Below are 72,089 nucleotides of genomic sequence, written 5' to 3'. Positions count from 1 at the left end.
AAAAACGGGATCGGGAGGAGGCCACGCCCCCTCCTTTCATCACTCTGCAAACGCGCCCCCTGGCGCGTTTGCAGAGGGGGAACGAATTCCCCTTCAATACTGGGGGTCCCTGGGGGCCAACTAGCCCACCAGGAACCCCCAGTATGCGCCAGGGGGCTGCGTTGCAGAGAGGTGTAATGAGGCCATGCCGCTTTTTACACCTCTCTGCAAGGCAGCTCCGTGGCACTTACTGGAGGTACCTGGTGGGCTAGTTGGATGCCAGGGGACCTCAGGATTCAAGGGGACTTAATCCCTCAACTTAAAACTCCCCACGGGGCGCGTTTACACAGTGGTGAAGGTAGGGGGCGGGGCCTGAGGTGATATGTGTGCAAACACGCCCTGTGGCGTGTTTTAAGCTGGGGAATTAATTCCTCTTCAATCCTGAGGGTCCCTGGGGACCAACTAGCCCACCAGATACCTCCAGTAAGCGCCACAGAGCTGCGTTGCATGTCATTTGAGATGTCATCAGTGATGTCATCAGTGATGTCACTGACCATGTCATGAGTGATGTAATATGTGACGTCATCAGCAGTGCATTGCGGGGGCGCGAGTTATAGTTAGCTGAACTAACTATAACGGGGAATTTCTAGGGTTTTGTACGAGGGAAATGTCCAGCTAACTATAACGCCCCTGAAACCTATGGTTTTTTCAGTGAATTTCTAAGGTTTTTTAAATGCCAATTCTTAACTATAACGCCCCTGAAACCTATGGTTTTTTCAGTGAATATATATATATTTCACCAGTCCTGGCAACAACAAATGACAGGCGCTGACTCCGTGGGAGTATAACACAAAAAGCTTTATTTCCAGATACGACCTAGACTCGTTTCGACGGCGACATGCCTTGATCACTACATCAGGTACCAAAGAATTTTCCCATTACAGCGCCGATTCCTCTGTCGGACGGACTCAGGTCCGTCCGACATCGGTCAGGAGCCGTAACCGACCGACCTGCTGTTGTCGGTTACGGCCCTGCTAATACGATGCGATCGAACAGGGTTCGGTCGCACTCGTATACAACCCAATGCAAGCATGCATTCCGAGTGGAATGTATGCTTGCATTGTGGAAAGCAGGGGTGCAGTTCATCCCTGCACCCTGTGGGCGGCACCCCAAGGTGCCTGCCACCGAGTGCAGGAATCCACAGAGGGGCGCCATGGGTGCCCCCAGGCCGTCATACGGCAGCCTCGCACCCATGGGGGCCCTACTGGGGGCCCCCAAAGACAGTTTCTGGCTGCCTTTTTGTGTCGGAAAAACCGGCACGAAAAGGCAGTGATAAACTGCCATCATACTCCCTCGGTCGCAAAGAGGCGGCTGGGGAAATACTGAGGGATGTCCGGATGGCGGACGGGCTCTCCGAGCCTGTCGTCCGCAATCCGGAAATCCATGTCGGATTCCTTTCCGACCGAGCCCATCAGAATGGCTCGGTCGTAAAGGAATCCGGCCGACATGATCCGAATCGGTCAGAAGGGCCCCCTTCCGACCGAAATCAGAATCGGCCCCTATATAGTAAAACACTCTCTATAGGTTGGCACAGCAACCATTCACAGTGATAGACATAGAAGTTTCTGGACATTAACATTAAATCAGGCATGACTGTGCTTAAAAATAAATAATTATTATCATTGTTATAGATGAGAACTATATCAACACAACAATAAATTAAAATAATAATGAACTCCAAAACTGAATTGTAACAAAATGTATGCATTGTTGAATCATAATCACTGTTGCAATGCTGTGAGTTCGAGCAACCCAGTTTAAACACTTGTGAGAAAAGTGGGAAGGAAGACTAAAATACTTTAGATTTCTTATTCTTTCCGATTGTAATAGGTGCTAAATTGACCTATTGCACATTTTAAAACTATGGTATTATGTGTAACCTCGGCGGGTTCCAGTACTCTGCGTGTGGATGTACATGACCACCAGTTGGAGCTGTATAATTTAGAAGTGTAGGCATATTGCATTCATATTTCAGCAGAAATGCAGCAATTATACGTAAATTATCCCTCTGAAATATGCTTATATTAAAATACTAAATGTCTCAGACAGAGATAATAAGAAAGAATAGAACAGAGTGGAGCCCCAGTGGGCTAATATCTAAGTCTGTTTCTTATCAAATACTCTTGCATAAATATGTTATTGTTACCCTCAGAGCAACAACTGTGAAAAATCAATAACGCTGCTGCAGAGTGAGAATGTTTGTGTAAAAAGAAAAAAATTGAAAGTGAAAGGATTGGACCTAACGCTACAGAAAGTGGTTAGGAGCGGGACAGGAGTACTAATAGTTACAAATGTACATTAAGTGCCTCATCTGCATTCATCCCATTCAGGATTTTAGAATTGAGTAAGATGAAATACCTCGAATCTAGTCTTCCAAGTGTCAGCTGTCTATTCCCTCCTCTTGGATTTTTGGGGACTGAGTCGATCACAAAGAAAGTGAGATATTGTGCATTTCTTCCGTGACAAGAATTTATAGGTCTGGCAACTGGGTACGTCGGGTCGCTATTGGTGATGGCCTGAAGGTGCTGTAATATACGGACATGGACAGGGTGAATAGTAATGCCCGCGTGTTGTTTGGCACATGTACATTGCAGGACGTAAACAGCAAAGTCTTGTTTGCATGTGTAGCTTCCACGGATTTCATAGGGGGAATGTCTAAAAGGCATTTGGACAGTTTTTGTATTCACACTGTGCTTACATGCTTTGCATTTAAAGCATTTGTGGAACCCTCTATGTGTTTTCAGCCAATTAGATCCCTTAGCAATTGCAGGTGCATTGCATACAATCTCTTGGTGCATTAATTTTGCTTTTCTAAAAGTTATCAAAGGCATTCTAGCGCAAGTGGGGCCTATTACAGGGTCGATGCGAACTGATCCCCAGTGCCTGTATAGTATCTTGTGTAGGTTGGTATGGTATGCATTGAAGCCTGTGATTAGTCTGGGTCTGTCAGTTTTGTTGTTTGTACTTTTGTTTTTATTTTTACTTTTGTCAGAGAGAACAAGCAGATCCTCTCTTTTAAGGTTGGCACTTTTTACTTTTGCTCTGTTTAGGGTTTCGGCACTGTACCCTCTGTGTTCTAGTCTAAGGACTAGATCGTCCGTTGATTGTTTTACCCCTTCTTTGGTGCTGCAATTGCGTTTCATGCAGAGGAATTCCGCATATGGGAAACTTTCTTTGAGGCTAGTCGGGTGGAAGCTACTGGCGTGAAGGATAGCATTGCCTGAGGTGGGTTTTCTGTAAGTCCTAGATTGTATTTTGTTATTCTCCACATACATTTCAAGATCTAAAAACTGTATGGATTTTTTACTGGTATTACATGTAAAAGACAAATGTAAGATGTTTTTATTTAACTCCTCTGCAAATATACTTGCACTTTCCTGGGAACTTTGGCAGAGAACAAAAAAATCGTCTATGTATCGGACATATAAAATGACATTTTCTGTCATGGATTTTTCTTGCGTCTTCATGAGTACTTGCTCCTCCCACCTGCCCATATGCAGATTCGCATAGCTGGGAGCAAAGTAAGTACCCATAGCGGTCCCCTGTAACTGTTTGTAGTAGAGTTTATCAAAAGTGAAGATACTGTTATCTAAGCACCATTCTGCCATCTTTAACAACATCATTGTGTGCTGGTGCAGATGAATCAGTCTCTTTCCCAGGTAGTAACTCAGAGCATAGAGTCCATCCTTGTGTCTTATACTTGTGTACAGTGTATTAACATCAAGTGTCATTAGTACAAAATCCTTCTCCCATTAAATATCATAAATTTTGTTAAAAAGCTCCGGTGTCTCTGATGTTAGATCGAAGTTCACACACTGAGGGCTGGAGAAAGAAATCAATAAATCTTGAGGTGTTCTCAAACTGTCCCCCTATTGCTGCTATGATTGGTCTACCCGGAGGGTCAGTGGCATTCTTATGGATTTTTGGTATTAAATACAGTTGGAGTGTTACTGGGTAATCGTTTTTCAAAAATTCAAGTTCTTGCTTTGAAATTAATCCTACCTCTCTCCATTCATAGAGGGCTTTGTGGAATTGTTCTTTTATCCCGATGATGCTGGTTGGACTGATGCGGCTATAGCACTCTCTATCTTGCAGCTATTTTTGTGCTTCCATGTTATATTTGTCCAGTGGCCATAGGACCACATTGCTGCCTTTGTCAGACTAACGGACCACTATATCTTGTCGTTGTTTTATTTTTTGGATAAGGTCATTATATTGGTTCCTCTGTTTGTGGCTGGATTTGAGGAATTCATTGCTAGAAAGTTGTGCAAGTTCCTTCAGGTCTTTTACCACGTTGCCAGCAAAGATATCTAGTCCATCTTTTGGCATCATTGGTGTAAAGACCGATTTGGGTTTGTATGGAGTACGCACACTCCCATAGATGTCCAGACCTGTTGCCGTTGCCAATTCAGTGGCTGATTCCTGGATGTGTTGCTCTTGACATCCAAGCGATACCAAATCCTGGAGGAGATTCACGTCTTCCGCATTGGGATTACCCATGTTGTCACCTAATGTCTCTGGGTGCCTACTGCGTATCGATGCATTGAAATAGTGTTTCTGAAATTTTAATTTTCGAACAAACTGAAAGAAGTCCACTCTAGTCTGTGCATAATCGAAATTGGTTTTAGCACAGAATGTTAAGCCCAAGGAAAGAGTTCTCTGTTCTTCGTCGTTTAGACCCATATTAGTTAAATTGATTACTGTGTTGTCAATGTCTTTGTTTGTCTCTACCGCCGTCTGTTTCTTCCGTTTGTTTGTTTGGGTATTTTCTGTGGTTCGTTTGCCCCATCTTCTGTCCTTCCTTCTCCTTCTGTTTGACTTCTGCCTTCGCCTTTCTGTTCTGGATGTGGCGGCCATGGTCGCAGGTTCATGGTTTGTTCTATTCGTAAAAAACCCAGTTCTTGTACCACGGTAGGTATTTTTCGTCGGGGGCCGCTGCTGCCTGTTGATTCCAAGTCTGACTCAACTTCTGAGCTCAGTTCAGATCCACTGGGTTCTGCAGTTCTCATTTGCGTTTCGGTGATTGTAGAGAGTTGTTGGCGGCGAATATTCAATATATATATAAACAATGCATTTGTGAGGGGAGACCTTCCGCACCTCTGAACTTACCTTAAATTAGGGGTGGGCGTAGTTCGCGAAGTAGCACTTCGCGAAGCTACGCAAAGTAAAGTTCGCAATACAAGAGCTACACGTAGCACTTCGCGAACTGCGTAGTAACATGTTCGCACTGTGCAAGATGTTGTTTTCAATGATTGCACAGTGCGGACAAGCGACCGGCACTGTGCAATCATTGAAAATGGCATCTTTCACAGTGCGAGCTGTAGTTTTCTGCTGCTCGAGTAGATTTTTACTCGAGCGGCAGCTTTCTCAACGCGAACTGGTAGTTTCTCATCGCAAGCGGTCGTGAGCATACGCGACCCCTCGCAATGAGAAACCTGACCTCCTCGCGTTGGGAATCTCTCCGGGAGGTTTATTTTCCATGCTCGCGATCGCCAACTTGATGTTGCTGATCGCGAACAAGGAAAAAGTCTTGCCGGGATGTCATTTTGCTTGCTCGCGGTCGCCAACTTGATGTTGAGGACCGCGAGCAAGCAAAAAATGACCGCAGCACTACGCAACACTATGCTACGCGAGTTCGCACTGTGCTACGTGCAGTTCGCGTAGTGCGAAGTAGCGCGAACTTCGCAAACTACGCGAGCGTAGCGTAGTGCTTCGCCCAGGCTTACCTTAAATGTGTGGTAAAGGATACATTGTAAAAGCACATGTGTTCTAAAAACATACATGGTAAATTGTGTGGTAAAGGTACAATGTGATAAAAACGACGTTCTGCACAAGGAAGTGATCACTTCAGGATGATGGATGGATGGAATGCCGAGCTCCTGCAGAACAGGTTACTCCATGATGCAAGGGTGGGTTGTGGAAAGACCAGGTAGTGAAGTATGGGGAGTTGCGACTGTAGGGGCAGTGCACTTGGGGAAACACAGACCGGTTCATGGGTAATTAGGCACTTGACCGGGAATGTGTATGCAGGAGCCATGATGGGTGTGGTAAATCCTTGTTTCTCCTCCTCCTAAGCTTTGCTAAACAGGAATGTCCACCGAGGGAACATGACAACTCCACTCGTCTAAGTGCACTGTGAGCAAGAAATAAATGCGTCCGGCCAATAGTGAAAGTGGCGCTATTATTAAATAAATAAATAAAGGTCCCTGTGAAAAGTGAAAGCAACTGTATGAATAAATAAATAAAGGCGCCGTGCCAAAAGTGAAAACAGCTGTATTATTAAATAAAAAAAGGGCGGCGGCAGCCTGCGGTGAGCAGCTCGCACTGCACTTGCAATGAACAGAATGACATCCAATCAGCTCCTCTCTGCCCCCGGGCGCCCATATCAAAGGCCCTCTCTGCTTCTTTTTCCCAGTGTATGTTCTTCCCTCCCCCTCACAACCACTGCTGCCATTGTCCTGGCTGCTTTAATAGTGAAAGTGAATGCGCAAAGCACATCGTGGTGCCTAAGAAAATAGCACACATACGGTGTAACAACCAAGTAAAGGGGCCAGTAAACGTGGAAGGTTCCAAATGAAGACATGGCCGTACTAAGGAGGGAGTAACAAGCCTATTAAGGAATCAGAAGACAGCATTTATGAAGGACAAATACACAAGTCAATGAAAAATATGGGCAGGGAAGTGGGCGGGGCGTCTCTCCCGTTCTGAACTGCAACAGATCGCTAGAGCAGCGCTTGCGCGCTGGGCCAGGCTCGACCTAAAAACCACACCTATTTCCTTCAAGTTTGTGCTATGAGCTGATGAACTAAGTCAAAGGAAATGGATGATCTATTTATGTTAATATGGTAATATCAAATTACATCTTTCAAACAGAAGCATCAAGGTGTTTACCAGTCATACTCAAAACCTGTACTGGAGAAGATGCTGGAGCTACACTAAAAGAAAACAATTAACCATAAAAATTTGAAATGAAAGATTTCAACTCTCCTTTCACTAGGAATATGAGTGAAATCTATAGCATAAAATAGTGACAGCAGAACAAAGGACAATCTATATTATCATCAGTGAGCTTTCTGCTTCTGTGTTGGTAAGAGAAGTGAAATCAAATTAAAGTAAGAATGGTGTGCTGTAGAATGGCAAGCAAATTACAGAAACTGAGCAAGTAACCAAAATTAGATTCTGAAAGGTGTAAAATATCTAGACTAGGGGTAAATTTAATAACCATCATAAAGAAAATAGTGAATTTCTGTGACTTGGATAGGGAAAGTACTTGGTTAGCCTTGCATGCTCCCCTACAGAAATTATTTCCTGTTTGCAGATTGGTATTCTGATCTTTCATAGTATACTTGTCACTGTTCTGATCATCATTTACTTCTCAGAGTGTAGCATGTTGACACATCCTACTATGCACATAATATGTAAGAAAAATCATTGCTGTCAGCATGTATAGTAAATGAAAATTATCTATTTGAAATTTGCATTTTACAGTTTCACTAGCATTACCTCCTTTGCTGGGAGAAAAATACTGGACAATTGTCACATTTTAAGATTTTGAAAGTCTAGGACAGGATCCCTAAACACAACATTCTCTTAAATCATCAATAATATTTTCTAACATTGGCCTTTCTGCCTTTGTTATTGTACATATCAATTTGGGTAACATATTTTGTAATTTGAAGGTGTGTACAAAGATCCCACTGCTTCTTGGATGCATTAGAGTGTTAACACAAGGACACAAAGTGAGGGCAGGGAGAGGGGAGCAATGTGCAGTAGCCAAAAAAGGATGGATGCAAACTTCACCAATTGTTTAAATATATGTCAGATCTGTTTTCTTTGCCAATGCTTGTTTTAGAATGGAACGAAAGGCTCTTCACTGAAATATCAACAGCACCCAACACAGAAACTGGTTTGTCAACCCCGATTGTTCAAGGACCCAAAGAAAAGGTCTCACAATCTCCTGTTGTCTTTTTCCAATTTTATGAAAATATTGAGTAGCTTAGGAACAGGCTCAAAACACGTACAGAGTGTTATAAAAACCTTGACAAGATCCATAAAAAGGGGGCAGATTCACTGGGAGAGGGTAGATATCATCATTACATGTGGATCAGTGGGTACATTATAGCCATGGGACTAAGAGATTTGACAACGAAACTCAAATCGACCACTTTACCTAAATATGTTGGAAATAAGCACTGTACTATAGATGTGAACAGGGCCCACAATACAGTTACATTGCCCATTGAAGGGTTGTGCCTTGCACTTACCAATCATAATCACAGCCACCCCAATAGTGGCCTAGCTAGAAACTATGAATAAGAAAATATTTCTTTGTAATCCTGGCCTTTCCAGTTGGTCTAAATGTATGCTCTTGCTGTAAACACTTGTTTAACTTATTTTTTTGCTAAGCTTGGAAGCCTTTATAATGAATCCAATAGCTCCTATTAAGCGAGAGGTTAAAAAACAAAATGGTTGTGACTACATGTTGCGTGGGGGTCAAGGGTTAGACAGCACGCAGCCTCACGATCTATTCACGAAAATTGGCCGAAATATGATATGGTGGTAAAGTTATTCACCTTCCAATAAGTACAACAGACTTGCAGTCTTGGATCTCCTACTTTACCAAATGTTTGATCTTGGGAATTTCATTTCTCTCTGCGTCCTAATTTGAATTGCAAGCACTTTGAATCTGGCTGAAATGAAGAAATAATGACCTAAGTAATATTCCTTGCATAAAGCCTCAGCATGGTTTTCATTCACACTCTCAGGGATGCTGAACTGTAGGGGCCCACTCTCTCTATTATAATCTCTAACAGCGAATGTGTTCCTGATGCTGGGTTGAGTAGGACCCTTCCTGTGCTGCAGCTTCTCCCTCCCAGCCATTCAGTAATTAAATGCTTGCTGCAGGCAGGGACCTCTTAATAACTCAGATAGGATTGAAAGAAGAGAAAATGATACTCTACCAGGAAGCTCATGGGAGCAGATTTAGTAACACTTTCCCTCCGATTTTCATGACAAAAGTGATACAAACTGATGCAAAGTGTTGCTTTGGGATTTACTTTCCAACACAAATCCTGACTTGCATTGGAAAGTAGCCTGAAATTAACACAAAATAGTGCTTTGTACTATTTTACGATAAAGGGGCACTCTGTGGTCGCTACTAGGGCTTTCCCATGACATTATCCATGATTTCGATGCAAAGCCCTACAGCCCCATCTATCAAAAAAGGTTCACAGTCAGTAGCGGCCCGTGGAGGGAGTGCCGCTGGCCGGTGGGTTGGGTCGGGGGAGGAGCAGGGTGGGGGATAATAAACTCCGGAGCACAGCCAACAGGAGTAATGTAAATGAATAAATAAATAAAACGAATTTCATTGCGCGCGCTGAAACGCCAAATGCGTTTCAGCGCGCTCAATGCAATTCATTTTATTTATTTATTTGTTTACATTACTCCGGTCAGCCATGAGCTGGAGTTTACTACCCCCCGTCCTGCCCCTCTCCCGCCCCACCCAACCGCCCTGCGGCACTCCCTCCACGGGCCACTACTGTTGACAGTGCTTTTTGACAAAAATGAATGCCGCCTCGAGGCTGGCATAATGTTTGATCAAAGTTCTCTATTCTCGAATCCTTTCCATCTTTGCATGTGTGCTATACAGGACACATACAAACTGGGAAAGAGTTAACCTTTGTGTTAGTGTAGTATGTTGTACTGGAATGGTATCCTAGTAGATATGGTGCTATTCTGCTCTCTCCCGTTCACACAACACAGTGCAGCTACTTTTTGCTGCTGTGTTGCTTTAAATGGAGTCCAGCTAGGTATCTCAAATCCTCATAGTGAGCTTTTGTCTTGTTTATCCTGGAAGCGGCACAATGCGGAACATTTGGGGGTCAATTCCGATCCTGTAAAAAGACCCTACGAATCGTCGTACGGAGCGGTTTCTCCGTACGACTCGCACCCGGTAAACTGTCCCTAGAACCTAGGAAGTACGATTCGTACAGAAAGCCTATTTCCATACGAATCGTACAAAAGACCGTACGAGGAAAAAATACGTACGATTCTGATCCGGAACAGCTTGTACGTGACGTCCGGACGTATTCAGGCAGCGGTTTCCAGCCCATCAAGTACGATTCGTCCCTACGTCACTCCGTACGGCCCTTTTTTTCGGGAGTCAAACACAGCCGGAAAAGCAGAGTTCGACGCGAACCGCTACGCAATGGAGCCCCGGTACGCGACGTACACGCCATGAACCCCATCGTACGTGTCATCCCGGTCCTCTTGGCCTACGACCTGGTGCACCGCACTCGACGCACACGCAGCAGAAGGTGAGAACAACACCCAGGGGCCAGGGGGGGGTGAGGGGCAGGAAACATACCCCATACACAAACCCAAACTTATAATATGGAGGCCATACATTACCACCAGGCTCTGGTCACTTGGGGGGGCTTGTCCAGCAACACCTGCGTACCGCAACAACGGAAGTGGACGTGTACGGTGCGTACCACACGTACCCCTATGGCACCATGACAACAGTGGTACGGACCATACCCACACATGAATGCGTGGGTACGGTGCGTACCACACGTACCCCTACGGCACCATGACAACTCAGGTATGGACCGTACCCACGCATGAATGCGTGGGTACGGTGCGTACCACACGTACCCCTACGGCACCATGACAACAGTGGTACAGACCGTACCCACGCATGAATGCATGGGTACGGTGCGATTCATGCGTGGGTACGGTCCATACCCCACGTACCCCTACGGCACCATTACAACAGTGGTACGGACCATACCCACGCATGAATGCGTGGGTACAGTGCGTACCACATGTATCCCTACGGCATCAGTACATTTGGGATACGAGGCATAGACACGCCATGAATGTGGGCTTAGAGGACTGGCCCAGCATGTTAAGATCATATTGGTGTGTGTGTCGGTCCAGGCCAGCAGTGTACAGCTCCAAGGGGGTGCGTGGGTGGTTGCATATGACTCCCAGCAGTGGACAGAGATATGAGGGGTGGGTGCATATCACTACCAGCAGTGTCCAGACATATGGGGGTGGGTGCAGAGGACTCCCAGCAGGTGACGGAGATATGAGGGGTGGGTGCATATCACTACCAGCAGTGTCCAGTCATATGGGGGTGGGTGCATATCACTACCAGCAGTGTCCAGACATATGGGAGTGGGTGCAGAGGACTCCCAGCAGTGGACAGAGATATGAGGGATGGGTGCATATCACTACCAGCAGTGTCCAGACATATGGGGGTAGGTGCAGAGGACTCCCAGCAGTGAACAGAGATATGAGGGGTGGGTGCATATCACTACCAGCAGTGTCCAGACATATGGAGGTGGGTGCATATGACTCCCAGCAGTGTCCTGACATATGGGGGTGGGTGCATATCACTTCCAGCAGTGGACAGAGATATGAGGGGTGGGTGCATATCACTACCAGCAGTGGACAGAGATATGGGGGTGGGTGCATATCACTACCAGCAGTGTCCAGACAGATGAGGGGTGGGTGCATATCACTACCAGCAGTGTCCAGACATATGGGGGTGGGTGCATATCACTACCAGCAGTGTCCAGACATATGGGGGTGGGTGCACATCACTACCAGCAGTGAACAGAGATATGAGGGGTGGGTGCATATCACTACCAGCAGTGGACAGAGATATGAGGGGTGGGTGCATATCACTACCAGCAGTGCCCAGACATATGGGGGTGGGTGCATATCACTACCAGCAGTGGACAGACATATGAGGGGTGGGTGCATATCACTACCAGCAGTGTCCAGACATATGGGGGTGGGTGCATATCACTACCAGCAGTGTCCAGACATATGGGGGTGGGTGCATATCACTACCAGCAGTGTCCAGACATATGGGGGTGGGTGCAGAGGACTCCCAGCAGTGGACAGAGATATGAGGGGTGGGTGCATATCACTACCAGCAGTGGACAGAGATATGAGGGGTGGGTGCATATCACTACCAGCAGTGTCCAGACATATGGTGGTGGGTGCATATCACTACCAGCAGTGGACAGACATATGGGGGTGGGTGCATATGACTCCCAGCAGTGGACAGAGATATGAGGGGTGGGTGCATATGACTCCCAGCAGTGTCCAGACATATGGGGGTGGGTGCATATCACTACCAGCAGTGTCCAGACATATGGGGGTGGGTGCATATCACTACCAGCAGTGTCCAGACATATGGGGGTGGGTGCACATCACTACCAGCAGTGAACAGAGATATGAGGGGTGGGTGCATATCACTACCAGCAGTGGACAGAGATATGAGGGGTGGGTGCATATCACTACCAGCAGTGCCCAGACATATGGGGGTGGGTGCATATCACTACCAGCATTGGACAGAGATATGAGGGGTGGGTGCATATGACTCCCAGCAGTGTCCAGTCATATGGGGGTGGGTGCATATCACTACCAGCAGTGTCCAGACATATGGGGGTGGGTGCAGAGGACTCCCAGCAGTGGACAGAGATATGAGGGGTGGATGCATATCACTACCAGCAGTGTCCAGACATATGGGGGTATGTGCAGAGGACTCCCAGCAGTGGACAGAGATATGAGGGGTGGGTGCATATCACTACCAGCAGTGTCCAGACATATGGGGGTGGGTGCAGAGGACTCCCAGCAGGTGACAGAGATATGAGGGGTGGGTGCATATCACTACCAGCAGTGTCCAGACATATGGGGGTGGGTGCATATGACTCCCAGCAGTGTCCAGACATATGGGGGTGGGTGCATATCCCTAACAGCAGTGGACAGAGATATGAGGGGTGGGTGCATATGACTCCCAGCAGTGTCCAGTCATATGGGGGTGGGTGCATATCACTACCAGCAGTGTCCAGACATATGGGGGTAGGTGCAGAGGACTCCCAGCAGTGGACAGAGATATGAGGGGTGGGTGCATATCATTACCAACAGTGGACAGAGATATGAGGGGTGGGTGCATATCACTACCAGCAGTGGACAGAGATATGAGGGGTGGGTGCATATCACTACCAGCAGTGTCCAGACATATGGGGGTGGGAGCATATCACTACCAGCAGTGGACAGACATATGAGGGGTGGGTGCATATCACTACCAGCAGTGTCCAGACATATGGGGGTGGGTGCATATCACTACCAGCAGTGTCCAGACATATGGGGGTGGGTGCATATCACTACCAGCAGTGTCCAGACATATGGGGGTGGGTGCAGAGGACTCCCAGCAGTGGACAGAGATATGAGGGGTGGGTGCATATCACTACCAGCAGTGGACAGAGATATGAGGGGTGGGTGCATATCACTACCAGCATTGTCCAGACATATGGTGGTGGGTGCATATCACTACCAGCAGTGGACAGACATATGGGGGTGGGTGCATATGACTCCCAGCAGTGGACAGAGATATGAGGGGTGGGTGCATATGACTCCCAGCAGTGTCCAGACATATGGGGGTGGGTGCATATCACTACCAGCAGTGTCTAGACATCTGGGGGTGGGTGCATATCACTACCAGCAGTGGACAGACATATGGGGGTGGGTGCAGAGGACTCCCAGCAGGTGACAGAGATATGAGGGGTGGGTGCATATCACTACCAGCAGTGTCCAGACATATGAGGGTGGGTGCATATGACTCCCAGCAGTGTCCAGACATATGGGGGTGGGTGCATATCCCTAACAGCAGTGGACAGAGATATGAGGGGTGGGTGCATATGACTCCCAGCAGTGTCCAGTCATATGGGGGTGGGTGCATATCACTACCAGCAGTGTCCAGACATATGGGGGTGGGTGCAGAGGACTCCCAGCAGTGGACAGAGATATGAGGGGTGGATGCATATCACTACCAGCAGTGTCCAGACATATGGGGGTATGTGCAGATGACTCCCAGCAGTGGACAGAGATATGAGGGGTGGGTGCATATCACTACCAGCAGTGTCCAGACATATGGGGGTGGGTGCAGAGGACTCCCAGCAGGTGACAGAGATATGAGGGGTGGGTGCATATCACTACCAGCAGTGTCCAGACATATGGGGGTGGGTGCATATGACTCCCAGCAGTGTCCAGACATATGGGGGTGGGTGCATATCCCTAACAGCAGTGGACAGAGATATGAGGGGTGGGTGCATATGACTCCCAGAAGTGTCCAGTCATATGGGGGTGGGTGCATATCACTACCAGCAGTGTCCAGACATATGGGGGTGGGTGCAGAGGACTCCCAGCAGTGGACAGAGATATGAGGGGTGGGTGCATATCACTACCAGCAGTGTCCAGACATATGGGGGTAGGTGCAGAGGACTCCCAGCAGTGGACAGAGATATGAGGGGTGGGTGCATATCATTACCAACAGTGGACAGAGATATGAGGGGTGGGTGCATATCACTACCAGCAGTGGACAGAGATATGAGGGGTGGGTTCATATCACTACCAGCAGTGTCCAGACATATGGGGGTGGGTGCATATCACTACCAGCAGTGGACAGACATATGAGGGGTGGGTGCATATCACTACCAGCAGTGTCCAGACATATGGGGGTGGGTGCATATCACTACCAGCAGTGTCCAGACATATGGGGGTGGGTGCATATCACTACCAGCAGTGTCCAGACATATGGGGGTGGGTGCAGAGGACTCCCAGCAGTGGACAGAGATATTAGGGGTGGGTGCATAGCACTACCAGCAGTGGACAGAGATATGAGGAGTGGGTGCATATCACTACCAGCAGTGTCCAGACATATGGTGGTGGGTGCATATCACTACCAGCAGTGGACAGACATATGGGGGCGGGTTCATATGACTCCCAGCAGTGGACAGAGATATGAGGGGTGGGTGCATATGACTCCCAACAGTGTCCAGACATATGGGGGTGGGTGCATATCACTACCAGCAGTGTCCAGACATATGGGGGTGGGTGCATATCACTACCAGCAGTGGACAGAGATATGAGGGGTGGGTGCATATGACTCCCAGCAGTGTCCAGACATATGGGGGTAGGTGCATATCACTACCAGCAGTGTCCAGACATATGGGGGGTGTGCATACCACTACCAGCAGTGGACAGAGATATGAGGGGTGGGTGCATATCACTACCAGCAGTGGACAGAGATATGAGGGGTGGGTGCATATCACTACCAGCAGTGTCCAGACATATGGGGGTGGGTGCATATCACTACCAGCAGTGTCCAGACATATGGGGGTGGGTGCAAAGGACTCCCAGCAGTGAACAGTACTTGTTTACTCTCCCCTGAGGCGGAAGCCGGGGGCTCTACCCTCTATCCTTTTGCGGTGTAATTGTGCTAACTTTTAAATCCTTGTAAATATTTTAATTGTTGCGCTTTTAATACCACTGCATAACTGCGCTTCTCGAGTGCAAGATTTGCTTTGCACCGAGGCGCGCTCCTCTCACCTTTCCTTCCCGGCGTGGCCGATTAGGGGCTGACGACGCGGGGTAAAGGCGCCATCTTGGAGGGAGAAAGGGTTGGCGGTCGAGTGGCAGGACGCCTCCCGCCCTCCCGGATATTTAAACAGTAGTACCCATTGCTCTGTGTACTTGTTTACTCTCCCCTGAGGCGGAAGCCGGGGGCTCTACCCTCTATCCTTTTGCGGTGTAATTGTGCTAACTTTTAAATCCTTGTAAATATTTTAATTGTTGCGCTTTTAATACCACTGCATAGCTGCGCTTCTCGAGTGCAAGATTTGCTTTGCACCGAGGCGCGCTCCTCTCACCTTTCCTTCCCGGCGTGGCCGATTAGGGGCTGACGACGCAGGGTAAAGGCGCCATCTTGGAGGGAGAAAGGGTTGGCGGTCCAGTGGCAGGACGCCTCCCACCCTCCTCGGCAGAGTATAAAAAAATGGGGTCATTCCGTCCGCGCAACGGGCGGGCGCAGCGGGCGCGCCGGCGGCGCGCCGAAGGCGCGCCAAAGGCAAGCCCGTCTGCGCCCGTCCGTGCCGGACATGGGCCTAGGGCCACCACCCCTGGCTCTACCGAATTCACCCGCCTCCCACCCTACACTCACTCCTCACTAACTGATCTACGTCCACAACTTATGGAAGGATGTACCAGATACAGTCCGGACTCCATATCTTCCACTACAATTCTAAAATGTGAACACTGTCAGGCGGCCATTCCCCTTTTAAACAAACCGGTGGGAAGCAACAATCAAAATCAGGCAACACAAAAATTTATAACTGCCCTCATTAACGTTCGCTCTTTGGCTAAACACAGGCAAGAAATTGCCGATTTACTTCTAGACAGGAACATTGATATAATGTTCCTGACAGAGACGTGGATGGATAAAACATCGGATCCAGATCTTGTGATCGCCGTCCCAAATGTATTTAAAGCCTATAGGCTGGACAGAACAGGCAAAAGAGTAGGTGGGACAGCTATAATTGCCCGGGACACTTTCAAAATCCGCATCACGGCAATACCCACCACAGCATGTGAGGTGTTCCAGTTTGATATCTACCTGTCTCCTTCTTATAACTTCAGAGGCATACTATTATATAGACGGCCAGAAATTCGGTTGGGATTTCTCACAGAAATTGCCACTATCTTAGAAGCCTTTGCAATCGAGAAGTCTATAACACTGCTAGGAGACTTTAATTTCCATCTGGACTGTAATAGAGATAAAGACACCATATCCCTACAGTCGGAAATGGAGGTCTTCGGCCTATCACAGCTGGTGACGGGACCTACCCACAATGCAGGGCATACATTAGATGGAATATTTACGAATCTAGATAATCTGCTAATTACTGACGTCCTCCCAATGACTTGGACTGACCATTACTTGGTACTAGGTACTATAAAAATTAGCGAAACCTCCACTGTTAAAACACCTACCCCCAGACAGGAACCTTTTAAGGTATGGAAAGATATCAATATTCCTAACCTTAAGGTAGCACTAGACAACTCTAAGCCTACCTTGTCTACTGATCCAGAAATAGCTACAAAGCAATACCAAGCTTGGCTGGACCAGGCTACTAACAAATTAGTACCAGTTAAACGAATGTCCAGGAATAAAAGTTCCCCTTCAGCACCCTGGTATACAGAAGAACTCAGAAAACATAAACAGCTATGTAGAAACAAAGAAAGACACTGGAGGAAAAACTATGACGATGAAAGCAAACATATGTATAAGGAGCTTCAAATTCAGTACAAACTCTTGATCATAGAGGCCAAAAAAAAGTACTACAGCGAGCAAATCGAAAGTGCAAAAAATTCTAATAAAAAGCTCTATAACATAACCAAACAGCTTGCAGGAGGTGTTCCTGACTTGAATCCCCCTTGTTCACAAAGTTTCTGTGACTCATTAGCATCCTTCTTTTTCACTAAAGTGAATGATATCTTCTCAGCATTTAACTCCGCTGATAATCAAAGCACCGATGATATAATAACGCCACATACTGACAATATCTTTCCACAGTTTGCGGAAATCACAGAAAACCAAATCCAGGACATCATCAAATCCATTAAGTCCGGCTCAGCATTGGATCCTTGTCCCGTGAAAACTCTCCGCCCATTAATGGATACCGTGGTTCCAGTTATAACTCAAATTTGCAATCTAATGTTCCGTACAGGAATCTTCCCTACCCCTTTAAAAAAGACCTTACTGAAGCCACTTCTGAAAAAATCTGGCCTAGATAAAACGGAGCTAAAAAACTACAGGCCTATAGCTAACCTCCCGTTTCTAGCCAAAATAGCAGAAAAAGCCATGAATACTCAACTTGCGGAATTTATCGAGCAATACCATCTGCTCGATGAAACCCAATTTGGATTCCGCAAGTTTTATGGAACAGAAACGGTGCTTATCAAAGCGGCGGATGACATCCGATTAATCCGAGATCAAGGAAGCTCAGCACTGTGGGTGCTTCTAGATTTATCGTCCGCCTTCGACACGGTCGACCACAAGATCCTGGTCGACCGTGTTGAAAAGATGGGCGTGCAAGGCCTAGCTAAGATACTACTGGCATCTTTCTAGACGGATAGATCCCAGGCAGTCACCCTAGGACAATTCGAGTCAGCAGAGTTGTCCTTGCCATGTGGGGTACCTCAAGGTTCATCCCTTAGTCCGACACTATTTAACATCTATGTGTCAGACCTCGCTAAAACAATCAAAGCGCATGGGATGAACCTTACCTCATATGCGGATGACACCCAGTTGATTCTGGCCATCAGAGATGATGGGGAAACAGTAGCGGAGAGTTTTAAAGCAGGCATGCTGGCCATCGGACAGTGGATGTCAGCAAACTGTTTAAAACTGAACTCCGATAAAACCGAGGTGGTAACCTTTGGTCATCTTAGCCCTAACTGGTCCTCCGTATGGTGGCCGTCATCCTTTGGAGCCTTGCCCAAACCAACCACGAAGGTGAGAAACTTAGGCATCATTTTTGACGACAACTTGAACTTTATGGCTCATGCCAACCAGACGGCCTCCACAGTGTTTTACAAATTACGCCTGGTAAAAAAGATCCTCCCGTTTCTACCCAAAAGTGTAGGCAAGACATTAGTTAGTGCCCTAATCCTGTCTGCATTAGATTACTGCAATGGCCTGTTTGCCAATGCCCAAATCAGGGTCATCAAGAAAATGCAGACAGTACAGAACGCAGCGGCCAGACTTCTCTCGGATATCCCCAAATTTAAACCTATAACTGATACCTTGAGAAGCTTTCATTGGCTCCCTATCAGGAATAGAATCAAATTCAAAACATTGTGTATTGTTTATAAATCGCTACACCAACAAGCCCCTCAATTCCAGAGAGACCACCTTATCCCTTATATTCCTCCTCGACCACCCCGTTCAGCCAAGCTGAACGATCTGGTGGTACCCCGGACTAGACTAGTCAACTGGGGAGACAGACGTTTCCTGGTTGCCGCCCCAAAACTATGGAACACACTTCCTCAATCCATCAGATCCAGCCCAAATCTCCTGTCATTCAGAAAGAAGCTGAAAACATGGTTGTTTAACCTCTAAGAGCCAGAAGCCAAGCATAGGAGAGTTCACAATAGTACAGCGCCGAGACGCCTGTGGGCATTTGTTCGCGCTTTAAGAAATGCTAAAAATAAATAAATAAATAAATAAATAAACAGCGATATGAGGGGTGGGTGCATATCACTACCAGCAGTCGACAGAGATATGAGGGGTGGGTGCAGAGGACTCCCAGCAATGTCACACTCCCAGGAGGATGGATGTCTTTCACACACTGCATGACACACCACATGTGGGTGTGAGGACATATAACACATGCATACCCACCCATGGCAGATGCAGCACAATACACACCCTGGTTTCATGCCAACAGACTGTATAGTCATGTAACTGCATACAAAACTAAGATAGCCAAAGGGAACACACACTGTCGCGCACATCCCATCAATGATAGGAATGTCCAGGTGCTGGTCCAGCCACCAAGATGTTGTCTCTCATGGAAGGAATAGGGTTCAATGCCACTAGATACAATGCCCACAATTGTGAGTCAGGTGCCCCTATACCCTGCATAACACATACCATTTGTGTGTGAGGGCCGTGATTACACACATGCATAGTGCTGAAAAGGGACAATTTGTCCCTGATGCCATTCCTACATACCCAAAACACAAGTACAGTGACTAGAAAGGATGGCACAGATGATTCAGCAGGAGACATTGGTGAGCAGGCATGGCCATTGTTGAAGGGATCCCTCACCAACAAAGGAAATGTGGACACAGGTCAGCACAACAATTGTGCAACTGTTTGCAGGGATGATGTCAGGTGCCACCGAGGAAGGAACACTCCTTGGGACAATGTCTCCAAAGGAAATGAACACACACTACCAATGATTCTTTGCACAGACATTGTGATGGCACACAGATACCATGGTCCACCTCATGACCATCATACAAAAACATATCTCAGAACCCTAACACATTACCAGAACACCAACTTCATGAGCCTCATCAGCAACATCAAGTACCTGAAATGCAATAGTGTTGAAAGGAAAAGAAAAGGCTTTATTCAGCACAGAAAAATAATAAATTAAAAAGACTATGTACAAAGGCCAATGGCCAGTCCATTTCTCGAGTCCAAGGGTGGACGTAGGGACCGCGTCCACCCCTACCTTGCCTGCACAAACAAACCTCAAGGTTTGTCGACCGGGGGGGGGCATCATCAGTGGCAGGACCAGGCACCGCAGGGACAGGAGGGGGTTGGGTAGGTGTGGTGGGTGCAGGGGTGGACGTCTCCACCACTGGGGGTGGGGCAGCGCCAAAGGTGGAGGTGAACACGGCGCTGCACACTTCAGCTAGGGCCTCCATCCTAACCCCTGCACCGGAAGATACCCCAGGGCCAACGGAGGGTGTGGTGGCCGAGGGATGGGGTGCAGTGCTCTTTGGGGAGGGGGTTGACATGGGGGGACTCAACTCCCCTGCCCGGGGACTTCCTCGCACGCTTGTGGGGTGGTGTCACAGTGGGGCTGAGGGCCAGACCAGCCATGTAGCTGTCCATGGGTGACAGTTTGGCAGGGGAGCTAAGGGGAGTGGTTTTGGAGGAACTGGGTTGTGAGGATTGCGGACTATGACTGTGGCTGCGTGTCTGTCGTCTTCCCCCAGACCCTGTGGGTGTGCCTACATCCCCCTGAGTGTGCGTGCCAGGATGTGTGCGCTGTGCCTTACTTGTGGGTGTGCTGGATGTGTCTGTTGGGGTGCGTGCCCGTGACTGTCTGGGTGTGCGTGGGCAGGCATGGGAGAGGGTAGTGTGGATGAGTCCGGGGTAGGGGGGGACGGAGCGCTGCAGGGCAGTAACTGCTGCCATCAGTGAAGAGTCCATGGACGGCAGAATCCTGCGTTGGTCAGACATTGTTGCTGACATGCCCTCCATGAACGACACCACCTGTGTGAGCAGTCTAGTGTGGTCATGGAGGACATTCAGCATCGATGCCTGCCCAACCTGCAACTCCCGCAGTATGTCCACAGACTCTTCACTGAGGGCAGCAGGGGTGACAGGGGCAGGGGGTGCGGTGCCTGGCACGAAGGAGACATGGTGGGACGCTGCACGGACAGGAGGGATGGGAGCAACTGGGAGGGCGGAGATGGGAATGGAGGAGGCGGGGAGAGATGTGGGTATGCTGCCAGTTGGTGTTGCAGCCTCCGCCTCCTCAGGGAGTTCAGCCTCGGACCCGTCGGCATCGTAGCTGCTCTCGCCCTCCGTGCCACTGGCTCCTGCTGACTCCACAGCACTGGCGGCACTATCGCTGGGTCCCTCCTCCAGGTCCACGCAGGTGTCTCCTTTGTTTTCGGTTGATGATGCTGTGGGCAAAGATAAGAAACCAAAATGCATCAGTCACCTGTATACATCTGACACATGAGCACAAAACAATTGGTCACAGTGCATATCCGGCAATGCATCATGAGTAACAGCTACATTACTCCGCACATATGTATGCCCTGTACTGCCCAGTTGGTAGACCCGCTATGCCACTTGGACACCATGAAAAAAAGAACACACCAGGCCACAACTTGAATGAGAAATACACTGAGAAGCTAGTGTCTGTGAACCGGTGAGCACAGCAATACAATGAAGTCATGCCACCTCTTGTTTACCCTGAAAGAAAAAGTAGTGGTGCACCCAAGTTAAACTAACACACCTCAATACTCAAGGTGTCACCACACTCGGAGACCTGTAAGTACTTTGGAACACAAAACAAAAAAATGTGGTTACCTTGGGACTCACAATACTTTACACAATCAACATGTTTTGAATGTGGAAAATTGCCATCTCGTGAAAAGAACACTCGTGTGCCCGGAAGAAATATGTCGCACAATGCAGTGCACACAAAAGTACATTTACCCTGTCATTGAAGAAGCTGACACCTTTTCTAAGAAGCCACAGTTAGAAATCAATGGTGTTGCAGAAAGTACATATACATGTGCCCACGGAGGTCTTAATGTCTTGACACTCGTTAGTTCATATCACCAACAACAAAGGAGTTTCACAAAATCCAGACCTCAGTGGGAACATGTATATGGAGAATCTGCAACACCAATTAATTCTAACAGTGGCTTCTTTGAAAAGGTGCCAGTGTGTTCAATGAAAGTGGAAATGCCGTTTGGTGTGCACTTCCTCGGGAGATATCTTTCATGCAGGCACATCATTGTTCTTAACACAAATCATCAAATTACCACATTTAAAACATGAAGAACTGTTGAGAAGTGCTGTGAGTGCCAAGGTACAATTTATTTAGAGTAACAACTTGAATTATGTAATTTGTCACATGGCTATCCATCACCTGATTACACAGTTGGCTACACATATGACCTACTGTCTGTCATCTGGAGTGGCACACATGTCCACACTCAGGAAACTGCATAAGCTAATGGGCCTGCAATTGGTTTGAAAAAAAGCCTAGCTGTACTGTGGGGACACCCTCATGGCAAGCCAGAATGTACACACAGATGTCAGCACACAAAGTCAAAACTGCGTTGCATCTGAACCACACACAGGTGCCAAAAATGTATGAGCACGATACATGTTTGTAAAAAACTGACACAGGCTGCAAAGCACGAACATTAAGCACTGGCCACCATCACAGGGGCACTGCACGTTGATTTTCTGTACAGCCAATTCCCACACACAAGTCAGACCTGGCAATGAAAAATTAGGGTTGCACATGTATGCCCCTCCCGCACACCTCCACCCACACCTGAGTCAATGTGACTGATACAGATCAAGAAGTGACACCTCTTATTCAGGGTTACAATAACTGTGCTTGAAAACTCGCTTCATTGACACAACATCACCTCGTGTGGGCTGGCAACACATATTTGTGACAAACAACCATCAACAGATTGTTGTGAATAGCCACACAGGCACTGACCAGTGTGAGTCTGCACAAGCAAAATGGTGTATCCCTGTCCAGTGGACACATGTAGCACACATTTGAAAAATACAAACTAGGCCAGGTAACAATGCCACAGAGGCAGACCTATGCTGAACCCGCAGTGAATGTGCACAGTGTTGGATGACACACATGATTAGGAGGCCAGGGTGTCTCAGGGGACTATAGTGGGCACACTGCTCCGTGGTCCTGGAATGAGCTGACTGTACCATGTTCAACCGTCATGGCACTATGCATATCTCCCACTCATGCACATCATGTCTGAGGCCACAACATTGGTCAAGCATGCTGCAAGGGGGTTCAGTTAAAAGCTCACACTCCTATGTTGAGAATCATCATCAGTGACAACAAATATGGACCCCCAACATAGTGAACAGGTCATGGAACAGGCAAGGTACCAACACAAGTCACAGACCACCCTCCAACATGATGCAGAAAGCTATGTGCACTTAGATTCACTGGCACCCTAGATGACCATGTGCAAATGTGATTACACACAGACCAGGGAACACATGTCAAGGAGGGGAAGGGATGAAAAAGAGCCCCAGGTGACAACGGGGAACAGAAAATGCACTGCACATATCAACTCTGGGAGTGTATTCATGCGAAAGAGCACTTTCAAAAGCAGGCGACACATAACACAACCAAAAGCCATGGACCTACCCCCTCCTTGCTGCAGTCTCTCTTGCAACTGCCTATCGAGGTCAGGGAAGACCACCGCCAGGAAACGTCTCATGTGGGGGGTCAAGCGTCGGCGGCCGCCGTGGGGGCAAGGAGGGTCAAGCTCCAGCTGGACCCGGGCGATCCGCCGGGTCCAGCACCGGATGCCCTGCCACCTCTTGCGGACCTGTGGCAGCTGCCGACTACACTCCCCGCAGTTGTCACGGCCCTGACGACGTTGCTCCAGATCACCCCCTTCTCGTAGGCAGTTACCTGTCAGGATGACAAAGTGACACAACATCAATACACCTGCTCCATGTCCCAGAGACACACATTAGAACATCTTTGAAATGTTGAACAGGGCATAGGATGCTGACATGAATTTCCTCATTCACAACAAGAAATAGCCCTGTGTGCAAGCGCCAATGCACTACATGGCAGTGAAAGTCAACATGTGGCATGAGGGGTGCAACACACTCACGATCATGCCACACACTGTGCTGCACATGCAACAGCAGGCTGATGGCCAGCACGTGCCAAGCAGTCACATGTCCCACTCCACTGACACACCCTCAGCAGACTAGACAGACACACCCAGGCACAGATCACTCGTCTGTCATTGACAACAGCGGATACAACCCTCACTCTGCACATGTGCCATTTGCCAGTGGGGAGTCACAGGTGTCATGCTAGCTCTGCAAGTAAGACACAAAGCACGGCTTACTTGTCACATCGGATGGGTGGATCTGTTGCCTCCACCATGCAGCTGTGGTGCAACACTTCACATAGACACTCACCCACATGACAAGGAACATTCACACACATCAATGTCCACGAGACCGTACAAATCATTTGGACACTCTCACCACAGGTCTACTCAACTCATACACATGTGTGGGTACAGTCACCTGTCACACCGGGGGGACCACTGAATCACCTCAGGACAACAGGAAGAAAAGCCACCAAGGATTTGCCAGGCTGAATGTGTCATTCACTATGCAGTGAAAGTCACTGTAAGCACTATGCAAGTGAGAAGTGCACACAGGAACTACATCATGCTCTGCATGAGAGCCATAAGCATGACCCCCCCCCGGGACACACTCTAAACAACATTGCATGTGTGTCCCACCTGGACACTATATTGACTGTCACACAACAGGTGCATAGGCAAAGGTAGTGGAGTCAGCACTCACCTGCTCCCCTGGTCTCCCATACAGGCTGGTGTACTGTGGGAGGAGGACGTCCAGTAAGGCCTCATTCTCCTCCAGGGTGAATGGCTGGGCCCTCTCCACAGCACGTGACATGGCCAGAGGAAGCAGAGACAGCAGCAGTGTTGTCGGCTCTGGAGTTGTGAAGACAAGTGCCCTCTCATGGGTTCTGGCTGCCTTATATCTGTCTTGCTGAGGGGCATTCATTTTGAGGAGTACATAGTGATTGGTCTGAATCATTCGCATCGTACGTTTACTCCAATCCCTTTAAACATACACCAGTGACAGCATTTGCATCGTTCAAAATTTGAGCATCATCTCAAGTCAAAAACCACTTTGCAACATTGTATTTTGTGGCCAACTGACTTTTCCAGGACACCTGATGGACAAATTTCAACTGAAAACTCGGTATCCATGACAACCAGCATGCATTTATGGCCTAACACTTGTCCCTTATGTGTCCCCTATGTAATTTTGAAACCACACACAGTACCCCTACAGCGCCTGTTGTACAGTGCGCTTGACCCGTACTTGTACGCACTAGTAGTACACGTATGTGTACTACTATTGCGATCCCCTTATGGGTATGCACTAGTAGTACACGTATGTGTACTACTAGTGCGTACCCATAAGGGGATTGCACTAGTAGTACACGTAAGTGTACTACTAGTGCGTACCCGTAAGGGGATCGCAATAGTAGTACACGTACCTGTACGCACTAGTAGTACATGTACGTGTCTTACTAGTGCATACCCGTAAGGGGATCGCAATAGTAGTACACGTACGTGTACTACTATTGCGATCCCCTTACCGGTATGCACCAGTAGTACACGTACGTGTACTACTAGTGCGTACCCGTAATTTGATCGCAATAGTAGTACATGTACCTGTACGCACTAGTGATCGCAATAGTAGTACATGTACCTGTACGCACTAGTAGTACACGTACGTGTACTACTAGTGCGATCCCCTTACGGGTACGCACTAGTAGTACACGTACGTGTACTACTAGTGCGTACCCGTAAGGGGATCGCACTAGTAGTACACATACGTGTACTACTAGTGCTTACCCGTAAGGGGATTGCAATAGTAGTACACGTACGTGTACTACTAGTGCAATCCCCTTACGGGTACGCACTACCCCTACAGTGCCTGTTGTACAGTGCGTTTGACCCGTACTTGTACGCACTAGTAGTACACGTATGTGTACTACTATTGCGATCCCCTTATGGGTATGCACTAGTAGTACACGTATGTGTACTACTAGTGCGTACCCATAAGGGGATTGCACTAGTAGTACACGTAAGTGTACTACTAGTGCGTACCCGTAAGGGGATCGCAATAGTAGTACACGTACCTGTACGCACTAGTAGTACATGTACGTGTCTTACTAGTGCATACCCGTAAGGGGATCGCAATAGTAGTACACGTACGTGTACTACTATTGCGATCCCCTTACCGGTATGCACCAGTAGTACACGTACGTGTACTACTAGTGCGTACCCGTAATTTGATCGCAATAGTAGTACATGTACCTGTACGCACTAGTGATCGCAATAGTAGTACATGTACCTGTACGCACTAGTAGTACACGTACGTGTACTACTAGTGCGATCCCCTTACGGGTACGCACTAGTAGTACACGTACGTGTACTACTAGTGCGTACCCATAAGGGGATCGCACTAGTAGTACACATACGTGTACTACTAGTGCTTACCCGTAAGGGGATTGCAATAATAGTACACGTACGTGTACTACTAGTGCAATCCCCTTACGGGTACGCACTAGTAGTACACGTACGTGTACTACTAGTGCGTACCCGTAAGGGGATCGCAATAGTAGTACACGTACGTGTACTACCAGTACGAACCCGTAAGGGGATTGCAGTAGCACTAGTGCGATCCCCTTACGGGTACGCACTAGTAGTACACGTACGTGTACCACTATTGCGTACACGTACGGGTGCACATTTCACGCGCTTACAATGGTAATACAGGTGTGCACATGCCAGGAATGGAGGGCTACGAGTCGCACAAGGATGTCCATCAAGTACTTGTCATTGCATACTTTCATGTGCAGGCCCTAGGTGTGTTAGCCAGTGATATTGCCCAGGTCATCTCATCTAGTTGCACAATTGATGTGTGATGACCTGTGGACACATGTCATGTGTGATGGGGCCCTATGTGGCACACATCACCTTGACACTTGCCACATGTGTGTCTGTAGTCCAACTGTGTCATGCACAGCAGCAGTGGGATGGCACAGTCATCAACACCCGCACCTGTCTCCTGATGCCAGGTTCAGGGACACTCTATCAACTGACCTGTCACGATCAGCGTGCCCCTTTGTGACTATGTCAGGTGTGTGTCATGTGTTCCCATGAGCTTGATGTCAGTGTCCTGTCAACTGCATCTGCTGTTGGTGCATCCAACAGGGGTCTGTGTGGAGATGGGCATGGAACACATCGACGCACACCATGCCACATGTGGATTCACACGTCTGTAGGGTCTGTGTGCATCGGACATCATATTTTCCCAGTCATACATGTCTGCGTTGTCTCAATGGCTGTGTCTTTGTGTTGTCACATGTACCCCTTCATTGCACTGTGTTTGATATGTACATTTGACATTCCATGTGACCTGTGTGTGTGCCTTTCAGTCAGCTGTCTGGATGAGATGACATCCTTCCAATGCAGCTATGTGGTTGTGTGTCACTCCGGTGATATCTGTGGCTCTTCACTCAGACTGGCCCCCAAATCATTTCAGGGCATGTCATGTTGACTTGACAATCAACAGGTGTATCTGGCTCTTTGTAGGACTGCCAGCAAGCTGGCATATGTGTCCTGTATGTATTGCACACACCCGACTCCATAGTTACCTGATGTGTATTAGTAGTGTAGCATGCGCTATGTTCATTGACATTGATATTGGCAGACTCTCAATCTTCATTCTTACAAACAATGTCTTGCAGGGCACCACCTGTCCCAAGACCAATGCCAGACTTGGGTGCCATGAGGGAACGTGCCTGCATCCAACGTTACAGATTCACTCAACAGTTGATTGAGGACTTGACCGACAGGCTGGCACCACACCTCCAACCGCGACACAGGTATCCTACTGCGCTGACCCCAAAGATGAAGGTGATGGCAGCCCTACATTTTTTTGTCACAGGTACGTTTCAATTCACCATAGCTGATGTTGGTGGCATGTCACAGACAATGTTCAGCCGTGTCCTGCGTGATGTTTTAGCAGCCATGTTGGAGCACCTTGATGAATTCATCACATTTCCTACTCCTGAGGAGTTGACAGATGTCAAGGGTGATTTCTATGCCCTGGGAGGGATGCCCCATGTCATTGGGTTCATTGATGGTACACATGTGGCTTTGGTACCACCACAGGCACAGGAACAAGTCTATTGCAATAGAAAACATTACCACTCGATAAATGCCCTTGTGGTGTGTCTTGCTAACATGCAGATTTCCCATGTCTGTGCACATTTTCCAGGATCAGCACACAATGCCTACATCATGAGGCATAGCAGGGTGCCACAAATGATGCTGCGGCTGCACAACGAACGAACATGTCTTGTTGGTGGGTATACTCTGTTTGTCCTGTGTGTTGCGGTATCTTTGGCTCTTACGGCATCTCCTGACCCACTTTTTTACACGATGTTTCCATGTAGGGGACTCTGGATATCCCAACATGCCATGGCTAATGACACCTCTCCGCAACCCAAGAACAGCTGCAGATCACAGGTACAACAATGCACACGGGCAGACCAGGCGAGTGATTGAGAGGACGTTTGGCCTCCTGAAGAGCCGATTCTGGTGCCTGGACAAGACAGGCGGGTCCCTCCCTTATGCCCCGGAGAAGATCTGCCGAATCTTCCTCGTGTGCTGCATGCTGAACAACATGGCAGTTGAGAAGGCAGTGCCACTCATCCTGGATCCGGATGAGCAGGAACATCCACCCCTGGAGGATCAAGGGCTTGCTCACGAGGCTAGTGATGAGGAGGAGGAGGAGGATGATATCCGGAGTCAGCTCATACGCAACTTCTTCTCATAATGGTGAGTCACTGGGTATGAGTGTGCAAGCTTGTAGCATTGAGTGGCGTGTGTTGCAATGTGTGTGTCCAGCTGACTGAATGCTAAGTGACTTGGATGTGTGTTCTGATGTGTCACTCGAGTGATGATGTCATGCCCCACAGTTTTGCGGAGAGACTTTCTTTGCAATTTACATGTGTCAAACATAGTTCATGTTTGGTAAATGTCCATGTGTGTGGTGGTAATTGTTTTAGGTGACTTCTTGTGTGTCTGTCATTCCCAGGTATTTTGCGCCTGTTGTCTGCTCGTGTCATCGTTGTCCTCCTGCTATTCCTCATGAGGATTGCAACGTGTGCTGAATCAAGGTTCCATGCACGGACATGTGGAAAGGTCAGTCTTGGTAAGGTTTGCAGCAAGGATTTTTTGTGGTGGTACGGGTTTGGAATGTGTGGGGACTGCGTCTGTGCATGTTGTGGTACCATGCATACATGTCTTCTCACCATGGAGCATATAACATGTAGCATCACTCCCATGACATGATAGTCACCCTTCTTGGCAGTCATCTGTAGTGGAGTGTGGCGTCTGATGAAGGCATCAATTTGTGTAAACCTTGCCTCTGAAACATTGCAGATGCTACGGGTGGACATAGTGGGGGACATCACAACAACAGGCTCCATGGGGAATTGCAGCCTCTCCATGTGCAGCAGGATGTGTTTGGCTCATCCCCTTAACTTGTGTGCCAGTTAATTGGGATTTACATCACCCGTGTTTTGAAGGGGGTGTCCAGCGTATGTCCTACATGTTCTGTCAACTGACCTGTGAGTCTGTTAATATAGATGCATATCCCTATGTGTGTGTTTGCGGAATAAAGGTGTTCAGCACAATCCAAAGTGCCTCATCTCTGTCACTGCAGCTCTCTTGACAGTTTGCATGCGTCATCTATGGCATAATAGTCAAAGATTGAGCATCTGTGTGTATGTGTACTTTGGCAACATGCATGCAGTGCTTTATGGCTAATGATCTCTATTGTGCATGAAGTACCTGGTTGGGTATGTATTTGTGCAGGTTGCTCCCCACAACGGGACGTGAACGCCTGCTGATGATGTGTCTCCTTTGCGCATCTCCACATTTTGTTGCCTGATACAGTGGCTGTAATTTATGGTGATTGTTCATATATTTTCTCGTAGGGACCCATGAGTAACCTGACACTCCTTCCTTTACATACACCTGTTGCACTGTGCCTTTCAGACCTTGTCTTTGTGTGCTACTTTTTGCCTAATTTCTAACCCCTTCCGCCTGCTGCTGCCTCACCTGCGGCACCGCCCCACTGAGTGCCCTGATTCTGCAACCCCCACGCCTCAAAAATGCTCTGCCCTTCCCCCTCCACCCATTCGAAATGCAGGCAGCAGCTTTTCTGTGCCACTGTAGCCCCAGCGCCGTGCCAAAGGCAGGAACCTCTGCACCTGCAACATGCACAGTGCACGACCCTCTAGTCTTTGCATGACCCACGTCACACAACAGGCTCATGCTGCAGCCACTCTCCAAGCAATGTCATCGTGACAATCATCCTCCTGCTATCAGGCAACCCCTAAGCACACACACGACACCTTCGCATGCTGAGTGTGCTACTCCAACTGCCTACACAGCGCTGCCCCACCTTCAAGACCCTGTCAGAACAACCAGGTAATGTGCCTCCTACCCCACACCCGCTCCCGTCAACCAGCATGCCATTGGACTCTGTTACCTCCTCAACACAACAGCCCCACACATCACCTTCATGACAGTAACCTGGACAAAAGCATCCTCAGCACATGACGTCTTCATTGCCATCTCAGACGGATACAAGATCACCTGCAGGGACGGCAACACCAATCCCGGGGGATGAATTGCTATTTATTCACAAGTACACCCTCAGAGTCACAAATCCGGGTTTGCTGCAACTCCATGGCAACCCTCAGTGTAACACTCCTCTACAGATCTGCAGGCCTACATCCACTATTCCGCTAAGCCATCAACACGTACATCTGCACGCACGCCTTCACCTCCACGGGCTACATGTGGCTGGGGGCCAGTAACTTCTTGCTGGAGGGGAACCACACCACCATCCATCATTGGTCCATCAACATTTGAATCCACATCTCCGACAAGCAACACACTGCCCCACACCCCGCTACCAATCCCCCAAAGATGCTTGATGTAAGTCACCACAGACAAGCTGTATGGGACACTCAAAACAACACCCCCGCCACACCCTGCAACCTCACGCACTGGATCAGCAACTGATCCAACAATCTTGCCACATTGACGGATTTTCCTGTGAAGCACAACAACAGTTAAGGCACCTGGGACAAGGCAGACCTACTGGACTCCTACAGACTTAGGCGGACTCTTGTGCAAACCTTGCAACACAAAGAGCCATCATTTGCCTTACAGCCCTGGTAAACACCACACACAGCCATCACCATATCATCAGCAAGGACAAGTGGAGATCCTTCAGATAGTGCCGAGACACCCAAACACACGACATCAAGGAGCTCATCAGCATTGTGAGTGAACTGACAGCAGATCTCCATCCAAGACACCCCACCCTTGCAAGGCAGATCACATCCCTTGCAACTTTGTAGCACTGCAAGCTCATGGGCATACACGACAGCCTTGGCACCCAGAGGCAGACAGCACAATTATCCGCAGGACAAACCCCCATCAGGTTATGGACTCCCATCAGCAGCAATGACACAACCTGGCTCATGTGCAACATACACTCTGGCTCTCCATCAGGCCCCTTCTCACACAACATCTAAACCACATCATTCCACATCCTTGAAGCCCACGTCCAGCGTGTCCTGAATGACTCCTTTGAGTTTGCCACATTCCATGGGTGCAGGAGGCATGCAGAGACCCAGGCCCTTCTTAAACAACGGACGGCAGTACCGCAGGATCTCCTGGTACATCACCCTGTTTCCCTACCCAGCAAATGTCATCAGGAAGACACTCAACAAGCAAATGACAATTTTCCTCCATGCAACCATCTCCAGGCAACCGGCACCAGACCATCTTCCACAGTAATCACACCACTGCAACCGTCAGCATTGTCACCACCAACGACAACTTTGCCGTGCTCGACAATGGTGAGGCCACCACCCTTGACCTCTCAATGGCATTCTACACCATGTGCTACCACACTGTCAGCTCACACATCTCCAACACTGGTATCCAGAGGAGGGCTCAGGGTTAAATCAGAAAGCCGCTCACCAGCAAGGCCCAGGGAGTCTGCCTCCACCCTGCAACATGTAGTACACTGGGGTCATCTGGCACATGCCACAGGGCTCTTCTCTCAGCGTGACGATCTTCAATGTCTCCATGACCCCCCTCTCCACCATCACATGCGCACACGACCTCATCATCATCTCGTATGCTGTTGACACCCAGCTGCTCCTCAAACTCACCAAAGACCCAGCCATTGCCAGATCCAAACTTCAAGAAGGCATGAGATCCGTTGAGGAATGGCTGAACATCAGCCACCTGAGGCTGGAATTGGACAGGACAGAGGTCATCAGCTGAGGATTGTACCCTTACAGCTGGGTCAACTCCTTGTGTCCCACTGGTCTGTGCACCGCACCAGCACCCAGTGGCCACGCACGCAAGCTGGTGTTCATCATGGACTCATCGCTCACAATTACCATGCAACTCACCACCATCTGTACCTCATGCTGCAACACCCTCCACATGCTGCAAATGACCCACAGATGGATCCAAGCCAAGGCAAGACAGACCGTCCCCCTGGTCCACGACACCAGCCGGCTCAACTACAGCACCGGCCTCTACAGAGCACAACAGCAAAACTGCAGGAGAAGTTGGCCACATCCAGGGTGCATCCGCACACCTCATCTGCAACATCCCCTGCCCCAGCCACATCACCGTCCACCTGAGATAGGTACAATGGCTCACTGTGTGCTGCAGGATCACCTTCAGACTCCTCAACCACACTCAGGAGGCAGTCCACAACCCCAGACCCAACACCGACCTTCGATGTCTGTCATCCAACACCCCGTTGGCCCAACTCCATGCAGCCCGCCTTGCCCTGGCCACCATTCATCACATCCACATAAAAACTGCATGCAGGAGATAGTTCTCCCACCTCGCCAAACAGACCTGGGACTCCCTCCCCGGGCACATCAACATGACCCATGACCTCTACACCTTCATGATACTCTTCCAAATTGGTCTGTCTGAGCAGTATTGCAAGCACCCCCACAGCAGCTTGAGGCCATCACGGGTGAGTATTGGGCTCCATGTATGTATTTTGTGAAACATTTTGACCCATTTGTGTCCTCGACCGGACTCAGATCCAAGTGTATAGATGGCTGGAGTTTGTTCCACACTCAGGCATACTTTGACACATCCCCATACGTATGTTGTGGACTCATGCTAAATGACTGCAACATAAAATTTCATGTCTTAATTTTTTATTTATAGCTCTGGGGCGTGATTTGTGCACAGAAAAAGGTGCTATGCAGGAACCATAGAATCCAAAGTTCACAGGGGGAGATGGGATCCTTGGCATTTGAAGTCATCAGAGTCCAGACCACAGTTTTTGGCATCATTGGTCAGACTGTGACCAGCAAGTCCATGTGGCAGATGATGTCAGTCAATGAGGTGATGCTGATGCTGTCGCACATGAAGGCCAGGGAGATGTGGATGGGACGCTGCCTCTCATGGTCTTTTCCGTGGACGACCCACCATCCACGGGGGACCCTCAAATGCAAGCCTTGACAATGCTTGGGAAGCTCCGTCGGACGAATCCTCCTCCTCCTCCCTCCCTGTGGCTGGTGGTGGTCTGCGCCTGGTGGCACAGGGAGTGTTGGCCATGTTGTCGGCGATCCGACGAAGTGAATGGCTTATATCCCTTTGCACCACCAGGAGCTCAGCCAGTCTTGCCTCCATCCATCCTTGGTGTTCTTGTTGACTGGCGTGTTGCTTGGCCTGCTGGTTCTTGATCTCTGTGAGGGTCACCACTACTTGGCTGAACTCCCTGGTGTCACGCCGTTATGCCTCCATGATATTGTGGATGTGTGACATACCGGTCCCTTCAGCTGGCTGGTCAGATTCTCGCCTCCGCCGTCCTCCACTCCAACCACCCCTGCCCACACAAGCCTGGCCTGCCGTTGTGGGCACATTGGGTCTACGGGACCCCTGAGGGATGGCAGTGGCGGTGTTGTCTGCCTCCTCCTGGGTGCCAGCCGACCACCTTGTCCCTCCTGGTCAGACTGGCTCAGTTGTTCACTGCGGGCAGGGCTCCTCGGTGTCTCCTGGGATGTGGCAGGAATGGGGGTGGTGGTTGGCACAGATGTTCCTGTAACAGGTTCTGCAGGGGCTTGGACACCAGAGGGTCCAGGTCGGTCGGGGTCATCTGCGGAGTGTTGCGAGGCATCGCTGCCGGTGGGATCAGGTTCCTCCAGGGCCTGTGACTGTGATTCTTCCCCCCCCATTGTTGGGGGGATATTCATCACGTTGCCCTGTGTGTGAGAGACAGACAATGTTAATGCTGTTTCATGCAACATGCATGTTTCATACACATTCAAGTTGGCACTGTTCCTCCAGGTAGTTGTATGTGCCTAGCATTCTCCTCAATGTTCACTTGTGGATGGGTATGTTGCGGGGGACAGTTTGATATGTTCTCCTGAGTCTTTGACATGTCGATTTGTGGCTTGGATGCTTCTTCGGCTATGTATTGGTCTTGTTGTGTTGCATGTCCATTGTGACAGTGGGTAAATCCATTGCCTGTCCTGGTGGTGTCTGCTTGTGTAAGGGGCATGTGTGACAGGGCCTGCTGGTGGGTGTAGTGTGATTTGGCCCTGGGGCTCCCAGGTGATGTAGCTGTCCCCCCATGGAGCATGCTGCCATGACAGTGAGTGTGAGTTCCTGTCCTAGATATCTGACCTTGTTGTCTTGGTGTTTGTGTTTGCACTGGTCACAGGAGGGCCTTGTGCTGCCTACACCAGGGCCAAGTGTGAGCTATCTTGTCAGTACTTTCCCAATCCCTGTGCATTGCGCATGGTGCATGGGTATGTAGCTGGGCCATATGGGATGAGGGCAATTGTGTCTGATTTATGAGTCAAACATGCGTTTTGTGCCACCCACCCTCCCAGCATACCGGACATCCATTCTTGGGTTGGTGCTTCATGTAGGATGGGACATAGCATGGCCTTGCTTTCTCAATGGGGCATACACATGTTATTGGCATTAGCGTAGTTTTTGACTGTGGTTCTGGCCAGTGATGGCTTGGGGGTAGTTGCGTGCATTTAGTGTAGTTGGGGTGTGGATGCCATTACCCCTATGTTACGTAAGCTGTTTGTGTACTCACCAGGCTCTGCAACTCCTTGGAGTCCATGTACTCCCACCGGCAGAAGCATGGCCATCACCTTCTCCTCCCAGGGATGGTAATGTACTGGTCTGCGGGGCGCACCACCTCCAGTGATGTTGCTCTGGGTGTAGTCCTCATTCATTTTGCGCTTGACCGCCCTCCGCAGATCGTACCACCTGGCTTGGCATTCATTCCTGGTCCTTCTGTTGGGTGCAACAGCATTCACCCTATCGACAATCCTCTGCCACAGGCGTGATTTTTCAGCTATGCTGGTCTGTCTGACCAATGTTCCAAACAGCTGTGGCTCGACTCTGATGACTTCATTGACAAGGATCTCCAGCTCCTCCCTTGTGAACTTTGGATTCTTGTCTGTGGGCATGGTGTAGGGTGAGGGTGTGGATGGTTGTAGGTGTGTGGGTCTGAATGTGATGGTGTGGGTGTGAATGTGTAGAGGGGGTATGTGTGAAGGATGTTGTGTGAAGGTGTATATGTTAAGGTGGATGGGTGCTGTTGTTGTTGTGCTCTGTAGTTGCAGTGAGTCTGTTGCAAAGGCTCATGGTTTGTGTGTGTGAGCCCTTTTTATTGGTCCATTTGTGGGTGTGGCTCAGTTTGAATTTGTGGTGGGTGTGTTATAAGGGGTGGTTGTGAGTTTGCCCCTCTGTTTGTCTGTTTTGATGTGTCCAGGTCAGTTCTTTCCATTTTTTGTGCAGTGTAGACGTGTTTTGTGGTGTTGTGCGAGTCGAATAGACCCTCCTTGTGCTGTTTTACAGTGTCCGTGGTTCAGTACGGTACCGGGGTACGAGTCATACAGACACACACCCCCATGCGTTGTGTATGTACGGTGCGTACACCGCCATTGCTATGTACGCTGCGTACACCGCCATTGCTATGTACGGTGCGAACACCCCCATTGCTATGGTCGGTGCGTACACCACCATTGCTTATGTACGGTGCGTACACCGCCATCGCTACGTACGGTGCGAACACCCCCATCGCTCTGTACGGTGCGTACACCCCCATTGCTATGTACGGTGCGTACACCGCCATCGCTTATGTACGGTGCGTACACTGCCATTGCTATGTACGGTGCGTACCCCGCCATTGCTTATGTACGGTGTGAGCACCCCCATTGCTATGTACGGTAAGTACACCTCCATTGCTATGTACGGTGCATACACCGCCATCGCTATGTACGGTGCGTACACCGCCATCACTTATTTCCGGTGCGTACACCCCCATTGCTATGTAAGGTGCATACCCCGCCATCGCTTATGTACGGTGCGAACACCCCCATCGCTATGTACGGCGCGTACACCGACATCGCTTATGTACGGTGTGTACACCACCATTGCGATGTACGGTGCGTACCCCGCCATCGCTTGTGTACTGTGCGAACACCCCCATCGCTATGTACGGTGCGTACACCCCCATTGCTATGTACAGTGCGTACACCGCCATCTCTTATGTATGGTGCGTACACCCCCATTGCTATGTACGGTGCATACCCGCCATCACTTATGTACGGTGCGAACACCCCCATCGCTATGTACGGTGCGTACACCCCCATTTCTATGTACGGTGCGTACACCGCCATCGCTTATGTACGGTGCGTACACCCCCATTGCTATGTACGGTGCATACACCGACATTGCTACTGTACGGTGCGTACACAGACATTGCATATGTACAAGTCATTCCCCGTGTACGGGACCGACGTTTTCCGTACAAATCGTAAATCGGTTATCCGGTCCGGATCGTACTAGTACGGTCGGACTACATTTTTACGATTCGTACGGAAAAGTGTCCGGGTACGTCTCGTACAACTTTTCCCGATCTGATTTGTACGGCTATGGCTGATCCGTATGTACTTTTTCCCGTACGAATCGTACTTCACGGGCCGGACGTGACTTGTACGATTCGTACGGAAAAAAAACGGATACGAGTCGTACGGGAAAAAAAATACAGGATCGGAACCCACAGAAAACTGTAAGACTGGCCACCCTTTTCAAAAGTCATCAACCTCTCTAGATTGCATATTGAATTCTATCTAGATTTAGTCATTGTTCCTGCACACCATTTCCACTATTGCAACTAATATTTCTAAATATTATTTTAAATTAATAATATCAGTACTCAAAAACAGCTAACAAATGTGATGTGTGCTTTCAACCCTCACCCTTTTGTACCATCCATTTTTCCCTAATAATGCAGTCAGGGATGAGCAGCTATGTTACCAAGCACACTTTCCATGTCATCCTTTTCTGTTTTTGTTACTGGGGGACATGCTGCCTAACCATATATTCCTAGCTAGAAACCTGGCTGTACCGTGGTAGAAAATATGCAAATATGTGTTTGTTAGTTCACTTGTTCCAGGCATCAAATGTGTTCGGACTACCTTTATTTTCACTGTCATGACAAATATACTCCACGCCAGTGAAAATAAATGTGGCCCAATAACACATGTTTTTCAACAGAGAGGGTAGGTTCACTGATAGAATAGTGATGCCCAAAATATCCCCATACACATATATCGAGTCATAAATATCTATGTCAAAAATATCGACATGCTATATTTATAATGGTAGGTATAAAAATATTGAAAAAAAATATCGATGTCAAAAATATTGATGTAAAAAATATCAATATTTTTATATATGTTAAAAATAATGTTAAATGTATTAAATAATAAAATTAACTTTGAAAAAATAAATTGGATTTAATATACATTTCAACAAATATAAGAAATGAATTGAATTTTAGAAAAAATAAATACCTTAATAAATATATATATATATATATTTTCTTTGATTCCCTCGCCTCCTACGTTTCCTCTGGCGAAAGTCACGGCACCACAGCAGGGTAGGTTTCAATTTCCTTTATTTAAAACACCATTGTGCAAAAGTGCAGGGGTTAGGATGGCCCACGCGTTTCGGCTACCATTAGCCTTCTACTGGACCACAGAGTCCCCAGTGTCTAGACAGTATTTAAAGTGCTCTGTGCTACTGCCCTTGTTTGTGTTTATTAAAAACACTAGACTGTTCACCTCAACAAAATAAAGTGGCACAAATCTGTCGCCATTTTTCCTCTTATTTTCACTGTAATGTACATTTGAATGAAAAAAAAAATTGAATTTTTTTTAACATTTTTAAAATGTTTGAAATGTTTTGTCGTCATTACTACAACCATACATTTGTATATCCAAACAGAAATTTGTCACAACACCAATATGGGAAGGATAGAAAATTTAGAAATTTAGAAAATTAGAGATAAACAATTATTACAAAAGTTGTGATCTCTTCTGACCGTTTCTAATCCTACCATTTCTAAATTCCTTATTCTTTTTGTATCTCTTTTTATGGGCTCTTCTTTAATGTTTATCCAGGTATCAACCACACATTTTCATCTACCCATATCATACTGAAGTACTATTAAAAAGAGATAATACATTTTGACTACCCTCTCCTATTAGTTTGTGAATGGATAACAATTTACTAATCCCAAAAATGACAAATCAATTCAAAATGTCTAAGTTGTAGTTCCCACAAGTGCCTCAATTAGACGTTCTTACTCTGCATCAAATTTTACTCCCAATACTCAAATGAATGACCATCATTTTGATCCTACCATTTGTCTGGTAATTATAGTGAAAAACAGTGATGATAATTCATTCTTTTTCTTTGTAAAGTACATAACCAGATCTATATGTAAAAACTTATAAATCCATTGTTTGATGCATGTATTCTAGTTATTTCACCATTTCATATGTAGGTACCGGGAGTATATATACAACCACTTAAGGCGTGGGGATCCAATTCATACCCCATCTTCCTCTCAGGGTATTTTCAGCATAATTTTGATAATCTACATATTAACTTGTCAAGTCCAATGTCCAGGTTAGACAACCAATTTCATTAATACATATTTACAAGACAATACAACTCATGAGAAAAAAGGAAGAAAGAAGAAGAAAAAAAAGAAGAAAAAAGAAAGAGAGAAAATAAGATCATCTTCAGATTCACAATAGATCAAATACAGTGTGCCTTAACTATTTATAGATGTACAAATAGTTCTGCATCAAGATAATGTCCATATGGATATTCCATGCCCATCACTAATATTAATCTTGATTCCATTTTGCGTAGTTTTAGAGTTTGATCACCACCTCTCTCAGCCGTTTTCACAATTCTAATTCCTGAATATCTCAATTTTTTGCCATTGGATAATTCGGATCATTATTTTTTATAGCACGTAGATGTTGCAAAATCCGTAGCTTTAGTTTGTTAATTGTGCTACCCACATAATATTTTTTACAAGGGCACACTAATCTGTAAACTACATATTTTGACTCACATGTTATCTGATCTCGAATTTTTTCTGTTTTGCCGTTTTGTAATTCATAAGTTGTTATATTGCAGCCATATTCACATGCACGACATTTGCCACATTTCCAGAATCCTGGTGTATTTAGCCATGAGGTCTTTTTTGTCTCTCTTTTCTCCAGATGGCTTTGAGTTAAGATATGCTGTTCTTCGATAAGTTATAATGGGATGCATTGTTAAACTCTCTTTCAGTGTGTAGTATTTCCCAATTCTTGCTTATCACTTTTATATATGTTATCTACTGGCGGTCGCCAGTAGATAGTTATAGTTAGGACCGAGTTCCCATAGGAAATCTGAAAATTCTATTTTGAATAACTTTGGCGCCGGTTTACTTATCTTTGTAAAATTTTCAAATCTAATGGGCGCTCCGCTCAGCTCCTACCCTGAAAGTCTCGGGGTGATTCGTCGAGTGGGGGCTGAGAAAAAAGGGGGTCCCAAAACACGTTTTCCTCATGCATTTTCCCATAGGACCTTTAGTCGAAGGTACAGCCAGAACGGCTGAACAGAATTACTTGAAATTTGGCAAAGAGGTAGTCCTCAGGTCAGGCATGTGCCTTTTGCATATATGGTGTCAATCTGTTCAGTAGTTCCTGAGAAAATTGCAGTTAAAAGTACATAAATATCTATATGCGCGCACCGTGCGCGCACGGTGCTCGCACGGGGCGCGCACCAAATGTCCGCGAGCGTAATTCTGATTGGTGGATTGATGTCAGTCAACATTCCAATCGGTCGAAATCAGGAAGTGTCGGATGCCATTTTGTGTGTGACAGTGAAAAAGAAAGGTGGAGAATGTGAAAAGGGGGCAGGGTAGAGAGTTCTTGACCCCCTAGCCTTTGTCAGGGGGTCCCTGAAGGACCCCGAAGGGTGAAAAAAACATTTTATTTTTTTTTCAAAAAATCGCGGGGTGCGCGCATGGTGCGCACACCCCCCAGCCGCCATTTTGAGTTTTAGAGGCAGAAGAGAGCTAAAAACACAAGTGAAGAACGTGAAAAGGGGGCAGGGTAGAGAGTCCCTGACCCCCTAGGCCTTCTCAGGGGGACCATGAAAGACCCCTAAGGTCCCCAAAACAAAACAAAAAATGTATAAATATTGCGCTGTGCGCGCACGGCGGCAAAAAATTCATACAAAAAATAGAATTAAAAATCAAGTTTAAGTGTTTAGATGTTGGTTGGCTCTAAAAAGAGCTGTTGTGTTCATTGAGTGTTTTTTTGTACCTACAAGTAAGTACCGATGCAGAGTCTAAAGTTCAAGAGGAAGACTCTGTTCCCTTCATCTGTGAAATGAACACCGTCTCCTCTATAAATGCCTTGCAAGTTGTAACGCAAGTTGTTGTGGTATATAGAACCCATACCATAGTCTCTGAGGAAAACAGAAACAGACTTATTGACGTGCTTTTTTGCTTTCTCAAACTGCGGACAATATTGGTTGGACCAGTTTCACTTTTGCCTTTGGCATATATTAGAATATACAAAGGTAGTTTGTGGAAAAAGTGACATCAATTGCACAAAGGTGTCCTTAACAAGCATTTCCAGACCTACCCCTGTTAAAGTGCCTAGGTCATTTCCACCACCGTGCACAATTATAAGGTCAGGCTGTGGGAGATGTAGAAAGGATTTCACCAAAGGCATTAATTGGTGCCACTTTAACCCTCTCTGACCAATCCATTTAGGTGCCGATTCGGATCCTGGAAAAAATTTCCCCGTACGACTCGTATCCGGTCTTTTTACCGTACGAATCGTACAAGTGCCGTACAAACTGCCAAGTACGATTCGCATGGGAAAAAGTCCATACGAATCGCATTGGGAATAATTCCCCACACGTCCTCGGGTCGGAAAATGTGTCCGACACGTCCCCGGACGATTTACCATACAAATGTGAAAAGTGAAGTCCGACCGCGCAAGTACGATCCATCCCGTGCGTCCGATGTTACAACCGTATGGAAAAAACACCGTCCGCACTGAACTCCCATAGCAACCATGGAGACATGTGCTCGCATACGCGCCGAACACCCCCCCCAGCCCCCGTATGTACGTGCCCAACCACCCCCCCAGCCCTCGTATGTACGTGCCGAACCCCCACCCGTGCATGTACACCCCCGTACATACGGACCGTACACCCACCCGCGTATGTATGGAGCGTACCCCCACCCCAACAGTGTAGGTACGGACCGTACCCTCACCCGCGTATGTATGGAGCGTACCCCCACCCCAACAGTGTATGTACGGACCGTACCCCCACCCGCGTATGTATGGAGCGTACCCCCACCCCAACAGTGAATGTACGGACCGTACCCCCACCTGCGTATGTATGGAGCGTACCCCCACCCCAACAGTGAATGTACGGACCGTACCCCCACCCGCGTATGTATGGAGCGTACCCCCACCCCAACAGTGTAAGTACAGACCGTACCCTCACCCGCGTATGTACACCAGTGTATGTACGTACCATACCCCCACCCGCGTATGTATGGAGCGTACCCCCACCCCAACAGTGTGTGTACGGACCGTACCCTCACCCACATATGTATGGAGCCACCCCAACAGTGTATGTACGGACCATACCCCCACCCGTGTATGTACGGAGCGAACACACACCCCACCAGTCTAAGTACGGAGCGCACCCCAGGCCCCAACACCAGCACCCTCACCCAACATCGCGCATGTACGAGTTGTACCAAGCCAGAGACAAGGACAGCACTGTACAACAAAATGGCCGATGTACGCACCGTACAGATGCTAAAAACACACGTACACAACCAGGACAAAGCAAAACAACACAAGAAGACTCCTTTCGAATCGCACAAAGCCACAAAACATGTCCAACAAGCACAAATACAACCTATTCACTGACCTGCAACTGCCAAACTCCCAAACACAGGCCCAAAACACAACCACTCCTTATAACACACCCACCCAAAGTTCAAACACAGCCACACCCACCAATGGACCAATAAAAAGGCCCAACACACACAAACCATGATCCTTTGCAACAGACCCACTGCTGCCAGACCACACAGAGAAACAACTGCACCATACTACAACCTCTACTACACCTTACACCTGCACACCTTCACACAACCACCTTCACAAACACCCCCTCATCGCATTCACACACACACCTGCACAACCACACCCACACACACACAACCATCCACATCCACAACCCCCACAACCATCCACACCCACACCCCTTACCATGCCCACTAACAAGAATCCAAAGTTCACTAGCCGAGAGTTGGAGGTCCTTGTCGACGAAATCATCAGAGTCGAGCCACACCTCTTTGGAACATTGGTCAGACAGACCAGCATTTCCGAAAAAACAGCCATGTGGCAGACGATTGTCGATGCTGTGAATGCTGTTGCGTCCACCAGAAGGACCAGGCATGAATGCCAAGCCAGGTGGTACGATCTGCGGAGGACGGTCCGCCGCAAAATGACCGACGACCACAACCAGGCCAACATCACTGGAGGAGGGCCGCCCCGCAGACCGGTACACTACCATCCCTGGGAGGAGAAGGTGTTGGCCATGCTGCCGCTGGTGGGAGTGGAGGGAGTAGAAGGACTCCGAGAGCCTGGTGAGTACACAAACAACTCACCTCACATGGGGGGAACGTCATCCACAACCAAACTCACAATCATGCACGCAACCACCCCAAAGCTATCGCATGACTCAACCACACTCCATAAACACGCACATGCCACTAGCGCCACCATGCCCCATGCACCCAGCTAGACAATGCCAAGTCACAGGCCACCGAAAACACCAACACAAGACACGGTAACCCGGATGGCGGGAGTGTGGGCCTCAAAAATCACATAGTGCAACTCAGAAGCAGACAACAATGCCCTCTGCCCATATGGCCTAGGTCACAGCCAGACAAACAGTGTGTCCCCACACAGGAAAGACTTGCCTGCAAATGGCGGACGCCTTGCATGACGACATGGGGGTGAAGGCACTTTCTGCACATGACAGCAGCTATTGAACAGCCAACACTGTGAAAGAGTGGCAGCACACACCACCACAGCAGCAGCGCAGACACAGACACTACACCCAATGGGTGCCTGGAGATCAGAAACAAACTCACATGAACAAGCCAAGGGCCATTCAAAGATCTGCAAACAGTGTGTGCCTAGGAAGCTGGGCTGAGGTGACAGAGGGTGACACACAGAGGGAGGGAGACGGGGAGAGAGAGGGAGTGAGACACAGGGAGACGGACAGAGGGAGGAGGCTGACACAGGGAGGGAGGGAGAGGGGGACAGAGAGGGAGTGAGAAAGGGATACACAGGGAGACCAATTCAGCCTTGGGTGGTGTGGGAATGTCTGCTCGTCAGCAGGTGGACTGCGTGCATTTAGACAAGGGTGGCCAGTGCCTGAATCCCCCTCTCTTCTCCATGGCAAAACACTGGGCCATGTGTCAACCTGTGCACGAGCACCACGCCAGCTACCTGCATTATATAAGTGTGTGGAACAACTCCATGTGCCCACGTACAGTGCAACACGGAAGGCGCCAATGCATGGCTCGCCACACCTGCTCACTCCACTGCTGACTGCAGTCACAATAGACGCAGCAAGTAAGACAGTGTCACACATTGGTAAAGTCTCAAAAGCTGTGGCCAAGGGACATACCCATGCACAAGTGCACTGTGAGTGGAATGCAAGACATATCCAAATACCCAGAGGAAATGTGCCAACTTTCAAACGAATGAAACATGGATGTTGCATGGAACAAAAATAACATTGTCTCTCTCACACACAGGTCAACGTCGTGGATCACCCCCCAACACTGGGGGGAAGACTCACAGGACCTGTCTCTGCGGGATGGCGATCCCACCGGCAGCGACGACTCTCACCACTCTGTGGACTACCCCGACCAACCTGGCCCCTCTGGTGTCCAACATCCTGCAGCACCTGCGTCAGGTACAACTGGGCCAACCACCACCCCCACTCCTGCCACATCCCAGGAGACACCCAGGATCCGTGCCCCACCACCACAACGCAGCCAGGCTGACCAGGAGGGACACGGTGTACCGGGCACCCAGGAGGAGGCAGGCGACAACGCAAATGCCACCCCTCAGGGGTCTCGGAGACCCGATGTGCCCACAAGGGCAGGCCAGGCCAGGCGCAAGTGGGCAGGGGTGGTGGGAGTGGAGGACGGCGGAGGCGCGAGCCTGACCAGTTGGCTGCGGAACCGGTAAATTCCCATGTAAGAAACATCCTGGACACATACCGGCAGGACACCATGGGCATGAGCCAGGTTGTGTCCACCCTCAACGAGATGAAGGGGACCCTCGAGGAGATCAAGACCCAGCAGGCCCAGCAACATGCGGAGCAACATGCCTGTCAACAGCGACACCAAGGACGGATGGAGGACAGACAGGCTGAGCTCGTGACGGTGCTCACGGGAATTAACCGTTCACTCCGTCGGATAGCCGACAACATGGGCAACCCTCCCTGTGCCCCAGGCGAAGAACATCACCACCCACAGGGAGGGATCAGGAGGAGGAGGATACATCCGACGGAGCATCCCAAGCATCGTCACGGCCTGCTTCTAAGGGTTCCCGCAGGAGGGCGGGTCGTCCACGGAAAAGACCGTGAGGGTCGGCGCAACAGCACCATCTCCCAGGACACCTGGCCTGGCACCTGGCCCACTGGCCCAACAGCAGCACATCAGCAAATGACATTCTCTGCCACATGGACTTGCTGGTCACTGTCTGACCAATGTTGACAAAGACTGTGGCATGGACTCTGATGATTTCCAATGGCAAGGATACCAACTCCCCCAGTGAACTTTGGATTCCACACACCCGGAAAGCCCCTCTTGTCATACCCCCCCCCCAACACGTACCCCAACACAAATAAAAACTTACACGATCAAGAGATGATGCCTACATTTTGCATTATTACATTACATGTGTCTTGTAAAGTCTAACCATGCCTGAGTTCTCATATGACTTCAACCATCCATACCCTGGGGCCTGAGTCTGGCACAGGACACACAAGGGTCAAAATGTATTAGGCAAGACAGACATGGAGCACCATACACACCCGTGATGGGCCCAACCAGCTGAGGGGGTGGCCGCACAACCGTGTCGACAGACATATTGAGTACAGCAACAGTCATGCGCAGAGGTCAGGGATCATGTGGAGTGTCCTGGGGGGCACCCAGGTATGTGTAGACAGGTGGCAGAACCATGTCCTGCAAGCTTGAGTCAGGTGGATGCAGAGAATGGTGGCCTGGCCAACGTTGGATGCATGGGGATGGCACATGCCACAATACCCACACAGTCATGGACATCATGCACAATACAGAGTCTAATCCCAGACAAACAGCTTGCATCTTGCTACTCTACACATAGACACATAGCCACTATCACTGAGAACCATGCCAGACATGCTGTATGCACCGTGGCAACAACCAGCATTGACTGAGAAGAGGCACCTTGGATGCATAGGGACACCTTTATTAGTCATGTATTCCGGAATGCAGAGGCAACTCGGAGTACACATACACAGGTCATGTGGAGTAACATGTGGGTCCAACACTGGCACCCCCCTTCTACACCACAAATGCTTGATATCCATGGAACTGGCACACAAGTGTCGGGTAACAGCTAAACACCCCCTGCTGCTCACGGAGAGGCTGCCATACACCATTGATCCTCTGATGTGGAAGTCCCACACCATGTCAAGCCAATGCAAACCGTATGTGTCCGCTGGCAGTGTTACACACATTGATACCTTCATCACAATCCACTATCCCATTACAGATGACTGTCAACAAGTCTGACCATCTATTCAGGTGAATCCAGCTACATGTCATGTGTCCCATGGTGATGCGACATGTCTGCAGAGGAACCAAACATCGACAGGGGCAGTGTGCACACATCGTAAACAACTGCCACACCCAATACACCCCTGATGCATCCCTTACCCTAAGGAGACTTCCAAACTTGTCCGTGCGTGTAACGCTGAGTCAGCACACGATGACGTGTCCATGAGGAATAGCAGTGCCACAGCAATGCAACCAGCAGACGGCATGCGCAAGTACCTGGGGATGAGAGGCACACAAGAAGTCAGCCACAAAAAGCTCATCCACTTGCATGTGCATGTACTCGACACATATAAGGATGACAACAAGCTAGGTCACAATTATGACTGTGGTAATACACTCATCACTGGCACCATCACTCGAGTGACACATCCACACACACCTCTGACTCACGTGGCATACATGCAGATGGACACACACATTGCAACACATGCCACACAAGGACCAATGCGTGCACACTCAGACACTGGTACTCACCACTAAGCAAAGATGTCGCGTATGAGCCGACTCCGGATGTCCTCTTGTGGAACCACATCCTCCACATCACTAGCCCCATTGCCAAGCCCTTCGTCCTCCACGGGTGGATGGTCCTGATCATCTTGATCCAGGATGAGTGGCACAGCTATCTCAACTGCCATGTTGTGCAGCATGCAGCAGACCATGAAGATTTTGCAGATCTTCACCGGGGCATATGGGAGGGCGCCGCCGGTCTTGTGTAGGCACCTGAATCGGCTCTTCAGGAGGCCAAATGTCCTCTCTATCACTCGCCTTGTCCGGCCATGGGCGGTGTTGTAGCGGAGCTGGGCCGGCGTGCTGGGGTTGCGGAGAGGTGTGATCAGCCATGGCATGTTGGGATAGCCAGCGTCCCCTACATGGAAACCACATGGACATAAGTAGGACAGGAGAAGCAGTCGGGCTGGAAGTCTACGCAAAATACAGGACAGACAGAGTGTACCCACCAACAACACATGCTCGTTTGTTGCGCAGCTGCGTCATCATTTCAGGCACCCTGCCACGCCTCATGATGTAGGCATCGTGTGCTGATCCTGGAAAACGAGCACAGACATGTGAAATGAAATCACCATGTTGGACAGACACACCACAAGGGCATTGATGGAGTGGTAGTGCTTGCGATTCCTGTACGCTACCTCCTGTGCCTGTGGTGGTATCAAAGCCACATGTGTCCCATCTATGGACCCAATGACATGGGGCATCCCTCCCAGGGCACAGAATCCACGCTTGACACCTGTCAACTGTTCAGGAGTTGGGAAATGGATAAACTCATCCAGGTGAAGCAACATGTCCTCTAAAAAATCATGCAGCACACGGCTGAACATGCTCTGGGACATGCCACCAACATGAGCTAGGGTATATTGAAAGGTACCCGTGGCAAAAAAATGTAGGGCTGCCATTACCTTCAGCTTGGGTGTCAGTGCCGTAGGATACCTGTGCAGCGGTTGCAGGTGTGGTGCCAGCCTTGCCGTCAACTCCTCAATCAACGGTTGGGGGAAGCGGTAGCAGCGTATACAGTCATTCTCCCGCATGTCAGCCAAGTCCGGAATTGGTTGGGGAAGAGGCGGCGCTCTGCAGTAATTTGGAAGTGACAAGGAAGAGTGAGTGCACTACAACAACAATTTATATGTACTCAGCACATGTTAATCTGTCAATACACATATGCTACATACGGAGTCAGGTATGTGCTACATGCCCTCAACACGTATGGCTGCCAGGTGACACTCCTACCAAGACCCAGCTACACACGGGGATTGTGAACCTCCACATCCCATGGCATGGGACTAGCTGTGTCCCAGTGTAAGTGAACAGCCAGACGCAATACAGGAGTGACATACATCAACATATCAGCAGATGTAGGATGTTGATTGCAGAGACAGGTAGCGGAACACTAGAGCCACAGGTCACATGACATTACACTAGGACAGCCCACACACCTTGCCATGAAGGTGTACATGTCATGACTGACCACACATACATTGAGAGTATGCAGACAGGTCCTTGTTATGCTACTCCGTGTCCCATGCATACATACACACCTTACATCCGATACCACATGTGGCCTGGTGTGCGTAACAGTGTGCCATGGCCATCTACACACAGACACATGTTGGTTGCAGCAACTGCAGATGCATTTTAGGGAACACCAACATCAAGCTAATGGGAACACACCACACATACATGACATAGTCACATCGTGCAACGTGGGTAGTCACATGTCAGGTGTGGTAACCCCTGTAGCGGGCATCAGGGGACACTTGCGTGTGTTGTTGACTGTGCCTTGCCAGTGATGCTTATCTCAAGTGTTCTGTACGACATGCACACATGTCAAAGGAGTGAAGGGTATGTCTGGCACATAGTGCACCATCACACATAACATCTGTACACATCTCATCATACATCTATTGCCTTCACAACTCAGGAGTAATGTGCCACATCACAGCCTTTTACACCTGTTCCCCACACATGTAGTACTGCACAGACAATGCCTTGATGTCCATCCATGGACAAGTATGTCAGCTCTATTCCTTTCTGTGTGCTGCCTGTCACCACTGTTATGTGTGAAAGGCACCGTACATTCGCTCTGAGGGCGTGTGTACGGTCCGTATCACTATGGGTACGCATACGCGAGCACACCCATAGTGATAGTGAGCGTACAGGCGTGTGTACTGTCCGTATCACTATGGGTACGCATACGCGAGCACACCCATAGTGATAGTGAGCGTACACGCGTGTGTACGGTTCGTATCACTATGGGTACGCATACGCGAGCACACCCATAGTGATAGTGAGCGTACACGCATGTGTACGGTCCGTATCACTATGGGTACGCATACGCGAGCACACCCATAGTGATAGTGAGCGTAAAGGCGTGTGTACGGTCCGTATCACTATGGGTTTGCTCGCGTATGCGTACCCATAGTGATACGGACCGTACACACGCCTGTACGGCCCGTTGCTATGCATTTGGGGTGCCCTAGGGCCCCGGAACGCACCGTACCTGTGTGTGAATCTCCAAATTACATAGGGGACACATGAGGGACAAGTATGAAGCCAGAGATGCATGCTGGTTGCCATGGAGACCGAGTTTAAACTGTGAATTTGTTGAATGAGGTGGCCTGCAAAAGTCGGTTTGAAATAATCTACTTTGTTGCAAAGTTGTTGTTGAAATGACATCATGCTGAATTCTAAAAAAATCTAACCCCCTCACAGGGGTAGGTTTAAATGGATTGGAGGAAACATAGGATGCAAATGTGAGTGACCAATCACTCTGTACTCCTGTGCATGAAACAGGCCAGCAAGGCAGATATAAGGCAGCCAGGTCCCATGAGAGAGCACTTGCCTGCACATCTTTTGATTCCACAACACTGCTGCTGCTCGTGATTCCCTGGCACCATGTCAAGGTCTGTGGAGAGGGCCCAGCCTTTCACCCTGGAGGAGAATGTGGCATTGCTGGATGTCATCCTCCCACAGTACCCCATGCTGTATGGCCGACCAGGGTTTCAGGTGAGTGCTGAGTCCACTAGCACAGACTGTGGCCCTTTTTTGTGACTTCTGGCATTGTGTCCAGGTGTGACACACATGCATTGTACTGTAGGGTGGGTCCCAGGGAGGGAATGCCTAATGTCTCCCAGCCAGAGCATGCTGTGGTGCATGTCTGCCGTCCTCACTTGCATTGTGTTTACTGTGACAATCACTGCATGGTGCATGCCACATTCTGCCTGTCTAATCCTCCTGGGAATGTTGCTTCTACAGTCCATGTGATTCTGTGGTCACCCCAGTGTGACAGGTGACTGTACCCACAGATGTGTGTTTGTTCAGTGTACCTGTGCTGAGAGTGTCCACATGATGTGTTCATACCCTGGACATCGGTGTGTGTGTAAGTCCCCTGTCATGTGGGTGGGTGCATATGTGGAGTGTAGAACCCCAGCTGCATGAGGGATGGATATACCCTGCCCATCTGATGTGAGCAGGGAGCAGTGCTGTGTGTCTGACGTGCAGAGCCAGCCCCACACCTGTGAGCCCCCCCAGTCTAGTGGCACATGTGCAGAGTGAGGTTTGTAGCTGCAGTTGGCAATGGTAGGTGAATGTCCTGTGCCTGTGTGTGTCTGTGTACTCTGCTGAGGTAGCGTCAGTGGCCTGTGGCATGTGACTGCTTTGAGGTGCTGCACATAATCCTGGTGTACCTTCTGATGCACAGTGTGAGTCTGGATCATTTATTGTTTCGTACCCCTCATGCCACCTGTGTACTTTCAATGGCACGTGGTGCATTTGCCCTTACACAGAGGAAAATGTCCCTATGACAAAGGTGCAATGCTTTGGCTGCATACTATGCCTTGTTGAAACCAGCAAAATTGTTCTAATGTGTGTCTCTGTGACATGTGGCAGGTGTATTGATGTAGTCTCACTTTTTCAAACCCACAGGTAGGCGCCTCTGCCAAGGAGCAGATCTGGAGGGACGCCGTCAGTGCCGGATGGTCGCAAGCGGCGCCTGGCCCAGGTGAGAAAACGCTGGCAGGATATCCGGTGCTGGACGCGGAGGATAACACGGGTCCTGCTGGGGGACTCACCTCTGGGCCCTAAGAACCATGGGCGTCGCCATTTGACCCACATCCACAAGCGTGTGCTGGCGGTGGTCTTTCCTGACATGGACAGGCGCTTACGGGAGAAGCAGCAGCAGGAAGGGGGTAGGTACATGTGTGTTTGTTTTGTGTCACCAGCATTTGCAAGTGCGCAGTTGCATGGATACACTGCCAGTGTTTAAATTTGCGGTGCAGGTCCTGTCACCCACAGTATAGCGGTGCTGTCCTTCCGCCCTTCCCCTCCTTGCCATGTGTTCCCTGGTCTGTGTGTACTCACTCTTTCACAAGGTCATCTGGGCTGGCAGTTAATCCACGTGACCAATGCTTGCAGCATCATGTGTGGGGGTGGTGTGTAACAGGTTTTGGCACCTTGCCTGTGCCCTGTCCAGTACAGTACTTGTGGGGTCCATGTCAATTGGCACTGATGCTGAGTCCAGACATAGGAGTATGTCTCTGAAGTGTAATGCCTTACAGCAAGCATGTCCTATGTTGTGGCCTGTGACATGATGTGCATGAGTGTGCGATACGCAGAGTGCAGGGATGGTGGCCTGTGTTGCAGTCATTACCATTCAGGACCATGGAATATTGTGGCCACTACTGTCCCCTGGGGCATACTTTGCTAGGTATCATGTGTGTCATCACAATATGTGGACACTCTCAGTGTCTACAGCATAGGATGTGCTCTGTGCCATTGTCCCCTGGCACCATGTATATTTACGTAACGTGTTCTACAAGTGTCCACTGTACAGCCTGACCTAATTTTCCTCGTTCATACTCACGGTGGCCAGTAACTGTGTCTCTTGTTACAATTACTGATGATGGCCATTTGTACATGAGATCGTTGTAGAGGCGCACATGGGGTATTTTGGGTCCAATATGGGTTTCTGGCAGCCCATGTGTATTTCTCCCAGACTAAGAGATGCAAGTGCTTCCTGTGTCTCATCACATTGTCTCATGTAGGGGGTGGTTGGTGCGGGCAAGGCCTACATGTCGGCCCCTGAAATCTCATTGCTCGGTCTGGCCAGTGTGTGATGTTTGTCTGGACATACACTCAAGGTGCAGTGTCCCCTTCATGTTGGGCATGTCTTTAAGTATTACCTTTGCAGCATGTGCCTCAAGTTCATGGAGATGGTCCCTGCTCATCCCTAGTTACGGCAACGATGTGTGGTGCAGATGCAGTGCTGGATTGGCCCCAGAGCCTGGCTCCTCTGTCCAATTCCATATCATGTCATTTGCAAATGTGTCATGCTCTCCATAGTTTCTCAGTGGCATGGTGGGTGAACCAACTGTGTGTTGCAGGGCCTATATATGTACCTTGTATTGTAGATGTTACTCATCTTTCATTTCAGGCTATGCACTGTAACCTATGTTGATTTGACTCATGTGACATATGTATACAGGTGTCTGATTAATTCCTGTTTATTCACCTTGCCCACAGCATCGTCGGGGGACACGGATGGAGACACCGACACGGACCGTGCGGAGGGACTGGGCACCAGTGCCAGCAGTGACACCTTAGCTGGCACATCGAGTGTAACTGAGGCCGAGGGGAGTGAGCCGGAGGACCTGTCCACTGCCACCACAGATTATGAAGCTGACGGGTCCGAGGCTGAGCACTCCGAGGGGGCGGAGGCTGCTCCAACAGCTGACAGCAGCACAACATCTCTCCCCGCCCCCTCCATTGCCATCACCGGCCTCCCACTTGCTCGTGTCCCTTCCTGGGGTGCTAGGTCAGCACGTGTCTCCTTCCTGCCAGGCACCGCACCCTCTGCTCCTGTATCCACTGCTGCCGCCAATGCCGAGTCTGTGGACATCCTGCGGCAGTTGCAGGTTGGTCAGGCTGCGATGCTTAATGTCCTCCATGGCCAAGGGCAAGTGCTCACCAACATGGAGGCATACTTGGAGGGCATTTCAGCATCGCAGGCTGACCAACGCAACTTGCTGCGGTCTATTGACTCAACACTGTCTGCAGCAGTGGGTCTCCTGCAGCACTTCGTCCCACCCCCTACCCATGCCCCATCCACACTTCCCACTCCCATGCCTGTCCCACGTACACCCAGATGTCAGCATGCACACACCCCACCAGACACAGGCACCACACCAGCAGGGAAGGCAAAGCGCACACCTCCTGGCACGCACACACAGGGTGAAGTAGGCACACCCACTGGGTCGGGGGGAAACGGAAGACACGCAGCCAGAGTGGGAGTCCACTTTCCTCATGACCACCACCCTCCAAATCCACTCCCCTCAGCTCTCCTGGCCAAGAGTCGGACACAGGGTCAGTCCTGCCCAGTCTGTCCATCAGCCCCAGTGTGGCACCACCCCGCAAGCGGTGGAGGAAGGACACCGGCAGGGGAGTTGAGTCCCCCCCTGTCCACCCCCCCCCCCCAGTAGCGCTGCGACCCATCCCTGTGACCCCCCCCCCTCCTTGGGGCCTGTGGTGCCTTCGGGTGCAGGGGCGACGCTGAGCGACCTGGCAGTAGTGTGCAGCGCCGTGCTCGAATCCACCTTTGGCGCTGCCCCACCCCCTGTGTTGGAGTCATCCGTCCCTGCACCCACAACACCTCCCCTTGCCCCTCCTGTCCCTGCGGTGCCTGGTCCTTCCCCCCAACATGATGCCCCCCCCTGTGGAAGACAAAGGAGTGTGACTGTGCAGGCAAGCTAGGGGACACACGTACCACTGTGTCCCCCATCCGGATTGGAGTCATGGACTGCCCTATGGGCCTTGTATATATTGACATTTATGATGCTTTTTACTTACATCCTGCTGAATAAAGCAATTTGTTTTTTCCTTTGTACACTACTGTTTATCTGGTGTTGCTGTTGGTGGACCAGCTCCATGATTTTGGGTGGTGATAATGTGTTGGGTGGGTGGGAAATGTAGTCTTGTGCTGGTCATAGGGTGGACCCTGGTATCTGTGTGCCATCACAAGCTGTTGGCTAAATTACTTGGTTCATGTAAGCAGTTACTGCATGGTGACATTGTCCCAAGGTGTGTTCCTTCCTCTGTGTAACCTGACATCTTCCCTGCAGGGTGTTTCCACTATGTGGTGCTGAGCTGTGTCTACATCAGCTGGGGGTGTGACGGACTCCTTCAACTTTGCACATGCATGCTGTGCGATGTCTCCACCTGCATCATTTGTGGCATCCTTGGTGGTCACTGTACTTGTGTATGGTGACTGTTGACAAGACTTCATGTGGACATGTTCTCTTTTAGGCGCTATGCATGTGTGTACTCCCAGCCTCGCACACATGTGGTACATGTACTGCAGGGTCTTTGTGCACCTGACTGACATTTGTGGGCATTGTATCTGTGGGTACTCCACCCTTTGCGTTCCATGGGCACTGCTGGGAGTGATAGGACCCCACCCCTCCTGTGTCTGGGCACTGCTGGGAGGACTCTCCACCCACCCCTCCTATGTCTGGGCACTGCTGGGAGTGATAGGCACACACCCCTCCTGTGTCTGGGCACTGCTGGGAGGACTCTGCACCCACCCCTCCTATGTCTGGGCACTGCTGGGAGTGATAGGCACACACCCCTCCTGTGTCTGGGCATTGCTGGGAGTGATAGGCCCCCACCCCTCCTGTGTCTGGGCACTGCTGGGAGTGATAGGCCCCCACCCCTCCTGTGTCTGGGCACTGCTGGGAGGACTCTGCACCCACCCCTCCTATGTCTGGGCACTGCTGGGAGTGATAGGCCCCCACCCCTCCTGTGTCTGGGCACTGCTGGGAGTGATAGGCACACACCCCTCCTATGTCTGGGCACTGCTGGGAGTGATAGGCACACACCCCTCCTATGTCTGGGCACTGCTGGGAGTGATAGGCCCCCACCCCTCCTGTGTCTGGGCACTGCTGGGAGGACTCTGCACCCACCCCTCCTATGTCTGGGCACTGCTGGGAGTGAGAGGCCCCCACCCCTCCTGTGTCTGGGCACTGCTGGGAGTGATAGGCCCCCACCCCTCCTGTGTCTGGGCACTGCTGGGAGGACTCTGCACCCACCCCTCCTATGTCTGGGCACTGCTGGGAGTGATAGGCCCCCACCCCTCCTGTGTCTGGGCACTGCTGGGAGTGATAGGCCCCCGCCCCTCCTGTGTCTGGGCACTGCTGGGAGGACTCTGCACCCACCCCTGCTATGTCTGGGCACTGCTGGGAGTGATAGGCACACACCCCTCCTGTGTCTGGGCACTGCTGGGAGGACTCTGCACCCACCCCTCCTATGTCTGGGCACTGCTGGGAGTGATAGGCCCCCACCCCTCCTATGTCTGGGCACTGCTGGGAGGACTCTGCACCCACCCCTCCTATGTCTGGGCACTGCTGGGAGTGATAGGCACACACCCCTCCTGTGTCTGGGCACTGCTGGGAGTGATAGGCCCCCATCCCTCCTGTGTCTGGGCACTGCTGGGAGGACTCTGCACCCACCCCTCCCATGTCTGGGCACTGCTGGGAGTGATAGGCCCCCACCCCTCCTGTGTCTGGGCACTGCTGGGAGTGATAGGCCCCCACCCCTCCTGTGTCTGGGCACTGCTGGGAGGACTCTGCACCCACCCTCCTATGTCTGGACACTGCTGGGAGTGATAGGCACACACCCCTCCTGTGTCTGGGCACTGCTGGGAGGACTCTGCACCCACCCCTCCTATGTCTGGGCACTGCTGGGAGTGATAGGCCCCCACCCCTCCTATGTCTGTGCACTGCTGGGAGGACTCTGCACCCACCCCTCCTATGTCTGGGCACTGCTGGGAGTGATAGGCACACACCCCTCCTGTGTCTGGGCACTGCTGGGAGTGATAGGCCCCCACCCCTCCTGTGTCTGGGCACTGCTGGGAGGACTCTGCACCCACCCCTCCTATGTCTGGGCACTGATGGGAGTGATAGGCACACACCCCTCCTGTGTCTGGGCACTGCTGGGAGGACTCTGCACCCACCCTCCTATGTCTGGGCACTGCTGGGAGTGATAGGCCCCCACCCCTCCTGTGTCTGGGCACTGCTGGGAGTGATAGGCCCCCACCCCTCCTATGTCTGGGCACTGCTGTGAGTGATAGGCACACACCCCTCCTATGTCTGGGCACTGCTGGGAGTGATAGGCACCCACCCCTCCTATGTCTGGGCACTGCTGGGAGTGACAGGCCCCCACACCTCCTGTGACTGAGCACTGCTGGGAGGACTCTGCACCCACCCCTCCTATGTCTGGGCACTGCTGGGAGTGATAGGCCCCCACCCCTCCTATGTCTGGGCACTGCTGGGAGGACTCTGCACCCACCCCTCCTATGTCTGGGCACTGCTGGGAGTGATAGGCACACACCCCTCCTGTGTCTGGGCACTGCTGGGAGTGATAGGCCCCCACCCCTCCTGTGTCTGGGCACTGCTGGGAGGACTCTGCACCCACCCCTCCTATGTCTGGGCACTGCTGGGAGTGATAGGCACACACCCCTCCTGTGTCTGGGCACTGCTGGGAGGACTCTGCACCCACTGCTCCTATGTCTGGGCACTGGTGGGAGTGATAGGCCCCCACCCCTCCTGTGTCTGGGCACTGCTGGGAGTGATAGGCCCCCACCCCTCCTGTGTCTGGGCACTGCTGGGAGTGATAGGCACACACCCCTCCTATGTCTGGGCACTGCTGGGAGTGATAGGCCCCCACCCCTCCTGTGTCTGGGCACTGCTGGGAGGACTCTGCACCCACCCCTCCTGCGTCTGGCCATGTACGGTCCGTACATACACTGTTGGGGTGGGGGTACGCTCCATACATACGCGGGTGTGGGTACGGTCCATTCATACACGGGTGTGGGTACGGTCCGTACATACACTGTTGGGGTGGGGGTACGCTCCATACATACGCGGGTGTGGGTACGGTCCATTCATACACGGGTGAGGGTACGGTCCGTACATACACTGTTGGGGTGGGGGTACGCTCCCTACATACGCGTGTGTGGGTACGGTCCATACATACACGGGTGGAGGTACGGTCCGTACATACACTGTTGATACGCGGGTGTGGGTACGGTCCATTCATACACGGGTGGGGGTATGGTCCGTACATACACTGTTGGGGTGAGGGTACGCTCCATACATACACGGGTGTGGGTACGGTCCATTCATACACGGGTGAGGTACGGTCCGTACATACACTGTTGGGGTGGGGGTACGCTCCATACATACGCGGGTGTGGGTACGGTCCATTCATACACGGGTGAGGGTATGGTCCGTACATACACTGTTGGGGTGGGGGTACGCTCCATACATACGCGGGTGTGGGTACGGTCCATTCATACACGGGTGAGGGTACGGTCCGTACATACACTGTTGGGGTGGGGGTACGCTCCACACATACGCGGGTGTGGGTACGGTCCATTCATACACGGGTGAGGGTACTGTCCGTACATACACTGTTGGGGTGGGGGTATGCTCCATACATACGTGGGTGTGGGTACGGTCCGTACATACACGGGTGGGGGTACGGTCCGTACATACACTGTTGGGGTGGGGGTACGCTCCATACATAAGCGGATGTGGGTACGGTCCATTCATACACGGGTGAGGGTACGGTCCGTACATACACTGTTGGGGTGGGGGTATGCTCCATACATACGCGGGTGTGGGTATGCTCCATACATACGCGGGTGGGGGTACGGTCTGTACGTACCCTTGCCCACGCTGTGGAGTGCTTGTGCGGGCCGTACCCAGGCCTTTGGCACATGGGTACGGGCCGTACCGCCATTGTTGGGGTGACGGGGGTGTGGGCGTGGTACGACTCATACCCACGCTCTTAAGGCGTGGGTACGGTACGTACCTGTATTGTTGTGTTGCGGTTCGCGTCGTCGCCCACTTCCATTGTGGCGGACGCTGGCGTTGCTGGACACGCCCCCACCCCCTCGAAGTGACCAGGGCCTGGAGGTCAGGTATGTCCAGGGCATGTGTGCTGTGTGACTTGGGTGGGGGTTTTGTGTCCTGCCCCTGCCCCCCCCCTTTGCCCCTGGGTGTTGTTCTGACCTTCTGCGGCGTCTGCGTCGGTACCTGTAGAGAAGGTCGACTGCTATGAGGGCCGGGATGACACGTAGGTTCGGGTCCATGTCTGTCCGTCGCGCACAGGTGCTCCTTGTGCGCGTCGTCCTGATTTCCCGGCAGTTTTTGGCTGCCGGAAAATATTCTCCGCGCGGGATGACGTCGGTGCGAATCGTACTTCCTGGTTCGTGGAACGCATGCTGCATGCGTCCCGACGTCACGCCGGCGCTTTTCCGGATGTAATTTGTGTGTTTATTTTCCTCGGATGGTGTTTTGTACAATTCGTACGGAAATAGTATTTCCGTGCGAATCGTACTTGCATGTTTGTAAAGTTTTACAACCGGGTATGAGTCGGACGGAGAATACGCTCCGACCGACGGTTCGTACCCAGTTTCTCCAGGATCGTAATCGGCACCTTAATGTGTAATGTTTTTTCTAACTAAACAGACCACCAGTGCCAGGGACAGAGGCGCCAGCGGAGGTGATACAGCAGTAGCTACAGTTGTCAGTGAGGGGAAGAACCAGTGGCAACAGGGGCGGGAATTAGTAAGTCACATTGCTTACTTATTGACAAATAATATTATACTCACTCTGAGGTCATTGACTGACTCATTAACAACATCCCCCTTTAGCAGCTACAGTGGGAGTTGGGTAGTTATGTATGCACTTTTCTACCTGCAGCTCAGTACACAGACAAATGTTCATACATAAACTTTAAGAATGACGGGTTGATGGGAATGACAAAACAGGATGGAAGGAGAAAGGATGGGTGACATGATTTATGTAACATATGAGTGAAAGTATACATGTGTGAAAGAAATTGTGCTAGGTGGGTGATGATGATGTGAATCAATCTGCATGGCTGGCTGAAGGATGGTTGAAAAAACGAAGGAATATTTGGGTGGGGTAAGGCAAAGCAGAATGGAGAAATGGAATGGGTGAAAGCAAACATGCATGGGTGGGTAAATGGATGTTGTTGAAAGATTTGTTTGGAGCTATATTTGGATGAATGGATTGATTGGATAATGATGACTAGTTTTCTATGGCAAAAGAGTGGATGAGAGAATGTAAAGCTAAAATGGTGCAGATCCCAAGGGTGAAGATTAAGATTACTAAAAGAACAATGCAATGCTGAATGGATAATGTAATTTGATTAGCTTCTGTGGATGGGATATTCAGTGATGACCGTGCCAAAGGTATATCCCAGTCCTTCATCCTTTCACTGACTGACCTGCAGTAAATCGCTTTTCTCACTGTCTACTTCCTCGACAGGTTATAGCTGAGGGAGTTAAAGGTTGAACATGCACATAGCAACACAATGATTCTTGTTTGGTAATCCCTGCTGACAGCTTGTATGGGCAGCTATTAAGATAAAATCTGAATAGCTTGACCCAAGATCCAACAGGCTTCCTAAATATTGCAGAGAGTGAGATAAATCACTTTGGACAGTTTGCAGTGGACTGATCCCCCTATGAAAAAAATATGCAAATGGAAAAGTTCAGGCCAGAGATGCTAAAAGAACATTCAAGTTGTCTGATCATATCAGTCATTAATGTAGCTGACAAGACCATTCATTAGCGAATGGGCCTAATTCTTGAAGCCCCAAACCATCTAAGCACTTAACTGGGAAATCCTTCAAAAGGAAAAGATATAGCAGTTTTATCAGATTGGTGTTTTGCTGTGTTTATTGATTCTACCTTAATTCTTTTCAAACAGTTAGAGGGTTTTTACAGAGTTTTATGAGAGTGGGTAATGGTGGCTAGAACTGTAATAACATAAAAGTTAATGGCCCTAGGGGACCATCAATATACTGTTACTGTGCCACCCACTACATAATTTGAAGCAGGTTTTCAGCGCAAAGTGACCAAGCATTATTTAGCTACTCTGGGTCAACATCGTCCATCTCATAGAAGCCCGGCTGCAACAGTAGAAGGTGAAAGCGATACAGGCCGAGTACCAGTGGCTGGTGGCCCAGGAGCAGGAGGCTCCAGCATCTCCAGCTTCCCAATCTTAACATTGGCGCCACTGTCTGCAGGCAGCTGCCACCCCAGCACACAACAGAGAATACCTGATACAAAATAACAACTAAAATAGTCAGAGCAATGGTTGGTGAGGTGGTATTTCAAGGAAACAAAATGACTCTTAATCATGCATTGTGATACATTGGGAGGGGGCCTAAAGTCTGGAGGGCATAGTTAATGTTGGTTAAGGGTTTAACACATCACACAATGCCTGACTGCTAATAATGATTAATGATGTTCCTCTATAAGTAAAATATAGACCACTTTTATGCATGGGTTGGTTACTGGGGGCAGCGTGAAGTATTGTTTCAGTAATAGGAGTAAAAACGGAAGATCCTGCATTGAGTTGGTGCTGCTTTCATTACATCTGCCCCACCAAGTGTATGATCCATTGATAGTGTAAATTAAGCCACACCTCAATAAATCACACAGACCGGGGGAAGGGGTTAGGAGTTTTTGATGAATGGATGGGAATAGGGATTTGGGGAAAGGTTTGACAAAGACAAAAACTACACAAGGACAACATTAATATGGGCAATGAGCAGCCAACCTTCATAAATCTGTTGTGGGAGGAAAAGGAAATGAAGGAATTAGTACAGGTAACTTAAATACAAACCAAACCAAATTGTCCTACCAGAGAGACCAAAGTTACATAACATTATATATCTGAATGTCCTGTGTTACCTAGCTTTGAAAGATAGCAAATATATTACAAATTCTGTAGGAGTCAAGCAAACATCACACACAGTTCTAATGAATATTAAAAGAAAAAATGATACTGTATTGCCAATTTGAGAGTAGCATCTGCATTCCTTTTGGACTGTCTGGCAATTTAGGGCGCCTGGTGTGGATGTGGTCAGGTAATGTAAGCTTGAGTGTTATGTTGCTTTTCCAGTTTGGCGTAGGGGAAGAGGGCCTGCGGATAAAAAAAAGAATATGATATTGTAGAATCAAGAAGAAAGAAAGAAGTTAAACTTCATAAGGAGTGCACCGAGAAGACTCAGAGGCAGTGCAAGTGAGAAGAGAAGAATAGTCCTTTTTGCACTCATTCATTTTAAAGACTGGTGTGTGAACAACTAGGAGAGGGCAATTTTACAACAGCCAAAAAGTCCACAATAGTGGCTGCATGTAACTATTGGTATAGGGCTGATGAAACGTGCAACTATCATGAGCATCAATTCATCATCATTCAGGAATAATAAGAACAATATGTAGCCTAACAGCATGTGTACAATGTGATGATCATTCATGACTAAATGTCTGTCTCCAGTTACCTTCAACAAAAGGCCCCTCACCCAACCATCACTTAGCTTTAAATTTGAGGAATATGAGATGTTATTTCGCATGCCATTACTTCGCATGCTATTACTACGCGGTTATTATTTAGCAATAACCGTTACTACGCATGTTTTTACTTCGCATGCCATTACATTGAAAGTGTTAATGTATGCGAAGTAACAACTTACCTATTAATAAAAATGGTATGCTGAATAACATGTCATATTTAAAAAAGATGTTTAAAATACAACACTATATAAAATACACTACCCTACACATCTAAAAGATTAAAACGCTACTAAAACACTAAAACACTACACTACCCTACACTACTTAAACACCACTACACTACCCTAAACCCTAAATCACTACCCCCTGCACTAACATACACATTCCCCTACTCTGCTCCCTACACTCATTCACTACCCATCACAACCCCCAACACTACACTAAACACTTAAACAGTAAACTACACTACACTAACACTACAACACTACCCTAAACCCTAAAACACTAACCCCAGCATGACCCTGCCCCTAGCCCCAGTCATGTCCCTACTTCCAAACACTACCCCGCACAACCCCCGACCTCCCTAAACCCTAAAACCCTACACTAAACTAACCCCACAACACTACCCTTAACCCTAAAACACTACCCCAGCACGACCCTGCCCCTAGCCCTACACTAACACAAGTTCACAACCCACAACTCTACACTACACTAACACAAGTACGACCCTACACAGCCCCTGCACGACCCTACACAGCCCCACTTGCCTCTTACCATGCGTGGTTCCCTTCTTCTCTCCCTTCCGGCTTCCTCCGTCGTGGGCAGGCAGGATATAAAGCTGATAGGGGGCTGGAAGGCAGGCGCAGATAGTGGCACCCGGAAAAGCAACAGCATACCAGAGCGGCGCCTGCCCCCTACGCATGCGGCGTTACTACGCATGCGATGTAAAGGCACGCGTACTAAAGGCAGTGCGTTGCTACATCGCATGCGTAGTAACGCTTGCGAAGTAATGGCATGCGCATGCGATGTAACAGCACGTGTACTAAAGGCAGTGCGTTGCTACATCACATGCGTTTTAATGCTTGTGAAGTAATGGCATGCATACAAACAGCCGCGCACTAATGGCTGTTCACCAATTTGAGCCAGGCAGCACTGACTGAGCACCCAAACCCAGCAACATTGCATTTTCAAAATCAAGTAAAATAATCAAAGCACTGCTGTCACCACTGACCACAACTTCAAAGAGTTGGGTAGGCCACTTTAAACTCTTCACCAAATCGGTTGGTTTCAGTGGAATTGAAAACTTTGTTCTTCTGGTGGCAGCTCTCAAAGTAGTCACGCTGACGCCCTACATCATTCCATCAACCTTGACTTTGAGTGAGGTGTCCAACTCCGTACTGACTGTGTCCCGACTCAAGTGAAATTGATCAAGCTACAGTTCAATGCAAATGATGAACAACAAGGGAAACATTGAGTCATTTTTTCTTTAGACTACATTTGTGCTTGTGAAATCTATTCTAAAGGGACTGGTTGGGTCTGACTCTAGCAGAAACCAAAGCTGTGTGGAGTGAACCCGGTGTCAGCAATCAAATCTCGCTAACTCTCATAGGGGAAGGAAATAATCACCTTCAGGGAAAAAATTATCAGCCATCGGTAGGCCACCAACATTGTAAATCATCACAAACATATTTTAGCCTAATAGTTACAGATAAACAAACACCCAGTGTCACCGCCTGCCACCACATGAATCATCTCAACACACTCACAAACAACATTCACTCAGTGTGCAATGCATGCCATTTACCTGTTCTTTTAATTCAGGCGCGGTCACCATGACCGTGGTACATTGCTGATCCATTGTTCAAGAAGCAGACAATGGCCAATCTAAATCAAATAATGTGGGGCAATCCGGCCAGGGGAATAATAAACTAGGAAATGATAGATAGGCATGGGCCACGGCCTTGGGTTGGAGGCAGGCACAAGATTTTTGTATCTCCAATGTCCTTGAGGGAATTTAGTGGAGGAGGACTACTTCACTGCACACTGTTGCAGACATAGCCCCTGCACGACCCTACACAGCCCCACTTGCCTCTTACCATGCGTGGTTCCCTTCTTCTCTCCCTTCCGGCTTCCTCCGTCGTGGGCAGGCAGGATATAAAGCTGATAGGGGGCTGGAAGGCAGGCGCAGATAGTGGCACCCGGAAAAGCAACAGCATACCAGAGCGGCGCCTGCCCCCTACGCATGCGGCGTTACTACGCATGCGATGTAAAGGCACGCGTACTAAAGGCAGTGCGTTGCTACATCGCATGCGTAGTAACGCTTGCGAAGTAATGGCATGCGCATGCGATGTAACAGCACGTGTACTAAAGGCAGTGCGTTGCTACATCACATGCGTTTTAATGCTTGTGAAGTAATGGCATGCATACAAACAGCCGCGCACTAATGGCTGTTCACCAATTTGAGCCAGGCAGCACTGACTGAGCACCCAAACCCAGCAACATTGCATTTTCAAAATCAAGTAAAATAATCAAAGCACTGCTGTCACCACTGACCACAACTTCAAAGAGTTGGGTAGGCCACTTTAAACTCTTCACCAAATCGGTTGGTTTCAGTGGAATTGAAAACTTTGTTCTTCTGGTGGCAGCTCTCAAAGTAGTCACGCTGACGCCCTACATCATTCCATCAACCTTGACTTTGAGTGAGGTGTCCAACTCCGTACTGACTGTGTCCCGACTCAAGTGAAATTGATCAAGCTACAGTTCAATGCAAATGATGAACAACAAGGGAAACATTGAGTCATTTTTTCTTTAGACTACATTTGTGCTTGTGAAATCTATTCTAAAGGGACTGGTTGGGTCTGACTCTAGCAGAAACCAAAGCTGTGTGGAGTGAACCCGGTGTCAGCAATCAAATCTCGCTAACTCTCATAGGGGAAGGAAATAATCACCTTCAGGGAAAAAATTATCAGCCATCGGTAGGCCACCAACATTGTAAATCATCACAAACATATTTTAGCCTAATAGTTACAGACAAACAAACACCCAGTGTCACCGCCTGCCACCACATGAATCATCTCAACACACTCACAAACAACATTCACTCAGTGTGCAATGCATGCCATTTACCTGTTCTTTTAATTCAGGCGCGGTCACCATGACCGTGGTACATTGCTGATCCATTGTTCAAGAAGCAGACAATGGCCAATCTAAATCAAATAATGTGGGGCAATCCGGCCAGGGGAATAATAAACTAGGAAATGATAGATAGGCATGGGCCACGGCCTTGGGTTGGAGGCAGGCACAAGATTTTTGTATCTCCAATGTCCTTGAGGGAATTTAGTGGAGGAGGACTACTTCACTGCACACTGTTGCAGACATAAACAAATAAAATTAAATATGTTCCACTAGCTATATATATATATATATATTTTGGGGGGCATCAAAGAAACAAGATTGGCAATAGAGAGAGAAAATTCTATGGTTGTTGGACCAGGCCTAGTAGTCAGGGAAGTAGAGCTTGTCCTCAAACGTAGGTGGTTTACCGAGAACTAGGACATCTAGCACCCAACTTCCATGGCGTGAGTCTCCCTCATCTTCCTCCTGTTGTACTTCAGGTATGGAGAAATTTGGTGGTATAAAGTGCTGATTAATTTTAATCATGGTTAATCTCTCCTTGGGGTGAAGATTGGTCCTTCTCACTGTGACTACGGCACCTGCAGCACTGAAAACACCCTCAGTGGAGTCCCTGGCTGCTGGATAAGCCAAATAGTTTATTGCCAGCCTGCTGACCACTGGCCATTGACCCCTCTTCTCATACCAATACACCAATGGGTTTTGTTGGGTAATTCAGATAGGCCTGGAACATCCACTCACTGATCATTGGTGCTCCACCTTACTCAACCTCTTATGCCTTAACCTCTGCACTGCACTTAAGCCCTGCCAGCAGAAATTATTCTTTTGCAGATTTTGGGGCTGATGCTCTTGTTCTCGTTGTTGATGGTGTTCTTGTTGTTGGTTTTGGCTGCTGTGAGCCAACCGCACTGCCATCAGGCTCTGAACTTGAAGGATGCCCTGCAGAACTTGTGCCCTGGAGGAGTGGGCCTCTAATCCCGGCCATTCTTTATCTAGCTTACTGGCTTGCTTAGCTATCCATGTTTTTTAGTTTGCAACTTCCGTGTCTGAAAAAGGAATTAAACTAGACAGTAATGGTTTGTACCGTGGATCAAGAATTGTAGCACAGATGTAATGTTTGGTTGACACAATGTCTCTTTGCACCCTCACATTAACAGATAAGCTCTTCATCAACTCACACGGGGCCGCGGTGCTTTGTTCTGATTAAATACAGGTCCAACTGCTCCAAGCAGCTTCATCCTCGTTGACCGCCTATGTTTCTCCCCGTCTGGGGCCTCGCTGAACACGGTGCATCCCCCGCTGACTCGTGGGTTCCACCAAGCTGCATCGCCCTTCTGCTGACCAACACCGCGTTATTTCACAGCGGGTCTAGTGCCGACGGGAGCCTGCTGACGATCACACGGCCCGGGAAAAATAAAGGTACAAAGTGATAAAGCTGGTTAAATCATACACATGGAGCTGGGGAGTCTGGATGCAGCCTGCCTGACTTTAAAATGGCGGCCGCCGCTGACCTAAAAGCGCTGTGATGCAATTGAAGGAACACAGTATACAGCAACCATCGTCTCCTTTTCCTTTCCTTTTTACACACGTGTGGCTTTCTACTTCTTTTTCTTCCTTATTGCCCCGGCCATCTTGAGTAAAGGATTGCTCCCTCTTAATGCCTCAACTCGATCTCCAAAATGGTAGCAACCTGGAAATGCTAATAGAAAGAGGACTGTATATAGAAATAGAAAAGGACTTTACAGCTATTAGATGAGCTTAGGCCACTAAGACGACAGCCATCTTGGAATGACTCGCTATAGCGCCAATGAATGGAAACGTGGTTTGTGAAATGACATGAAATAGTACTTTTTCCATACACCCTAACCAAATGATATAGAATTAAATAAATTCTATTCCAGAGAAGGATATTTCCCAAACGATCACAATCTAAGGTACTAAAAGATAGCAAAGACATTGCAGAAACTACAGAAAGACCCAGGGGGCAAGGGGATACATTAAATTAGGACACAAGAAAACAAAGGAGAGGAAAGAAACCTACAGGAATGACATGAGACCTGCAAAGAGCCGGAGACAGGTAATGACATCAAAGTGAGGTCACCACTGCAGGAACACTCCGGAGAATTATCTAACACTGTTCAGTAAATATGGTTGGAACCAATTTAAAATCAGCAGGCATAAACTCTTACGTCATAAAGTACCCAACTAATCTATCTAAGAATGCAGCCAAAAAAATCAAACACAATCTAATTAGAAAAAACCCAGACACACTGATCTCTGGCCCCTACATTAATCTAAACAAAGGCATCATTGTAAATGAATTGATATTTTTCACCAGAAAAAAGGCTAAATGGCACACTTTCATTACGAAGATGCTCAACATAATAAATATAAGCGATATCCCACATGGTACAAAACTATTGATCGTCCCGTCACCAAGATTAAGAGTGGATCTATGCATACTATCTACAAGAACGGTATTGTGCTTATACAAGCAGCCAACAATGAGTTAGAAAAATTCAACAACCTGTTTTAAACTTTAAAAGAGTGTGTAGATAACTCAAAGTTATCTACTCAACAACACCTGACCACACAAGCAGCTACCCTATCCACCAACAACACTACCACCACAGACATCACAATACCTAGAGACCCTCAAGAACCAAAACCTACAATGCTGCCAGGAGACACAACTTTGACAGGGGGCACATTGGACGGGAGTGATACCGAGACAGGAGAAAAATCTATACTATATGCTAATACCGCCCCAACGCTGTTACAACGGGAAGAATCAGCGCCTCTCCCCCAGGACTTGACTTCTCCCACACGTAGGCCCTTCAACGGGAACCTCCATCCAGAAATAAAAAACACCCTATTTGAGGTGGTTTTCGAGGAGATTTGGATGCTTCTCGAGGAGAGAATCTTCCCCAGATTGCAGCCGCAGTACATCCTGCATGTTTGGGATCATGTACAGCAGAGAGCATCTGTCAAGGCATGCCCAAATAATGTGTTGGCAACAGCAAAATCTCACAGTTGCGTGTGGATGGCTAGCAAATCTCGCGGCAACCATGAACTGCTCTGAATCTCTCATGGGTGATCACGAGTACCTGGCAAGTCACTCCCACATGCGCGAAAAGACATTTCAAGTGCACTAATAAAAAAAAACTCTGCTCCATGCAGAATGCTGAGTTTATCTGCAATGCCGCATTCTCCGTGGAACACGGAGTTGCCGAATTGCGCAAACTCCATGAGTGGTGTGGAATTTTTCACCCGGATCTAACATTAAAAAACAACTTCAGCACTGAATCCAGAAGATATTTTTAACATTTGAAATAAGTGTTACCTTTGTGAAATGGCCAAACAAAGGAAACAGGCTTTCAGTTTATACAAATGCAATGTTGCCGTAATTGTTAACACACATTGATTCCTAATGTAATTTTAAAAATAAATCTGCTTTTTTCCTTGTACACACATTTTATAAAGGAATTTTTGCTTTATATTATTTTCTGTGACATAAGTTTACTTTTCAAAACAACAAATCAGAACCATTCTGAGGTATTATACAGTTCCTGGAGAGAAGTGAAAATGGTTCAAAGAAAAGATCATAAATGAAATCGGAGCGATAAGGGGAAATTACAAGACTATGAGCAAATAATTTGTAAAGATGCTCCCTACATGCATTAGATAACGATAACAATGAACCAAAGTTTGAAAGACTTGAAGCAGGTGAAATCAGAACATTTGGAAAATGTTTTGAGAAACAACTTCATGATCTGTTCTATTTACATAGATACAATAAAACTATTGCATATCTCTTTTCAGCATCTTCAGGAGCAGGTGAAGAGACATTGGCCACAAAGGTGGAGAAGCACCTGGCCACGGTGTTTCAGGTGGTGAGTTCACGGACACCGATGGACACAGTGGTATGGAGAGTGTGGGGACTGAAACGGCAGCCACCAACTTGTCAACATCTTTGGAAGCCTCCACATGTGACCAGTCCCTAGTGGCGGTGGACCCCACAGGAAGGTTACCAACTGCTTCCTTGTCCGCCAACAAGAGACCCACCTTCACCCTCCCTCTTGCTCCCCCATTGGTTAAACCCAGACCCCTAAAAGGGCTAGGGTCTCCTTCGCCACAAGCACCTCACTCCCTGACCATGTCACCCCAGCTGTGCTGTGTGAGAAGTACATTGACCTCTCACATAGCATCTCTGCAGGCCAGACTTCCATCATGAATAGCACCAGGGCCTTCGTTTGCTAAGATAAGCTCCTGACTGACTGCAGCCTCCTAACCAGCACAACCTTCTGCCCCAACTCAGGTTCCTTGCTCATCCCAAATCCAAATTCCCACCCCTATCCCAAGAACACTTACTTCTTTGAGGCACCCACTCAAACAGACACAAGGAACACACTCACACATCCATGTAAACACAAACACTCGAAGAATCCCAATCAAACACCCAAACAACAGACAACCACTAGTTACACTACACCCACAGGCACCATAACACCACTGCACCACAACCACCAGCACACCCACAAGCATCACAACTACCACCACACACACAACCACCACAACCACTATCACACTCACAAACACAAGCACACCCACAAGCACCACAGCCACCACAACCACACCAAGCACCAACAGCACAGTTATCTATCAAACACACTCACGGAAAGCACCCCTACAAACAAAACAACACCCACCAAACCCAAAGACACACACTCACCCAAATCCAAAACACTTGGCAAACCACACACATCCAAACATACAACAGAAACACATGCAACTGCAAAACATACACCCACATACACCACAACCACACCAACCACCTTAACAGCACACTCATCCAAAACAAGATACTCACACACAAGCATACCTACAAGCATAACAATACCCACCAAATGTACCTACTCATCTGAACACAAAACACCTGCCAAAAACCACACACCCAAACATAAACATACACAAAGCCCACATAAAACTGCACAAAATACAGACACAAAAGCATCACCTATTCCAGCTTTCTCTACCTCCCAAACCCAATCTTCTCTGATCCCTCCTACCTGTACTTCTCCTCCTGAATTTAGGTCTCCCAAACCCCCGTGAAACCGAAACCCACCCCTCCCAAGAAAGACCCTTGAGGTGCCTGCTCTGTGCCCACTAAATGTCCCTTCCTGAGGAGGTCCCCCTTAGGCAGTCAGTTTAGGAGGCAAGTTTTGAGCAACAGTCCAGCAGTCTCACTCACATGGACCGCAGTTGGACCCAGCAGATTACGCTTGCCTCTGTGCACCTTGATCTATACGCCACCCCAACTGCATAAGATTTACCTGCCTTGAGAAAGCCCTGGCCTGCTGGCCTTCGGGTGAAACACATGTTGGCTGTTTCTCCGTTTCTGCACATGTCTTCAAATAAAGAGGAAAAGAACACCATAAAAAGGAGTGTATATGACGTCTAGAACTGAATTGGGGGATTCAAGTACCCCTGAAATCCGCATTTAAAAGATCACAATACCAATCACACAGCTCATTCTTTTTAGTATAACTGCTGGGTAGACACTTGTGCAGTACTATGTAAGATTTTGGTCACCTTACCTAAATAAGTCATGATTATAGGGTTATTTATAATCTTTTTAATAATCATCTTTTATGTTTGTTTATTTTGATATTGTACTGAAACATCTAGTTATTATTGTAAATTATAATCTATATGAATGAATTTTCTATTTTGAAGCAACTTTGAAAATGTATTTCGTTTACTTCATTTTGTATATATTTACTATTCCAAGATGGCATTCAGTTTGTGAAGTATGTTGATATATTTGATGGAAATTGTCCTTCCTTTCTGCTTATTGCTCCATTTCTTAAAAAGTGTTTCTTTATCACTGTTACTCCACCCGTGAGAAGGGGTTTGACGAGACACATTGGATAACTGTCTCTACATGATTAAATCTTGACATTAATTCACCTCCATGAGTGTGCTTGTCTTTGGCTTGCTGCCATTCTCTGGATTTGTCATGAGTTACTATCCTAACATGACAATCTGCACCTCACTATTTAGGTCCGAGTGTCTTAAAATTAGATCATGGTTTATGGATATATATATATATGTATATATATATATATATATATATATATATATATATATATATATATATATATATATATATATATTTATTGAAAAAAACAAAGGTTAAAATAAAGTTATAGTTAGGTGAATTTTTTAGTATTGAAGTAATATTTTAAAACTCTAAAAGCCAGAGAAATTCACAGTAATTATAACTTGTGCCCTAAGGTAATTATAACTCGCCCTACAGAATGCACAGTTTTCCCATCAATAATTTAAATGCAAATGTTGCAGTGATATTGTCAGTGATGTCATAGAAGAGGTCATGAATGGTGTAACGTGTGGAGAAATTAGCAGTGCATGGCGAGGGCACAAGTTATAATTACTTTAGAGCATGAGTTATAGTTACTTGAGATAGCAATTACTGCTGAATTTCTATGATTTTGTGTGTGTAAAATCTGATCCTAACTATAACGTCCCTGTAACTTTAGATTTTTTATTGACTTTCTATATTCTTTTAAATTATGTTTCCTAACTATAACATTCCTGAAACCTTTGTTTTTTTCAGTGAATTTCTATGTTCTTTTACTGCTATTTCCTAACTATAGCATCCTTGTAACCATTGGTTTTTAGTGAATTTCACAGTTTTTTAATATAAATTGTACTATGATTTGACCCATAAGTTCAATTTACTACTACACATGTTCACAAGTTGCTAAATACATTTTATTCACACATTCATTCTTATTTATATATTTTGAAACAATTTTTATTTTTTAAATAAGGTAAGATAAGTTAAGTAGTCTTTCTATAAATGCCATGCACCAATTCTTTTTATTATTTCAAATAATTTTATGGATCCGCAGATCTGTCATGAATCCTCATACAAATAAGGGGTCTGATGGTTATTTTGCACACATTTACTACAAACACATGCAATTTTAATTTCTATATGTCCATCACTGCCTATGTGTGGGAGTAGCCGAGTGAGTGACTGTGTGGGTGTGTGAGTGGCTATATGGGTATGTGAGAGGCTATGTGAGTGTGTAAGTGGTTGTGGGAGTGACTATGTGGGTGTCTGAGTAGGTGTATGAGTGTTTTTGTGGGTCTGTGAGTGGATGTGTCAGTGACTGTATGGGTGTGTGAGTAGTTGTGTGGGTGTGCGAGTAGGTGTGTAAGTGGCAGTTTGTGTCTGTGAGTGGACTTGTGAGTCTCTGAGTGGGTGTGTGAGTGGCTTTATGGGTTTGTGAGTTGTTGTATGGGTGTTTATGTGGTTGTATGAGTGGGTGTGTGAGTGGCTGTGTGGGTCTGTGAGGGAGTATGTGAGTGGTTTTGTGGGTCTGTGGGTGGGTATGTGAGTGGCTGCATGAGTGATTATGTGGATGTATAAGTGGGTGTGTGAGTAGGCGTGTGTAGGTGAGTGGGTCTGTTAGTAGGTGCGTGTATTTTTTTATTGGGGTCTGGATCCACTATTCCTCTTAAATCCATTTGCATGCGGTGGATTTGTGGATCCTCATGCCCTAAAAAAATTGCTAGACAATTATTTGCCCTTGAGGGTTGCCTTACAGAGCCCTCCAACAGTCCTATGGG

The sequence above is a fragment of the Triturus cristatus genome, chromosome 9 (genome assembly GCF_964204655.1).
Source record: "Triturus cristatus chromosome 9, aTriCri1.1, whole genome shotgun sequence".
Taxonomy (NCBI): Eukaryota; Metazoa; Chordata; class Amphibia; order Caudata; family Salamandridae; genus Triturus; species Triturus cristatus.
Note: the sequence above shows the minus strand (reverse complement) of the source record.